Below are 72,089 nucleotides of genomic sequence, written 5' to 3'. Positions count from 1 at the left end.
CAACGTAGGAGCTTTCGTGTACACGAGCAAAACTACTCGCAAACTTGTGATGCGCACATGTTGCCAAGCTGCTCCCTTCTCTTGAGTCTGGTGTCATCAATGCACTTGTCATTGCGGAGCCGTCAACTTGACCGTCGGATTGCACCCGCACAAAGTCAAAGCTCTGATATTATTTGTAGGATCGGTGTCGACGATGTAGGAGCAAGCATTATGAAAAGTTTGGGCTTAAATTTGGGCCTTGTAAGAAATGTCATGTCAACATAGAGAGAGATAATAGAAAATTCATTTTAACCCTTTTTCATACATGTTTGTATAATCTGGATATCTTATTCACACAAAGTACATTTTTAAAAAACCCAAAAAGTATTCCAAACACTTCACTGTGCGCGACGGCTACTGAATTCAATGCTGAATATCTCAATCTTCTGCATTTCTGAAAACTAAGCTGTGTTTGCTCACCTCCTTCTTCCCCCCCATTCCCTCCTGCATTCTCTCACAAGCACGCGATATTCAAATTGCCATTCTTCTATTGTGTGTGCGATATTCAAATTGTTCCTTGCCTCCTTCTTCCCCCCCATTCCCTTCTGCGTTCTCTCACGCACATGATATTCAAATTGCCATTCTTCTATCGCACCCACCTCCTTTTACACACAGTTCGATTAGTCATGTCTCGGTTGGCACTTGTAGCTTCTCCACGAAAAACTTCTATGAGGAATAGGAGAGATGTGTATCACATGCACATAGAGCTCTCACGAGATTATGAACCCCTCTACAAGAAAAACAAATAGCAGACGCTTTCTGAAGCTTCGAAGGAGAACTTAAGATCACAGGGCATGAAAAATGTTGATCTTTGGCTGGACAGCAAAATGTATCCAATACATCCTGTCACAAACTCCACTCCACCTTTTAAGGATATTACATCCTTAGTGAACTATGTCGGAGATGGCCACCATGGATTGTATGGCTACACTAAGTAGCTGACTGTAAGAAATGACGTTCTGCAACAAGAGAGAGATATTGTATACAGCAAGAATGTTTGCTTACACCAGAAAGTCGTGCAATGTGCTCAACAGGTTGAAGGCAACAAGGAGACCATCAAGGAGCTTACACATCAACTCAAAGAAAAAAAAATAGCACTAGGTCTTTGCCAAAGAGAAAGAAAACTAAGAGACATCGAGGACTTGAATGTTGGCTCGAGAGGAATCAAGAAAAGAGTGCAAGCCATCAAGTGAATGCATCTATCCTTCTTAGGTTTGTATACATAAACTCTCACATCTCTTACTGCTAACATGCTTGCACAGATCTTTGCTTCACCATGCCAAGGAAGTGGAGCACATCACAACCACCTCAGCCCATTACAGGCTCATATTGAATCGCAAAAATGTAGTTGGCCTCTTGGATGATAAGCTCTATGGTAAGATCGTTGTTGAACAACTTGACAACCTTTTACAGAAGAACCAACTCTTTGCATGGATGTTCAATCAATTTTGGATGAAGCTGGTATATCCAATAAGGGATATGCTGCCATTTTCAAGTATGTAGCATCATTTGCAGTGTTGTCCACTAGAAAAGGGTTTTGATTCCTAACTCCTCTTACTCAGGTATGTGCAAAGACACGTCAAAAAGTTTCGCATCAAGCACAGGCTACTTCCAAACCCCTTCTCTATTCAAAAAACAAGACGGGAAGTCAATGAGGAGGTGCTTCAAAAGCTACGAATTCCTCTCCACATTGAATCGATATACAGATCGCCAAAAGGAGAAGAAATGGTCTAAGACAATTATAACAATATTTTTTATGATATGATCGCACTGATATGATATGATCGCGCTATAGTCATACATTGTGTAGTTGTTCGATGCTACTCCTGAAGAGTGCAACGGCGTCCTGAAGTTTGTCATGAAGCTAGATGAGTGCGAGCTTGTAAAGGAGACAAAGGTTGAGCGCGTCACAATCACACTTATGAATAGAGCTCTGGAATCAAGCATTGGACCAGATGATCCTTAAAACTTTAGTGTGCAATCTGAGCACAACATTTTTCTTCTTGAGACGTTTAAGGTGCGTAGAAGTTATGTTTAAGATAATTTATCGTTATGTTTCAGTTAAATGCTTTCGAATGTGCATTATAAAAAGTTTAAAATTATCCTTTTAGGTGCCCATTGAGAACTTTGGTATATTGAATTGGGTTTTTCATTAGACAAACATACTAAAAACAATACGCGAACCGAGAAATGAAAAGAAATTGGATGTGGAGGACATGGAATCCTACAATGTAGAGTGGCACATGGTTGGAGACCGAAAAACCTTGAAATGCATGTACAACATTTCCAAAGGAGCAATAAGAAAAAGCCCTTGCTTATATTGCATGGGAGGGGTTCACATCCTTGACAAACCATTTTGGAGAAGAGCTCCAGATAGGCATTTGCGCGACCCTAACTTTCAACCCATTTTGGATATCCCACTATCTCGAGTACCATATGCACAATGCATACACTTTGTAGAATAATAGAAAAACTAATGTTTCTCTACATCTACTTTGCCTGGACCACTCGACCTCTCTCTGTGAAGCAAAGAGCAATCTCAGCCTTAGAGACGGCCTTCTCAGAAATGGGTTTGCATAGAGGACATGTTAAGATAGAGCAGGATGAGGAGAGATCAAAAAATGGCCGGGATGTTCCAAAGAAGCTGTCCATTGGTGGTGTGAAAGCCCGGCTCTTCCTTTTAGTGCCCACAACTCGACGACAATGCAAAAGAAAGACAAGCATTACGACACAACATGTGCAAAAATCTGCACAATGTTGTAGTTGACCATGCAGACAATGGTGCAGCAAGGACTTGCAAAGCGAAGGGATGGAAAACCTTGGATACAATATTCAAGTTCTACGAATTGAACTCATGGACTGATGGCGACTATACAAAATTCCAAGAAGCTATGGAGACCTTCCACAAGACATTCATAAGTGCGTGGACAAATCAACAAATTACTCACTACATGGTACTGTAATTGGTTTGATGACATGATAATCTTTTGAATTGCAAATACTTATCCTTTTAACGTCTGCATGCTTTGTGTGCAACCTATTATCTGTAATCACATGCCTTGGTTTGCAAGGCAACATGGTAGCTTGGGTGTTTGGTCTACACAGGGCAAGAAAAAAACCCACTACCAAGCTCGTACTGGTTATTTCAATCACACTCAACATGGAGGTGACGCGGACAAAGAAAATAGCTTAAAGGAGCTACACCAATGGACATATCGGAAAACTAATGCACAGGTCACATCGCAAGGAACAAGTCAAACAAAGTCAAATTGGCCATGCGGTGAGATTAGTCAAAAAATGGCGAAGAAAGGAGATATGGGAGTTATTGTCTGTGGCTAGACAACATGCGGATTGACGGCTACAAAAAACAGCACGTGGGAAGGGTTTGGACAACACCGTTGCAAGTTATTTCATAACTCTCAGCCATAGCAAGATTCAAACACCAAACTTAATGTATCTAGAAGAATCGATGTAATTTCAGCTTTTCATATTGTGAATGATGGTTGCAACAAAATTAAAAATGCGGCAAGACATTGATACTCTTATCATTTCAACTTTTCATAATGTGAATGATGGTTGCAACAAAAAAAGTACATTGTAAGACACTGTTACATAATCAATCTAACTTTGATGCATAAAACAAATACTTTCTATTTATTTCTAGTCATCTGGAAATGATACGAAATATTTTGGCCTCTTGCGCTTATCTGAAGGACCTTGTCTGCATTCCATCTGATGGTCGCGCCTCCTAGATATCTTGAGAGTGTCTTCAGTACAAAAAGAGGGAATTCAGCCTTGTCCTTAAAGAAGCTGAATGGAAGCAGAGGAAGTTTGGAGCATTCAAATTCTCCAAGTATTGACCAAGAGAGGAATTCTTTCTCAAGTCTCCTTTATTGCTACAAACGAAAGGCGTGGTTGCCCTGCAAAATACCCAAAAATAACACATTGCAATCCATAAAATAGACGAATCAACATACCTGGCAATCCCATAAGCACACAATCGCGTGATACACGAACAGAGAGAGATAGAGAGCAAAAGTGCACGTGCAGACACACCTCCTAGAGCGGAGTGCTACGCCAGCACGAGGTGAGAGAAGAGAGGAGAGGAGAGAAGAGCAACACAAACACTGGGTGCAATCTCCCCCGTGCAAGAGTGAACATTTCCCTCTTGCACGTATTTATTTATAGATTCTTCAATTCTCAAAAATGAATACACATTGGCCGGCCGAACTTAAATGGCCTTAGCTCATAAAGAGCATTTAGATAATGAAATGTCCATAAAGATGATATCCTTTTGCATAACCCTTAGCCTTTTCCACCTGCCACCTGCACTAGATAATAAAATACCAATTCCATTACATACCTCTCCATTGGAAAGCAACTGTCCTCAATTGTAAAGATAAGAAATCTACAAACGATACTTTTCAAAAACAATGATTAGAAATCTGTTTCAAAAAAACTAGCATATAATAAAAATAGAGAAACTAAACAGCAATGCATATGCCTGTCGTCATCCACATACTACCTATTTTAGTATCCCATACCACTAGAATAAGCAGTATATGTCATATCCTGATGAATCAAGATATTATTAGTCACACTCATCGTTTAATAAGTCAATTCTCATCAATGTCAATTGCAATAAATATTGTCGCGATAAAAAATCATCATATAGAGAATCCAATTCCAATTTCAATTCCAAATATAATCCAAAACCAAAATATCTTTCATTTTCTGTACCCGGGTAACAAAATCATAACAGTCACACTGGTGGCCAGCCACCACAGCATGATTTTGTGATCGGTGTTGCCTAAATCGGCGAATCTACACCAATAAGACGTGCTGCCTAACTTGGCGAATCTGCACTAATGCTGCCTAAATTGGCGAATCTGCATTTGGTATAAGTTTTAAAAATCATGAATCTGCAATTTATCAATGTGCTGCTTAAACCGGCAATTCTGCACCAAGATGAGTATCTACACAGTGCCTAAATCGGCGATTCTGTGTGCATGTGACCAATGGACTAGACAAGACATAAAATAAAAAAAATATTGACCATTTGGTTGACACCACTTGGGGGTACAGTGGAATAGCAAAGTACTTACATTTTAGCTTATGTGAGGAGCTATATAATATCACATGACCTTAATAAAAATTCCATTTAGTGCAAAATTTAAGCCATTTTATGAGAGATGGCTGGGTTGATAGCTCATAAGATAGCCTAAAAAGAGAACGAGGTATTGGAGGTACTTACCTGGAGAATAGACCGTATGTAAAAATGTATACACCAATGTGTGCATGTAGAGAGAGGTACAAATAAGAGAAAGATGTGACTATCAAACTTTCACCAAAGGAAAGTTAACAAATAAAAAATGTGTGAATGTTGTGTTAATAATTTGGCCACGAAATAAAAGAATGTTTCTCCTATCTAGAATTTATTAATGTTACTTTTATGTCTAAAGATACATAGATAAATCTTATTTATCAGGGATAATTGAAATGATGTTTCAAGAGGGGTTTTATCAGAATGCATTAAGGAATTTCATACCTGGCATGATATGAGGACATTGTAATAAAAATTATCTGCAAAACTTTTCTAAAAAAAACAAAGCACTTAAAAAAACTGACTTTGTGTTAAATTCAACAACAATTTATGTGGCCAAAGGCAAAACATCTGGAGTCTATCCCAACCATCATGACTCATCTCTGTATACACTCCCTAAATATAAAGATTGTTGCAAGCAATCACCTGCCTTTAAAATGTTCGCTTGGACAAAACAAAAAAAAACATATTCCAAGCCTAAAAGTCGTTTGGGTCAAAAAGTTATGTTTTAAACATCGTATAAAAGCAAGAGAGTGGAAATAGACGGCAATCTAACCATCATAGAGAGAATAAAATCATTGTCATCTAGAGGAGTCTAGTTAATATTCTCGTCTTTAAATTGATGACTACATGAAATCAAGAGAAGGAAAAAGTAATGCCCTACTTGAATTGAAAGTTACTCGCGGGATGGGATAGTCCATCTGAGAGACTTGGAAGGATACATTACAAAGATCAGGTGTCTAAAAAAAAATCATAACTTTCACTCACAAGTCATTCTTTAAACATCTTTTTTAAGATAACGAGATCCTTGAGTGTTAATATTCACAAAACATACCTTCCTAATCATGGGTTAAAAGGTGAACTCCACTTTCGTTCAAAATAAGTTATCAGGATGGAATAAAATGAGGTGGAGGCTTATAGGAAAGTAGAGATCCTGGGCCATTGGATTGATGCAACACCTTATCCTCAAAAGCATCTTCATTGCTCAGTTGCAAATTTCTTGGTGCGGGCTAGGTTCAATTCCCAGTAGAGACATTCAAAGTGTAAAAGAAGAAAAAAAAAACCCAAAAAAGCCCTCCTTTTATTAAAAATAACAAGTGCTATCAAGTTTAAGCAACAATGCTAATTGCTTGTATTGGCTTATTGTAATCGAGCACAATGCCTTTTGCTGCTAGTGAGCTGGATGAAGGCTTACGATGATTGCAACAAAGCTATGGAGTTAGATCCTTAGCATGGAAAGCGTTTATTTCATCTTGGAGAAACACTGCACCATATGCAAGAGTACTCATTAGCGAGCTATGTCCAACTGGAGAAAATTGGTGAACGTAATTGTCTTGAAAACACTACCAGTACCTACCAATGTGCCCAACACATTACGCAGTTTTTGTGTGCGCCATAATATTTCATGCACCCGACCATTACCAAGACCCATTGCCATCGTCAATTGGTTGTTCAATGTCTAGTGGCTCTATTACTACTACCATGTGCCGAGTAGCTTCCATGCTCAATCCTACATGTACAACCTTTTTGTTGGGTCTAGTCAAAGACTTGAGCTGCCTCAGAAAAAAAAACTACATAAACTCAAAGCAATCAATGTGTTGCCTGCCAGATCAAAAGTTGCAAGCAAGCTCAATGGCTACAACTGTCCTTCTTAGATGCAGATATTCATGTGCATGGGTTACTGTGTGGCATGTGTTGCAAGGTGCAAGCACTTATTTATCCTAGAGCGGATAGTATTGTAGCAACGTACAATGCAACAAGGGGTATAAGATGAGCAAGCCATAACGATGAGAAACTTACCTACTATGTGGACAACACATTTGAGAAGGAACCTGCAAATTAGAGGTAGCACCAAGGGAGTCGGTGGAAGCTTAGTCAGTGCACAAGATGTGGTCAACATCATTATGACAATAAATTTCAAGGAGCTACGATGTATATATATGAGAGGTTGGAACATTGGGGGGGGGGGGGGGGGGGGGGGGGGGGGGGGGGGGGGGCAACCAAGACAACGAGACAACTAGCAAAGCAGCTAGAGTATTCTCAAACCATTCTCACTCAAAGGGGTTTCTGTAGAAGTATTAAGCCACGAGGCTCATTCTGGTGTAACCCCTGCCTGCAAGCCGGCCCTGATTGACCTGATGAAGGCGATTACAGATGGTATTGCTGCTGCTTTTGGGAGTTGCAAACGTGATGTCTATTACTTGAAGAGGGACGATGGAAGCTACGTCAAGGGTTACTACTACTGAGTGTGGAATGGATATATTGGTTGCAGGTGCAAGATCTTCTCATGATGTTGCAAATGCTCCAAAACAGTCAGAACGTAAGTGCTGCCTTTTGCAAGTAGAAGGGTTCAATATTATCGTAAGCTTCTCGGCATGGCCACCCCTATGGAGATCCTAGACTGCATGAACGCCCAGGTCACCATTTTGCAGCAATAGATTTGACACCATCCTGGCACAGATTCAAGAATAGTTGATAACTATGTAGACCAAATTGGGACATCTCCAGGTATTGGAGCCCATTGGTTCCAAAATGGAATTATTGTCCACCCAACACACAGCAGCAAGACAACGTTAGAATGTTGCAGGTGGTGCCGGTCTTGATCAGTGAAGTGCCAGTCTAGAGAGTGTGATGGGGTACATCACAGAACTAGATAGAGGGAGGACGACTGCAAAGAGCCCCCAGAGAGAGAGAGAGAGAGAGAGAGAGAGAGAGAGAGAGAGAGAGAGAGAGAGATGGTTGGTGGCAGCGTTGAGAAGGTAAGACATGAGCACCACACGGGGTGGTGGTAAGTGTATGGCAACTGGAGTAAAAGAGAGAGAACGGCAGTAAACGGAGCCGTCACTTTTTTTGTTTTCGTTGCATGTTTATTCAAAGGAGGAGAAAAGGTGGCAGTTTGTGGATGTGCAGGTGCCCGGAGAAAGAGAGCGAGAGTCGACAGTTGATGAAAGAGAGAGAGAGAGAGAGAGAGAGAGAGAGAGAGAGAGAGAGAGAGAGAGAGAGAGAGAGAGAGAGAGAGAGAGAGAGAGAGAGAGAGAGAGAGAGAGAGAGAGAGAGAGAGAGTTTACTTGTGTGGGTAGCTGGTCGTATGGTAACATGCGTGCGCGCACACACACACACACCCAAAGGTCAACACCGTTGGTTAGGAGAGAGGGTGGGGAGGTGGTGCTAAAAGCAGGTACCCGCATAAGGTTGCTTGAGATAGGGTCTATAGACGAGTTGCAGTGCATGGAAACAGCTGAGAAAGTGAGAATGAGTAGTAATCGTGGGCTGCATGCGAGTCCTAAGGTTGTGTTACTGCAGCCTTCTAATGGTGGTGGATAGTTTATGATAGCTTTACCTACAATCCCCATCCACAAAAAGCTGCATGGCAAGCGTCTGGCACGTCATGCTCACTTCATGTTGTGTCGGAGGGTTCCGTAAGCATGAACGTTGCAATGGCAGCAGTGCATTGAACTGTGCCGTTGGTGCCCGGTGGCTTGTGTATCAGCACATACAGGCTGCGTAAAGCGCCATAGTCTCCAATTACTATGTTGGCACTGAGTATACACAAGCAAGCTACAGAGGAAAATTTACAGCTCTTTTAAATAAAAAAAAGAACCTAGTGGGATGGTTTCATACAGCCTTATTATCCTCCTTCTACAATGAACGATGGGGTGGTGGTAAGTGGATGGCGACTGGAGTAAAAGAGAGAGAACGATAGTAAACGGAGCCGTCACTTTTTTTGTTTTCGTTGCATGTTCATTCAAAGGAGGAGAAAAGGTGGCAGTTTGTGGATGTGTGGGTGCCCATCAGTTACCGACGAGGAGGAGAGAGATAGATAACTGCATGAGAATGCATGAGAGAGAGAGGGAGAGTTTCTAGTGGTCTGTGATCTGCATGCCTTATAGGCAAACAAGCGAGCGGACGACTGGGCGGCTGAAGACGTGGTGGTTGGGAAACTGCGAGAGAAAGAGAGCGAGAGTCGATAGTTGATGAGAGAGAGAGAGAGAGAGAGAGAGAGAGAGAGAGAGTTTACTTGTGTGGGTAGCTGGTCGTATGGTAACATGCGCACACACACACACACATACCCAAAGGTCAAAGGTCAAAACCGTTGGTTAGGAGAGAGGGTGGGGAGGTGGTGCTAAAAGCAGGTACCCGCGTAAGGTTGCTTGAGATAGGGTCTATAGACGAGTTGCGGTGCATGGAAACAGCTGAGAAACTGAGAATGAGTAGTAATCATGGGCTGCATGCGAGTCCTGAGGTTGTGTTACTGCAGCCTTCTAATGGTGGTGGATAGTTTATGATAGCTTTACCTACAATTCCCATCCACGAAAAGCTGCATGGCAAGCGTCTGGCACGTCATGCTCACTTCATGTTGTGTCGGAGGGTTCCGTAAGCATGAACGTTGCAACGGCAGCAGTGCATTGAACTGTGCCGTTGGTGCCCGATGGCTTGTGTATCAGCACATACAGGCTGTGTAAAGCGCCACAGTCTCCAATTGCTATGTTGGCACTGAGTATGCCCAACACAAGCAAGCTACAGTGGAAAATTTATAGGTCTTTTTTTATAAAAAAAGAACTTAGTGGGATGGTTTCGTACAGCCTTATTATCCTCCTTCTATAATGATTGATGGGGTTTCTCTTTTGGCCAACTATGGTAGGTTGATTATCGCAGTAGCAGATGTTAAATTCTAGCCCAAGTTTTTGGAGGTTGTTATAACAGTGTTAAAGTTTCTCGATTTTTTTTTTAAAAAAAATTCCTTTACCATATTTATTCAAAATTTTGAAGCTTCATCTTCATCTTCTGAAGTGCTCTTCTTAATCTTATGCAACCGAAAGTGCACCTTATCACTCTTTTGTTTTTTAATAAACCAACTATATCTATATTTATCATATTTATCGTGATTATTTATCTATGTAATATATGTATTAACACTATATAAGCTACACTCACGATATAAATAGCTAATCAGAGATCAAATAAAGAGGATTAGCAATAAGTGGTAAAGTCAAGGATGCAAAAATTAAATAAAATAGAAAAAGAAAATGGGTAATCGCACTTATCTTTACTTCATCATCGCATAGATCTTCACTCGGATGCCAATTGTGGGATCTTCTTGATTAATCCATACCAAGAACGTAGTTCTGGGCTCTGATACCAGTGCTACAAACAGAAGGCGCAATTGCCCTGCAAAATACCCAAAAATAACACGTTGCAATCCATAAAATAGACTAATCAACATACCTGGCAATCCCATAAGCACATAATCGCGTGATACACAAATAGAGAGAGATAGAGAGCGAAAGCGCACGTGCAGACGCACCTCCTAGAGCGGAGTGCTACGCCAACACGGCGTGAGAGAAGAGAGGAGAGGAGAGAAGAGCAACGCAAACGCTGGGTGCAATCTTCCCCCGTGCAAGAGTGAGCATTTCCCTCTTGCACGTATTTATTTATAGATTCTTCAATGCTCAAAAATGAATACACATTGGCTGGCTGGTAAATAATGAAATGTCCATAAAGATGATATCCTTTTGCATAACCCTTAGCCTTTCCCAGGTGTCACCTACACTAGATAATAAAATATCAATTCCATTACATTTACCTCGTCCACGGGGATGAGGAATGAACTTACATCATAGACTACGAGCTACGAGAAATAAAATCCAAGTGTTGGTAAATACACATGAAACTCCCATACAAGGAAGCAAAAAAATATATACACAATAGTATACCTTCTGATTTTCATCTTCTTTGAGTAATGCAGCATTCCATAAATCAAGTGTACTCTCGTTTGCAAAGGATAAGGAAGGCGTCAATTTTGTTGATGGAGCAATTCTCCCCATCTCTGTGATTCCAAGCCTTTCCTGTACCTCCCTAATTTCCGACTCTATTGGAAGCATCGCGGCACATGCGGCTGCATCCTTGTATATCATTGCTAGTGCCTCGGTTGGTTCCATAAACTCACTCGCTATTACATGAGCATCCATGACAGAATACTTGTCATCGGCAAGGTCGATTATACTGTCATCCTCTTGTAGATTTTGAGCAACTATAGAAAGGTAGTAGTCGTCTTGCATGTCAAACAGTTCCATGATGTCATTAAGCAGTACATAATGATGATCACCGATGGGGATGGTAGGGAGCACATTCATTGGCAAAGCTCCCTCTGGCAATTGAACACCTTCTGAAACACACAAAGCACCACTTGGTGGTTGCACCAACTCGTCACCAGTGACTGAACGGTGACTGCTCTCAGCCTCCTCTGATGTGTCCCAGTGATCGTCCAGATTAACATTCAAAAAGAGTATAAACCCAGCATAGTATTCTGCAACTCGACACTTTTGATTATGTACAGGACATCTGATGTCATTCCTACGAGAGTGCAATGGCAACTTGAGGGTGCTCCTGTAGAAAATATCTTTCTTTAAATGATCAAAATTGATATCCTTCATATGAACATATCGACAAGCCTCAAACTCAAATGTGACGTTGATCGACTGTTGCTTGTATGTTTGATGAAACTCTGCAAGGAAATGTGACGCAGAAGCCAAAAACTCTTGCAATGAGAAGGCAGGGTTGAAAATAGGCTTCAATTCCTACTCTCGCTATTGAAGCCCAATTCTATAGAGAAAATGGTACAACTTGTCTTTGGGTGCCTCGTTAGAGCAAGGCAGCTCCTCCTTTATCTCGATCTGAAAGGGAACATTTCTGGAGAGAGGTAAGAAAACTTGGGTTGTTGGTTAGGATAAAGGTAGGAAGGCACTGGCTAACACTAGGGAGTACAAAAGGGGGACTGACTTCCTTCTATATATAGACTCCTCAGGAACTCGACTAGGTCATTACATCCACCCTTATGATTGAATTAGTAACTGTGCAATGAATGCAACACAAAGACCGAGGCAAGCTCAACCATCCCTATGACACGTGTCCTAGTTGGGTGAGTACTCTAGTAGCTATATAAAGCACCTTGACTGCACACTCCAGAACTTGCTCACATCTACACCATGTAGGTATGGGGGACAAGAAGAGTGGAAAGGCGAAGCTTTCCGCACCTCGGACCACAATGCAAGTGGGAGGTTTATGTCACACAACCGTTGATATGCTCGTGCGTTGCAGCTATAGAAAAATGTCGCACCACAACGCGATAGGGAGGTCTCTTCATGATATGGGTGGTCCATATTACATTGTGATGCGACATCCAAATGTTGCGCCACAACGTGATAGGGAGGTGCATCCACGATATGGGTGAGCCCTATCACGTTGTGACGCGACATCCAAATGTCGTGCCACAACGTGATAGGGAGGTGCGTCCATGATATGGGTGGTCCATATCAGGTTGTGACGCGGCATCCAAATGTTGCACCACAACACAATAGGGAGGTGTTTCCTTGATATGGGTGTCCCTATCGCGTTGTGGAGCGACATCCAAATATCGCGCCGCAACGTGATAGAGAGTATCTCCACGATATGGGTGGTCCCTATTGCGTTGTTAGGCAACATCCAAATGTCGCACCACAACGCGATAGGAAGGCATCGCCACAACATGGTTGGTCCCTATCGTGTTGTGGTGCAACACTCTTTATAGCATTGTGGCGCCCCATCAAGAGTGTCACACCACAATGCGATAAAGAGGTCTAGTTGCGGTACGCTCCCCCTTCTCGCATTGTGCCGCGACATTTTTCCTTGTCATGACACAACACGAGGAGGGGGTTTGGTTGATCAAGGCCCATCCCATATCGCGTTGTGGCATGACAACTACATAGTCGACATGCAATATGCCACGTGTCCTTCATGCGGTGATGCACTCTTCCCAATGATGATGAGCAACTCAATTAATTGTGGCCATCGCCACATGCATATCCCACGTTTAGTAATGATGATGATGTCCTTGGCGCTTATATAATGTTCTATTCCCATATACCCCACTGCTGTTTGACCTCTGTCATCACCTCTTAGAGTCAGCTTTTGCGACCTAACCTTCTCATTGCTCAATCTTCTTCTTATTTTTCCCCGCAACGCTTTCCAGGGCAAACACTTGTTTCCATGGCTCGCACGAAGCAGACTGCAAGGAGGGTTTACTCGCAAGACAACCAACCTTCATCCTCAAGAGTTGCAGGAAAAACCCTGCCTAATCTTTGAGCAACAATGCGTAGTCGGAGGTAGGAGCAGAATCAAAGCGTTCTGCTTGAGCTGCACAAACTCTAGAGGCATATCTCTTTGGCTATTCCTAAGTTACTCTTCCAAAGAGTAGTTCGCCAGATTTGTGAGAGCGCGATTTGGATTTTTGGTGGGCTAGAAGTGTGATGGGTTGCCTCCACGAGGCAGCTAAGGTCTTTCTGATCGAGCTGTTCCAACATAGCTATGTCCTCATAGTTCATGCTCACAGAGTGACAGTGATGCCTCGAGATATCAATTCTCTTAGGTTGTTACACTTCAAGTACGACAAGACACTTGCGCCAGTCCATCTATCTGATAAGAGAATGGACAACATTTTGACAATCACTCTAGTCATCAAAGTGAAGGTGTACGATGTGAGTACCACACAACACACATATGCCACACATTTGAATGTGGAGTGGACCCAAGAGCTACTTGTGAAAGAGCCTTCAGCCGAGTCAAATGAACGGGAGATGTTAGCAACAATTGACCAAGCTAACACTGACACCCTAGGTTTCCTTTGCCCAACTTTCGACGTAGAACTTTTGGTATGGGGCCAAAATTTGTATTTATGTTTCGGCCCTCACTAGATAGCTGTTTTTTGAAATAGTGAGAGGGAGCTTACGGACCAAATTATAAATTTTGGTCTTTGGTATGTTATATTATTTTTGCAAAGGTATTTATTTGATTCTGGCTTATTGGAGATCCTCATCAATTGATTTTCTCAATTCGTAGCATGCTGGTTTCCAACCTTGCATGGAATCAACAATCCGAGGTAGCTGTTTTAGACTCACAGCTGTCAGTCGTGCTTACCTCGGAGTCCACTTCCTTGATAGAAGTTGTTGATTGGTTTGAACGAGTGAACATGGACACGATGAAAGTTTTACTTTTAACTTACAACGAGAAGTAAGTGTTTTTTATCTCGCTATTCTTCAATGTTTTGTATACTATGAATAGCAAACTAATTCCTTGTTTTGTGCAATCAGTTCACATTGGAGCCTTGCCGGACTAAACATTGAGCACAAGCGTTGCTACCTTGCAAATTTTGCGCATGGTTTTCCTGGGAATGTTCGAAGGTACATAGTTACTTGTTTCTTGATTCTTCGATTTCGATGCAATGTGTGATCACCATATGCTATGTCTTGCACGTCTATTTAGAAACTTGTTGCTGCATGGGAAGCATTGACCCAAGACAGTGTTTGGGAAGATATGCTGATTTTGAGTTTCAAGGTCCCAAAACAAGACGACTGGCATTCTTGTGGATGGAGAGCTCTTGCAAATGCAGAGCTTCTTCTCGAACGCATTTATGCTGAGGAGCATAGAAGTTGTAAGGATATGGGTCCTACGGGGAAGGCCATCGGCACGGTCGGACAGTGTGTATGCTAGGGGGAGGCTATAAGATAGCACGGTTGGGTAAAGACTAGCACACACATTACCACCACCCTTTCACTGGTATCCAACCTATTTTTCAGGAAGGGAAAAAGTGGGTTGTGTGTGCATGCGACGTGCTGCTTCTCTCCCACGTTCCGCAGACAGCTACGTCTCCATTGTGCAGCAAAAGAAAGACAGGCACAGTTTCATGTGCGCAACACGCGAAGATAGACAACGACAGCCCCATATTCTTCCTCCATAGCGCACGACTAAGGCGGGCGACCAAGGCAGCTGGCCTTTTACATCCTTTAGAGATTCCACAAGGTAAGTGGGAGAGTAGCTCTATGGATTTTGTAGTAGGACTACCTACTACAAATCGTGGCCATGATGCCATATGGGTAATTGTAGACCGTCTCACAAAGATGGGTTGATTCATTCCCACTAAGACTACGGTTAAAACATCGGAATTAGCACGGCTATTTATAGAGCATATATATAGATTCTACGGTCTTCTAGCTAATATCATTTGTGACAGAGATCGAAAGTTTGATAATCACTTATGGAAACTGTGTTTCAAAAGTTGGAAACTAAACTTGATCTAAGTAAGACTGATCATCCAGAAACAGATGGTCAAACCGAAAGAGTTAATCAAGTGCGCACATTAGCAAGAAGCAAACCAATTGGGAAGACTACTTACCTATATTGGAATTTGCTTATAAAAGTTCAAAGCATGTGACTACACAGGGTTTAGTCCATTTATGCTTTTATATGGATTTCGACTTAGATCACCCGTTTTGGTGGGGTTGGCTAAGGAGAAGATACAACAAGCGAAGGATTTTCTCCAAAACCATTTTGACATGCTTTGAGTTGCTTGACAGAATGTTAAGCAAGCTCAAGATCGATATAAGAAGTACACAGATGAGCATCATCATCTTGCTACTTTCAAAGAAGGACCTCAAAGTTTTGGAGCATTCAGAAAGTCTGAAGACAGGAAAAGTTACTAAAATTTCACCACGTTATTGTGGAACGTTTACCATTCTCAAACGTGTAGATCAAGTGGCCTATAAGTTATCTCTCCCAGAGCACTCACGAGTTCATCTTGTTTTTCATGTTCGCCATTTACGAAAACAGCTAGGACAGAATGATAATATCATTGACACACGTGTGTTAGTTGACCTTATCAAACCGCCAAGCATCTTTCATGAGCTCGAAAGATTTTGGATTCTCATGAGCTTCGCACCAGACATCATGTCAGACGACAGGTGTTGGTAAAATGGCTAGATAGACCTAAAGAAGGTTCTACACGGGAGAATGTCTCCACACTTAAGAAACATTTTCCTACGTTCATTTTCGAGGACGAAAACGATTCTCCAAGGGGGGGGGGGGGGGGGTAATGTAAGGACATGGGTCCTACGGGAAAGGCCACCGGCACGGCGGGATAGTGTGTATGCTAGGGGGAGGCTATAAGATAGCACAATTGGGTGGAGACTAGCACACGCATTACCACCGCCCTTTCAGAAGTGTAAGTGCAATGTTTCGCTTTTATAATCCTTGCACACATGATTTCTTTGGATTACATATAAAAGCTAGGGAATTCATTTGCAGGCAAGGAACCTGGCAGATTATTCGAACGTCCATGTGGAGGCATTCAGGACGAGATGATCCAGAATATCATCAATCTTGTGGAGACATTTCCTCTAGGAGCCGCCGATGCATTTGTCATGCCACGCCACGACCATAACCTCGGCCTCCACCTCGGAGGTACAAAGCAACACCTCAACCAACCACATACCAAGAGCCTGGACCTACCTCCCCTCGTGTTTCTGGCCACTCAACCTCTAGTCTTTTTGTGATACCCAATTTTACCGAGGAAGACAAGGCCACTGCACAATCTTTTCATCAACCCCAAACCCCTCACCCAACCCCTAGACCGTCTCTTGAGCCTTTACATTCCAGTCATGATAATCAAGCCTGAGAGAGCTCCCATCAATTGTAAATGAGAGCTACTAATGAATGAATTTAATTGGACATTACAGGGTACATTATTAAACCCAATGTAAAGACAGCTTGAGTCAATTTTGAAAAGATAATTGTTCTCATATTTTATTTGCAAGAAATTCCTTAACAATGCATTTTCTCATGAATATAGATTGCAAGCTTGCTGTCAACAACTTTCTTTGATATTCGTAGTTCAGAGCAATGTGATACACTGTGTGAGCCGTCTTCTTCAATCAAAAGTTACATTGCACTAGAAACAATCGGTCATCCTTTATCTCTACGCACAATGTCTTCTTCTCCTTTCTCTGAGGCACCTATACGATAGTTAATCGAACAATTAGATTAAGACCAATATTTTGTGATGATAACCAGTAGGGCAATAACTAACGCACCATTAATGTTTACATACAAAACATACTACCTTTCGCATGTTGCACTGAAAAAGAAATTTTGGAGGCAGGTTGAGGTCAACCTCGTTCTCCAAATCCTTGCGCACTTGTCGTAGTGTCACATTGCCTTGAATGCTAAGAACAGTTAGCAGATCAGGTCCACACCATACCTCAAGCATTCTTAAAGGATTGTTTAGGTTATTAGTTAAATCTTGGTCCAAAACTACCGGGTGACCATTCACTCGATGCCACCTTATGTAGTGGAAGGAAGCTATGAAATTTTGAGAAGCTATCATGCACTTACACACAATAGACTTCTTATTTACCTTGCATAAGATGCCATCAGAATCATGGACATCCCAAGATTCAAAGAGAAAATCACGGCATTTCTCTGTCTTGCAGAGTAGCATAGTTGCAATCTTCCTAATCTCTTTATCATGGAAAAAGTCGATGAACACATGCATGGGCATGAAGATTGAAACACGTACCAGTCGACTAGCAATATTTGGTCTTAAGCACTTTTGTATTCCCTGATCGAGCTTTAGTTTGAAACACTCAAAGGTTTCAGATGAAGGGACTAGCCACTCTGGACTGTCCTTCGAAGGAACCTGGAGATATTCTAGAATGTCGAAGCCAAGCGCAGAACGCGGAGCATTATAAAAGTGGTCGAAGAAGAAAACCCCCCTTTCAGCCAACGCTCTTCTGGCGCTAGTGTTATAGAGTAGCTCTCCCTTAGTTGCATGGAATGCATCAAAAATGCCAATAATACAATCCATCGGCTGCTAGTCTTCTTTGTTGGAAGGATAAATACCTGCACAACTGACAGGTTAAACACACAATACACGAGTGAAGAGTAAAATCTATTGTGGATGTAAGAAAACTTACAATTTGGTCGGTTTGTTGGAAATCGTGTCAGCGTTGTTCGTAGATGTAACTCTGAGTGCATATATGCGTGTTCAATGAGAACCTCTTTGACTGTTTTGCCCGTTTGTGACAAGTGAAAGTCTTTCACCCTCCTTTATAACTATTCACAAACTCGTTGCCCGTGCGCTTTCTCTTCCTCGTCTGCAGAAGAACCCATCTTCAATTGTAACGGTGGTGGAAAGCCATCGACCATTGTCCAAATCGAAGCTGTTGAAAATTTTAACAGACTTAATACTTGCGGACGGTCGTGGAGGTCTTCTGTTCTCCATTAGTGATTCTTCTATGGCAAGATGGCAGCACAAATGTAAGAGGGGTAGAATTTCTGAGTGCAAACACAATACAGTCAAATGCGAGCAAAATAGTTAGTTGAGTGCAAATGAATGAGAATGAGCGGAAATACTATGAAGTCTCTCCTATTGAAAAAGTGCGCGCAACTGCATTGACTGTGAGTTATGGTACATTTGTCCTATATTTGGTCTTGACAAGAAAGATTTGAGAAAATCACAACATATATTAGTGTTAAGGTTTTTTATGCAGCTAAAAATGGTTTTTTGAAAATGTTGAAATTTGAGATAAAAACAAGGAAAATCCGAGCTACCGTTACGGTAGCCCACCATCCATTGATCGCATTGCATTCTCTCTCTAGTGCTACAAGGACCAAATTTGAGTCCAAACTTTCCCTAATGAAGAGCGCGTAAGAGGGTGTGAAAGGGAAGAGATGCACACAAGATATGGGTGGAGCTTCACTCTGTGGGAATGGAGTGATTGAGTCCCTTATTCATATGTATATAAAGAATAAGTTATGAGTACATGTGTGGAGGACCGAACATGGTGAGTGGTCGGACTACGGGTAGGTGCATGAGCCTTTACTCCAATAGTGAAGTCTTTGATCTTCTTCACATAACTTCTTACCAATAGCTTTCCCTGCTTGATTTTAAATAGTTTGCAAAGGATGTCTTCATCCCCACTATATCCGGTAGGAATACATTTTTCCAGCTTACTCTAGGTTCGAAGCTTGCATGCTGCATAGTGGTAATATTACTTCCTTGCTATATCATTAGAGTTTGTGGGAAGTATTCAACCTACTCATCTTCATCAATATCCAATAGATTAGCATATTGTTCAAAAGCTTGGATATGCACATCTAGATCGTCCTTCCTATTACCTTTGAACGTTGGAAAAGCAATCATTAGGTAATTGGCTCATTCCCCATACTTGGATATACGATGATCCAATTTTCTTTTTATGTGTCTCAATTTCTCCTTATGCTTTGATTTCTTTTCCCTATGCATATGCTTGTTGTGACAATATGTATCTGCCTCCCATCTATCATTATGATTATTATACGTTTTTGTGGAAGTATCAGGTTCATCCCTTTGATCGGCTTTTGCATGTGACCCTATTCTTTAGCTGTGCTTACTGGCATCACTGACATCGATATATACTTTCACTTTGTCCTCTTGATCCAAATTTTGAGATCCATGCAAGTGAGAGTGTCACTCAGCTCTCTCTGAATGACGTCTCCTCAATTGAACCTAATGCTATGAGAAGCCCTATGTGTTAGGAAATAGGGCATAGCTAAGTAGATATTAGAGTGGTTTACTTAATGGAGAGAGATAATTTTCACACACGAGAGATTAGAGAGAGAGAGAGAGAGAGAGAGAGAGAGAGAGAGAGAGAGAGCACATGATATACGTGGTTCACGCAATGTGTGCTACGTCCACGGGAAAGCAACAACTCAATGGCTTTAGTACTTCAAACTAGAAGTAGGTTACAAAGGGGTTATACCCTTAATGGAGCTCCCACCTTGCTTCTGTCACCACCTCACATACACCTTGTTTTATCAACTTCACAATGGATTTTGTGTGTAGAAAATGCCTCCTTTTATAAGCCAAATAGACTGCCCTCTCTCATTAGAGAAAAACATGTGTAGACACCCTTGTGTAGACAAGTCCAAGTTGGACTCTCCAATGCACCCATGTGTGGCCGCCCTTGAGAAGACAAGTCCGCCTAGAAATCGGCCACCGGACATTGAATTTGGCCACTGGCCATCGGCCATTGACTGTCGGTCAATGGCTAACCGACCAGCCATTTTTTGACCACTTTTCGACCGCCGTCCGACCACAATATTTAGGCAAAAAAGGAATATTCCAGTGAATTGGCGTGAATTTTTGGTTTCTCGACGAGTGATTTTTCTTACGCTCGATGGCTACTCCTCATAATGGGGACCTTACAAATGTGCGTTTTTAAGACTAAAAATTACAAGGGGTGAATTAGGCTCCATACTTAACACTATGCCCCTCACTACCTCTTCTCCTAGCATTAACATCAATTTCCTCATTCCGAGAATGTGGTTCTCTATGAAAGATCTACTCCAATTCTTCAACCACTATGCTGATGTGGTCCTGTTCATCAACAAACACCGTAGTGGGCCTCCTTCCTCTCACTAAATGTCTTGGCGGCATTGCGAATAGCTGGTTGACTCTGAATTCTAAAAAGAAGAATAGTTCCTATCAAGAGCTTTAGCTCACCACCGTGATTGCCAAAATGGAATGAGCTGGTCACTTGACAACTATTCTAGGTTTAGAACTTTAATGTCAAATTTCAGAGATCACATTAGATGAGATGAACAGAATCACAATTCAGACGACTAAATGGAAAACCAGACAAACAATGGCATTGAAATGAAAAAACATAACTAGAGAACATTGGAATCGAGATATTACAAGATGGTACAATAGTTCTAAAGACTTATGGATACATTAGAGCTCGTTTCAAGACTAACTAACATCCCAAAATGAAAGTAACGGGTACTATTTATAGGTGCCCATACTGGGTTCTGATTGATTGTCTGACTTTGCAATGATCGGCTAGTAATTATTGAAGCTACTAGTAATTCTAATGTATACAATCACTTCTAGAGAGCCGGTTCCCCCTATCTACATTCTTTATCTCACATTTAATGTATACCATGGGATAAATCTAACTATATGGCCCCCTCATGACCAAAAGGGAGGACTTTTTTTTTGAGATGCCACATTTTAGAATTAAAAAGCACTAAAATTTTCAATACCAAAGTACTAATGGTATTAACAGACAAAATATTCACTACCTACATAGTGGAAGGACACTCTAAAGAGAAAAAAACATTGAAGCAGAAACAAAGGAGAAGAGAAACATAAATGTACCTTGACCACCTCTTTATCTGGACACAAAAAGTCTTTTGACTTTCCACCTTCATGTGTCTTTTCATTTCCTAAACTCACTCTTCATTGGTAAGGGCTTTGATCTCTCTCTCTCTCTCTCTCTCTCTCTCTCTCTCTCTCTCTCTCTCTCTCTCTCATTTTGTCTTGTGAAAGCGAGCCTATCTCGCTCATGTTTCTCTTCTTTTCTCTCTCCTATGCAAACACGTTTCACCAACGTCTTCTATGTTCTCACCATTGTTAAAGCTTTCTCCTGTTGTACGACATGTGTCCTCATGTGCATTCATTTGGTTTGATCCCCCTCCTTGTTTGTTACATGATTTTGGAGTTTGCCCATTGTTAAGATTGCTGGTCTTGTGAGGGTGTAGGAAGAGAAAAAGTCACCAGAGGAGTAGGTGTAGCCAGAGGACGATTTGGTGTCATGACACTATCATCTCTCGAATTTTTAGGTAAAATTGCAATTACTTAGAGAACCATCGCTACCCTTCATGGAGTTTTAGGAGGGGAGTTGGGACTCTGGGAGAGGAGGAGTACTTAAGTGTTCCGTATTTCGAGTGTTAGTAGGGGAGTTGGGACTCTGGGAGAGGAGGAGTACTTGAGTGTTTCGTATTTCGAGGCTGGAAGATGGGGAAGTAGAGAGTGACATTGCTTAGGCCAGGTTCAGACGAGGGCAACAACATCTCCCTAGCTTTCCATTGCCTCCGCTCTCACTATTCACAAGAAGGCAAAAACATTTATTGCCAAAGCCCCATGCTGGATGAGCATCAGCAGTGAGCGCTCCGGGTCATGCTTAGGGCTGCTTCTCTCTCCTTTGCGCGCAAAAGCAGGCGGAAGGCTTCCAACTGCCGGGGGTATCGCCTGTTTGGATGGTGGGTCCGGAAGGCTTGCGCTTCTTCATCTCCAATGAATGGACGCCACGGGCTCTGCACGCCCCTTCCGCCTCGTCTTACCCGAGCCTTTGTGAAGATCACAGCCCTGCAACGTCGGATGTATCTAGCTATCCCATGGTCCATTTCCACGTGGACAACAATTGTCCTCTCAGCTCCCCTAGCCTGCACATCCGCGGACGTTCGTGAAGCTCTCTCAAGGTCTCTCTCTCTCTCCCGCCCCCCCCCTTGTGGTGCTGATTACGGCAATTGTTACGGCGTGACGTTGGACCTCATTGTTGGCCGGCCATGGCGACATCCTTTTCTGCGTCAGACACTACCTTTCTGCTCCATCATCACACGTCTACAGATACTAACATCACGCGACCTCCCTTGCCGCCACGCAGAGGCGCGTTTGTATCTTTTCGGCCTCTTCCTAAGGCGCGAGCTCGCCACAGCCAACTTCGCTGCAGAAGCTTGCGAGTATATGCCTTGGCCAGTGCCAGCAGTAACAACAATAACAACAGCTTGGATGATCTTGCAGCCCGCCTTGTGGATGCCGCTCGTTCTCTCAGCCAAAGAACAGGCCACATAATCGAATCTGCTTGGCTTCAAACGGTTAAGTTTGTAGAGTCTCAGAATTTCCAGGGAAAGTTTGAGCAGGGGTTCAATGCTGCTAATCGCAAGGTTGAGGAGTTTACCTACGATGCCCGCAAAGGTGCCAAGGATTTTGATCGCCGGTTTAGGGTTTCAGAACGTGCACAAGAAATGAGTGATTTTGCTAGTCAGCAAGTGAAGAACTTTGATCAGCAGCTTGGTCTGGTGCAGAAATTTCGAAATTTCTCTTCTGATCTTCAGAGAAATTGGCCTAGGGTACGTAGTTACTGTGTTTTTTTTTCAAAGAGTGGATCAGAGAAGTAGTCTGTTCCTAAGTCAAGACATTTTCTTTTGTTGTCTGTACTCATTATGCTATATATGTGAAAATTGAGATCCTGTGAACAAGAATGCGGTACATAAGTTGCCTGGTAAAAGAGTTGTCTTGAACAAAATTTGAAACCGGCATCTATTTCCATTATTGTAACATGTTAATGTTACAATGGTGGTAAAGGAGTGTTGTATATTCTTTTGATCCAGTGCTTTTGTATGTCGTACTAGGTTTCGTGATGGCTGAGCTTGCCTTGCATCTTTGGAGTTACGACAGAAACTTAGTGTGCATATCGTTTCAATAATGTGTGTGCGTGTGTGTGTGTGTGTGTGGAGTGTGTATAGGGGAATACGTTGGGACGACACCTAGTTTCACCCATCATTGGCAGTTGGGATGTTATCAATACCATGCATGACTGAATTATAATCAGTGGATGAATGGTGTGTGTACGTATGTGTGTGTGTATGTGTCATAGAATTGGAAGCGTGAACTTGTAACTTCTAGCTTCTTCATGTGAGATTCCACACAAAATAGAAAATATGACGCAAAAGACAGGCACACCACTAGGGACAAGAAGATGGGCTAGTCGCCCCCTTGAAGGAGTTTTTCTTATTACTTCTGAATAATTGCAAGCACATAATTCTGAAATAGTCTACGCTGTTCGTATCCCAAATACTATTTTGATGCATAAGAATGCATGAAATTCATAAGCCTATTGGCTGAAATTTTTCATACCTGTAGCCGCGAACGGTTAAGTCTGCTTCGTACTGAGAATTTTTTGCGCGGGAGCTTCTTCTTCTGGTATCTGCTCGCGTAGGGGATGCCCATGCGAGTTCCCCTTGGCTGACTTCTACTTCAGAAACGCGTCAGAGTGCTGAAATTTTCATGGGCAGCCGATGCTGCGCTTATTTGAGTGCGACTTTTCTTTGTAGGGATGCACACAAGCTCCTATGGCTGCACTGTGAGAGTGCACGTGTGCGGAAGTGTGAGAGAGGAGAGAGAGAGAGAGAGACAATAGACCACAAATGCAAGATATGATGAAGAGGGGTGATTAGCCCCCCATGAATAACATGAACAAAAGGCCCAATACACAATGATCAGATGATAATCTGTGATCTGTGGAAGTGGGTACCCCCTAGCCCCATAATAGGTGCCCAAAAGGAGGCAGGACAAAGCCTGGAAAAATCCCTTACAACCCAACAAGACAAAATAGGAATATATGAGGGCACCCGGACAAGGCGGACGGCTGGCCCAGAAGTGGGCGGCCGGACATTGCAGTCTAAATGCATATGCAAAGGGTGGTCAACCCGGAGGCACACTAGTCGTACATGTCCTTAGACCTGTGAGGCAGCAGAGTGGTGTAAGTCTTACCACCCCTCTCAACACCTGATGTTGAACAAATCGTATGAAGCCGAAGATGTGAGGAAAATGATGAAGATGTTTGCTGCAATGTCCACTGAACGACAATACTCCATGAGTGTAGCAGCGGTATGGGGTGTCCCGACCGTCGAGAGGTCTCCATGGTAAAGTGCCGTCACGAGCAGTGTACCAAACTGTTGTACTCCGCTGATGCAGGGTGAAGATACTGCGTGAAGGTCTCGAACCGAGTGTGAAAACAACTTCTTGTTGTGAAAGAAGTGCCAATAGACCTGCAAGTGTCCTGCCCAATAAGGTCTGTAGTGTCTGTAGTCAAACTGTCTAGAGAAAACGCGAAAGCCGAGGAACCTTCATGAGAATGACCGAAAGCGTGTCAATGCATGAACCTACAACCTAGTGTGGCTAGGTGGCTAAGCTGTGTAAAACTCCAGGAAGGCCAGATGTAGCAATCTACGCCATAACCGTCCTCTGAATCAAGGAAACCCAGACTAAGCAGTCTGCACTGTAGAACCTATCGTAAGCTGTAGCAGTCACTAGTAGACTGCACGGACCACCGCCGGATGGTGTCGTGTCAGTAGGTAGGGTAATCCAAGATGAGGCGAAAGCCAGACTCAACAGTCTGTGCTGTGAAGAGCCTCTGAAAAGAGGTGTGGTCAGACCAACCTGTTTGCATCGTAATCATCGTGTGCGAAGAAGGGAAGCCAGATTGAGCACTTTGCGCTTTGAAGATCCTCTGAGAAGAGGAAAGGCCAAACCAAGATGTTTGCGCTGTCTTACCTGTATCTCCTGCCTCCAAGCCTCCGATGTCAACCAAAACAGAATCTACGCCAAAAATGCCACTAAACCGCAACTCGATGTGGCTCTCAAAGTGAATGAGCTAGGAGCGGCCTAATGCCCAGGTCGGGGGAGACGTCTGCTGTAAGGTTACCGAGGGTGAGTGTAAGCAACTCTGAAGGTAGCAATCCAAATGATCAGGAGTGTAGAAGGGCAACTTCACTACCATCCAAGCCAAGCTCCGGGTGACTCCGGATATAGTCGCGGGAGGCCTTATCTCCCGCATCTTGCGGGTAAACCCTCCAAGAGAGTCAAAGCACTCAAGTCCCACTCCAATCTGTAGATTCAAGCAATGAACCTGTCCAAGAAGAGATCCAAGATCATCTCCCTAAGTCCATGTAGATGCTCTTGGGTAAGCAAGTGATCTGACGTGTCGAGGTCAAGTGGTAAGTGTCTGTCCACCAAAGATGGCGGTGTCTTCTCTAGGAATGTGGGAATCCCATATGCTCTGATGAGTGCAAAGGCGTGTCCATAGCAAACCACAAGTCACGATTCCCTCTGGAGTGTGCAACCGCTAAATGAATGCTAGAATGAATGGATGTAAGGTGCAGCGGAAGTGAATGTTGAACTTTGCTCAAGATGAGTGCTCCGTATTGTGCTCACGGTTCCTTTTACTTATGAAAGGGAGAGCCTTGCGTTCCTTTAATGAGAGAGTGCAATGGACACAAACAAAGTGGTGAACACTGTGAATGAAGGTGCTGAAACTAAGAGATAGAGAGAGAAGATTACGACACCAGAATGTTGTCAAACCCTCCTCCGAAGGCCCCACTCTCTATGGCGAGAGCGGTCTACTATTGATTGCACAAAACTCTACGATGCTTTGGACTTGCCGACGATGTTGATGACGACAAGACGGGCTGAAATCTGAAAACGCTAATGGCTAAAATTTGCAAATCTTGTATATGCTGATTCTGACTCTATGTCAGTGACGATGTCGATGGCGACGATGCGACGACGACGCGCTGAAAACGCAAATGCTGAAATGTGCGTTAATTTGGGTTGAATCTGCAAACTACGTTGGATCTGACCGTGCGGCGAGGATCTGCTGCGGGAAGGTGAGATCTGCGAGGTTCGGGACTTCTACTGCGGTGTCGGAGTGCTGAAATCTGAACACGTTGGTGCTTCTGATGGTTCCGTCGCGGTGAATTTGCAAAACGCTGAATTGTCCTGCTGATCCAAAACGCTAGGGCTGAATTTCGTCTTGATGCAAAAACGCTAGAGGATCTGCTGGTTCTGCTATTGCCAGGCTGCTGCAATGCAAAAACACTGGCTTGGGATGGCTGAAAACGCTAGGCTTGCAAGTTGCAAAACGCTAGGTTTGCTGTTGGGGGTGGATCTTGCTGAGAAGGTGCATGTTGAATCTTGGTTCCTGCTGCCTTGTCTGCCAGATTGTGCTAGTGCTAGGTTTCCTTATATATTGGCTTAGTCAAATTGCCCTACCCAGTTCCCAACAAAAGCCACTTCAAAATAATAAGTGAAAAATGTTAAAAATAGGGAAAATAGGTCTATGCACTGTAAAAATGCTCGTGATGGAAATCTGATGGTCATGCTGTGTGCAACCAAAGGATATGCATCTACTCCAAGTGTCTGGATATGTACGATCTGCGAACAGACTCACAAAAGTGCCAGATCACTTCCTAAGCTAACTGAACCGAACCCACGTCATGAAGTAGCTTGTCCACGTACACATAGGGTTAGATGTGCACGTGACATCCCCTTCTTTTCAAAGTGAGGTACTGGTACCAAACTGTATGGCGTCGAGGGAGATCGCCAACAGTGTCTGGAATCCTGGAAAGGACTCTTCGCCGGCCCACTCTAATACGTGGGTCATGCGATACTTGAACTTCATAAAGGTCTACAACGCTTGCTTCTGTGGGCCGCGCCGAAATTGACACAAAGTTATCTATGGCTCCTTCCATGCTTCAACTTCATCTAGAGTCATGTGTCTACCTTCTTCAAGAATCTCCGAGAATGAAAATTCCTGAAACCACTTCCAACACAAAAACATGAACATACCCATTCCATGTAAAGTGATTGGAAAAATACTATTCCTTCGAAAAAACTGTGCATGCAATGCAGATGAACAAAGTGACGGAGTGCCAAACCGTTCATCAAACACACGCAAACAATGGGGTCGAATCTTGACTTTTTGATCTAAATCAATCAACTGTGGCAAAACACAAAGGAAATGTCGATGCTTGATGTTCAAATGATCTTGTGCTCTTTCTGATACTGTGTCATGCCAAGGAAGAGACATGGAATGTGAATTCCTTGAATGCAAACATTTCATCTTTCCATGAGAAATTCGCATACATCCGTGCTCATTCGTGAGTGAATCGTGTTCAACGTGCAATATGGCATGCCTGTGAAAAGGGATCACATAAGGACGATGACTAAAATACAGGAAAGCATTACGAATGAAGCACTCGAACAATGCGTGTTGACTAATCATTCGAACACATAGTACTTCCTGTGGGGGTTCTTGGGACCTCGACTTGAGAGCCAAGATCGGTTCTTCATGATTGATCGAATCTGCAATGAGGTTAGCTTCACTAGAACAAGTATCAACTAAACCATCATCCTTGTGAACGATCACATCTGGATCATGCAAATCATCATGCTCGTGAATAATCACATCTTGATCATGCAAATCATTATCATGCGATTCATCATGCTTATCATCATCATGTAATTCATCATGCTTGTCATTATCATCCAAATCATGTGTGTCATGCTTTGGAGAAGACGAGACTGAGAGAGTCTCCTTCTCCTGAATCGTGTCAATCTTCGCCTGCACATTAGAAATGAGAGATGAAGAATGAACAACTTGCTCCCCACGAATGACAATGGGAGAGTCACTTTTAGCATTGAAAGTGAACGTATTAGCTGCCCAATCAATGAGAGGGTTATGCTCACGAAACCATCGAATGCCTAAAAGCATATCACATCCTGAGAGAGGAGAGACTACAAATTTTTTGCGGAAGGATGCATGTTGAACAGTGAACAAAACATCAAGGCATTCTTTCGTGATGAGAGAGTCCATATCGGGAGCGAAGCCAGACACCTCGAAAGGAGATGTCTTGCTAACCGGTTATCCAAGCGGGCTCTTTCGACAAGAGTCACTAATCACATCATACATACTACCTGGGTCAAACAATATGACAAAACGTTGACCATTCACATGACCATAACACTTAATGAGAGACTCATCAATGGGAGGATCATAAGAAACTTGGGTCACATTCGTGTTCTCATTTATTGCATTGACAGAGGAAGTGGGTTCTGTGGGTTCTTTAGTGTCATTAGATTCAAGCTTAGGACATGTTCTTTGTACGCGACCCTTAATGTGACAATGAAAACGATGACCTTAGAATAAATGCTTTGCTCTTCCGATGTGATGTATCCTCCTAAAATTTCTTATTCTGCCTTTTTATTTGGAGTGAGCTTAGGTTTAGCAATTGTGTTAGCTTACCCTTAGGTTCATTTTGAGAGTTCTTTTCTGAGAGACTATCGGAAGATTGGTTAGAAGAGTTATTGTTCTTACCGTTCTGAGGGTTCTGAGAAGTCTGAGAGGTACTTGTGGAAGTCTTGTTTTCCTTAGGCTTTCCCTTGTTGTGCTTAATCTACTGTGCAAGAGCAATCGCTACCGCCTTGTTGAGATCGATTGGGTGGAGGACTTCGACATCAAACCTGATATATTCGTCCAACCCGAACATGAAGGCCTCCTTGCGCTCATCATCCGATTTGCGTAATTGGGTGCCGAGCTGCAAAACACGATTAGAGGAAAACATAATTGGCATATCATTATGCTTGCGACTGTGCCAATCGTCTTTCAACCGTGCTAGGTACTGTGGGGGCATAAACCGCCCTTTGAGCTTGTCTTGGAAGTCGGCCCAATTGAAGGAAAGGGGCGTACCTTCTTCGGCTTCCTCTAGGTGCGCGATCAATTGTGCTTCTTGCCATGCATGGTACCAAGTAATGGCATCACCGGCAAGGTACATATTTGCCGTCAAAACCTTGCTATTTCCTGTCTTCTTAGTTGTCGAAAATAAGCATTAAATTGATTGTCACATGACATATCCAACCCTATGTGTCCGTGGACGAGCTACAACATGATCAGGGTTCAGTCAGTCTAGTCAGTCTAGATTAGAGTTTAGATTAGAAGTGATCTGGCACTTTTGTGAGTCTATTCGTAGACCGTGCATGCCCAGTCACTTAGTGTAGATGCATATCCTCTGATTGCACACAGCATGATCATAAGCATTCCCATCAAAATCCATCAGAATCCTTCAAGGGAACTTTCTAGTGTATTTAGCCTATTTTACCTATTTTTGACATTTTTCACTTATTATTTTTAAGTGACTTTTGTTGGAAAGTCGGTAGGGCAAATTGAGTAAGTTTGTATATAAGAAAACCTAGGCTAGCACTAAATGGCAAAAGAGGCAACAGGAGCCAAGCTCAGCAGACTTCTCAACAAGACCCCTTGGTGGACTCCCTCCAAGCAAGACCCAGATCTAGCGTTTTCTTCAGCAAGCATCCTCACCAGGCAGTTCCAGCCACTAGCGTTTTTGCATTAGCAACCATCGCCACAGATCCATCAGCTAGCGTTTTTGCAAAGCTCAGCAACCTAGCGTTTTTGACATCAGTTCTAGCCTAGTGTTTTCAGCAGGTACGAGCAGCATTTTTCAGCCATGAAGAACCTGCAATTTCAGCCCTGAAAAAGGTAGCAGATTCAGCCCGGAAAGACCATCAGTTTTCAACCTTAAAGAACCTCAGTTTTCAGCCCTAAACCTGCAGATTTTCAGCGACAAAGACCCACAGAAACAGCCCCCCAAATCAGCGTTTTTGGATTGTAGCAAATTTCAGCCCATAGCGTTTTTGGGTAGCAAATAAAAGATTGCAGATTTCAGCCCTAGTGTCGGCCTCGTCATCTCCGTCGTCGTCGTCAACATAACCTAGACTTGCATCAGTCACATGCATTCAGTTTGTACGAGTTTGTGCAATCATAAGTAGACCACTCTCGCCGACGAGAGTGGGGCCTTCGAAGGAGGGTTTTATAACGTCTCTGGTGTCGTATCTCTCTTCTCTCTCTATCCCTCAGTCTCATACACTTGCACGCACAGTATCCATTCACTTTGTTTGTGATCATAGCATTTTCTCATTAAGAACGGAAGGCTCTCCCTTCCGTAAGAACAAAAGTAACCTTGAGCACAGTTCGGAGCACTCATCTTGAGCGTAGCGCAAACATTCATTCCGTTGCACCTAACATTGGTATCAGAGCTTTGGCAGTGTTCTGTATCACTCAAGGAAAGAACCACAAGAATCACAAGAAATTTTTTTGCTTGTTGCGGTCGCACGAATCCAAGTTCGCTTCGGCGTGTCGATTCCTAATCGTGTTTTTGAAGAGTGACAGGAATCTCAAGCAAGAAGGGCTTGTCCAGCCTCCCCTTGTGTCTCTTTTCACTCCTTGAGAGCGAACCTTGCACTTAGCGGCCGGCCAATCGACGTGAGGTGGGAAAAAGCAACCTTGGTGTGAGCGCAAGGCCGCCAAGGGGTGCGCCTGCGAAAAAGAGTAGAACTCGGGCGAAGAGAAGATCCTTCTCAAACACAGATTGCAAGCGAAAGAAAACCTCAAGAACCTCAAGAATCTCAAGACCCTCAAGAACCTCAAGAACCCCAAGAACCCAAGTTCCTCGTGAACTTAAGAACCCAAGACCACAAGAACCCAAGACCACAAGAACCCACAAGAACCACGACTTTAGTGGATGGTCATTACTCTAAGCGGAATGGATACTTCGCTTGGAGGTGGTGAGCATGAGAGAGGCGAAGAAGATTTTTTCCCACCAGGAGGTTTTTCCGACCCTCCCCCTTACCCATCTACGTCAAGGATTGCACTAACTCCTATGGAGGCTTTCGACAAGATGGTGATGGACATGAAGTTAGACCGCGAAGCACGGAAAGCAGAAAGAGAAGTAGACAGAAAGGTCTACATAGAAGAAATGGCAGCCATAGAGCGTCAGTACGACTTGGAAGAAAAAGAAAGTCAAGCCAAATTTGATCGCGAGAACAAAGCAAGACAAGCAGAATTTGATCGGGAGAGCAAAGCCATAAAAGAAAAGAGCGACCAACACATGAAAGAATTCTTGCGACTCTTTTCTCAAGTTCAGGCACAGATGCAAGAGATTCCGGAAAAAGGAGACTCTGTCAGTCTCTTCTTCTCCAAAGCATGACACACAGGATTTGCATGATTATGAGAAGCATGATGATTTGAATGACAATGATTTGCATGATGATATGAATGACAATGATAATGTCACGTGACACATCCAACCCTATGTGTCCGTGGACAAGCTACATCACGACAAGGGTTCAGTCAGTCCAGTCAGTCCAGTCAGTATAGATTTAGAAGTGATCTGACACTTTTGTGAGTCTATTCGTAGACCGTGCATGACCAGTCACTTAGTGTAGATGCATATCCTGTGGTTGCACACAGCATGATCATAAGCATTCCCATCAGAATCCTTCAGGGGAATTTTTTAGTGCATTTAGCCTATTTTCCCTATTTTTGACATTTTTCACTTATTATTTTCCAGTGACTTTTGTTGGAAAGTAGGTAGGGAAAATTGAGTAAGTTTGTATATAAGAAAACCTAGACTAGCACTAAATGGCAGAAGAGGCAACATGAGCCAAGCTGAGCAGGCAACTTCTCCAACAAGACCCTTGGTGGATTCCCTCCAAGCCAGAAGAACCTCCCCTAGCGTTTCCATCTTCAGCATCTCATAGCGTTTTCAGCAGATACACCATCGGCAGCAAGCCCAGCCCTTTGGCGTTTTTGCACCAGATCTTCCCGCAGCATCCCACAGCACCTAGCGTTTTTGGAAGCATCCTCAGCCTGGCGTTTTTGCATCAGATCTGCATAGCCAATAGAACCCAGCCACTAGTGTTTTTACAGATACCAACCTCTAGCGTTTTTGGTCTCAACTTCAGCCTTTGCAGATTCAGCATGCAACGTTTTTCATCATTAAAGAACCTGCAAGATCAGCCCCTTAGGAAGTAGCAGATTCGGACCGGTAAGACCATCGGTTTTAAGCCTCAAGAAACCTCAGTTTTCAGCCCTAAACCTACAGATTTTCAACGTCAAAGACCCACAGAAAACAACCCCCAAATCAGCGTTTTTGGACTAGTCGCAGATTTCAGCCCATATCGTTTTTGGACAGCAGTAGAAAGATTGCAGATTTCAACCCTTAGGTCGACTTCGTCATCACCGTCGTCATTGTCGACATAGCCTAGACTTGCATCCGTCTCATGCATTACCATTGTACCATATTGTGCAATCATAAGTAGACCACTCTCGCCGACGAGAGTGGGGCCTTCGAAGGAGGGTTTTAAAACGTCTCTGGTGTCGTATCTCTCTTCTCTCTCTATCTCTTAGTCTCATATACTTGCACGCAGAGTGTCCATTCACTTTGTTTGTGATCATAGCATTCTCTCATTAAGAACGGAAGGCTCTACCTTCCATAAGAACAAAAGGAACCTTGAGCACTGTTCGGAGCACTCATCTTGAGCAAAGCGCAACATTTATTCTGCTGCACCTAACATTGGTATCAGAGCTTTGACAGTGTTCTGTATCACTCAAGGAAAGAACCACAAGAATCACAAGAATTTTTTTGGCTTGTTGAGGTCGCACGAACCCAAGTTCTCTTGGGCGTGTTGATTCCTAATCGTGTTTTTGAAGAGTGACAGGAATTCCAAGAAAGAAGGGCTTGTCCAGCTTCCCCTTGTGTCTCTTTTCACTCATTGAGAGTGGACCGTGCACTTAGCGGCCGGCCAATCGACATGAGGTGGTAAAAAGAAACCTTGGTGTGAGCGCAAGGCCGCCCACGGAAAGGAGTAGAACTCGGGTGAAGAGAAGATCCTTCTCAAACGTGGTTTGCAAGTGAAAGAAAACCTCAAGAACCTCAAGACCCTCAAGAATCTCAAGAACCTCAAGACCCCCAAGAACCCAAGACCCTAGTGCATGGTCATCACCCGAAGCAGAATGGATACTTCGCATACACGTGGTGAGCATGAGAGAGGCGACGAGGAGTTCTCCCCACCAAGAGATTTTTCCGACCCTCCCCCTTCGCCATCTACGCCACGAGTTGTACGACCTTCTATGGAGGCGATGGTTAAGTCGATGTTGGACATGATGGCACAACAACAAGAAATGAATCGAGTTGTGTTGGCACAACTGGCAGGAAAAGCAGAACAATAGGAAGCTAAGGACAGCGAGCGCGACGGAAGAAACGAAAGAATTGCCGCACAACAGGAAGCTAAGGACCGAGAGCGCGACGAAAGAAACGAAAGAATTGCCGCACAACAAGAAGCAAATCGCCTTGCTTTAGAACGCGAGCGCGATGAACGAAACGAAAGAAAAACAGAAAGAAAGGCCGAGCGTGAAGCTCAAAGAGTGGCCTTGGAGATCGAGCATGAGGCTCAAAGAGAACTACGCACTCAAGAATTGGTTCAACAAGTACTTGCCTCGAAGTCCGAACCAGCCAAAGATCGTGGGAGTTCTTCAAGTGGCACAAGCCACGATGCGGATTCCACCCATCTAGTCACAGAGAAGTTGACTTTCAGTAAGTATGATGGTAAGATGGATGCTACGGTTATTCATTCTTGGTTGCATCAATTTAATGCTTCTTTTGCGACAACTAAGAAGACAGGGAATAGCAAGGTATTGACGGCAGCTATGTACCTTGCCGGTGATGCCATCAATTGATACCACCTTGGCAAGAGGCACAGCTAGCCGCGCACCTAGAGGAAGCCGACGAACTCACGCCCCTGTCCTTCAGTTAGGCTGATTTCCAAGACAAGCTCATGGCGCGGTTTATGCCACCTCGGTACCTCGCACGATTGAAGGACGATTGGCGCGCTCTCAAGCAAAATGGTATACCGGTTATGTCTTTTTCTGATCGTGTTTTGCAGCTAGGTACCCAATTACGCAAGTCGGATGATGAACGCAAAGAGGCATTCCTTTTTGGGTTAGACGATTATATCAAGTTTGATGTAGAAGTCTTCGACCCAATCGATCTCAACAAGGAGGTAGCGATTGCTCTCGCACAGGAGATGAAGCACAACAAGGGAAAGCCTAAGGAGAACAAGACTTCCACAAGTACCTCGCAGATTTCTCAGAACCCTCAGAACAGTAAGAACGGCAAGAATGGTAACTCTTCTAACCAATCTTCCAACAGTCTCTCAGAAAAGAATTCTTCCAATGAATCTAAGGGTAAGGCTAACACAATTGCTAAACCTAAGCTTACTCCAGATGAAAAGGTAGCACAAGGAATTGTAGGAGGATACATCACGTCGGAAGAGCAACGCACTTATTCTAAGGAAGGTCGTTGTTTTCATTGTCACATTAAGGGTCACATACAAAGAACATGTCCTAAGCTTGAATCGAATGAATCTAAAGAATCCACAGAACCCACTTCCTCTGTCAATGCAATTAATGATACCACGAGTGTGCCCCAAGTTTCTCATGACCCTCCCATTGATGATTCTCTCATTAAATGTTATGGTCAGGTGTCGGGGCAGTGTTTTGTCATATTGTCTGACCCAAGTAGTATGCATGATGTGATCAGTCTCTCTCTTGTTGAGAGAGCCTGCCTAGAAGTTAGTCAGAAATCTCCTCTCGAGGTCTCTGGCTTTGTTCCCGGTATGGACGCTCTCATCACGCAGGAGTGTCTTGGTGTGTTGTTTGCAATTCAACAAGCTGCCTTCACTAGAAGATTTGTTGTCTCTCCTCTCTCAGGATGTGATATGATTTTGGGCATTCAGTGGTTTCGTGATTGTAACCCTCTCATTGATTGGGAGGCTAACACTCTCACTCTCCATGCCAAAAGTGATTCTCCCATTGTCATTCGTGGAGAGGATATTGTTCATTCTCCCTCTCTCATTGCTCATATGCAGGACAAGATTGAAAGGATTCAGGAGAAGGACTCTTTCAGTCTCTTCTTCTCCCAAGCATGACACACAAGATTTGCACGATTATGAGAAGCATGATGATTTGATTGACAATGATAAGCATGATGATTTGGATGTTAATGATGAGCATGATGATTTGCATGATCAAGATGTGATTTCTCACAAGCATGATGAGTTGCATGAAGATGATGTGATTGTTCACAAGGATGATGTGTTAGTGGATGCTTTTTCTAGCGAAGCTAACCTCGTTGTAGATTCGATCAATCACAAAGAACCGATCTTGGCTTTCGAGTCGAGGTCCAAAGAACCCCCACAGGATGATTCGATCATTCAGGAAGAACCGATCTTGGCTCTCGAGCCTAGGTCCAAAGAACCCTCACAGGAAGTATTATGTGTTCGCATGATTGATACGCACGCATTGTACGAGTGCTTCATTCGTGATCGTTTCCTGTATTTTAGTCAACGTCTTTATGTGATCCCTTTTCCTAGGCATGACATAATTGTACGTTGAGCTCGTTTCTCTCATGGATGAGCACGGATGTATGCGGATTATTCATGAAAAGCTGACAAGTATGCATTCAAGGAAGTCACATTCCATGTCTCTTCCTTGGCATGACACAGTTGTAGAAAGAGCACATGAAAGTATGAGCACCAAGCATGGGCATTTCTGTTGTGAATTGCCACAATTGATTGCTCTAGATCTCAAGAGAAAGATTCGATCTCATTGTTTGCATGTGTTTGATGAACGGTTTGTCACTTTGTCTCTATGTTCATCTACATTGCATACACAGTCTTTAGAGAAGACAAGACTTCTTCCCCTCACTTTACATGAAATGGGTATGTTCATGGTTTTGTGTTAGAAATGGTTTCAGGAATTTTCAGCCAGGGAGATTCTTGAAGAAGAAAGAAGCATGACTCTACGAAGTTGAAGCATAGAAGGAGCCACAGAAAACTTTGTCGCTTTCGGCGCGGCCCAAAGAAATAAGCGTTGCAGACCTTTATGAAGTTTAAGTACCGCACGACCCACACATCAGAGTGGGCCGACGAAGAGTCCCTTCCAGGATTCTGGATGCTTTTGGCGATCTCCCTCGATGCCATACAGTTCGGTACCAGTACCTCACTTTGAAAAGGAGGGGATGTCACGTGACACATCCAACCCTATGTGTCCGTGGACAAAGCTACATCACGACAAGGGTTCAGTCAGTCCAGTCAGTCTAGATTTAGAAGTGATCTGGTACTTTTGTGAGTCTATTCGTAGACCGTGCATGACCAGTCACTTAGTGTAGATGCATATCCTCTGGTTGCACACAGCATGATCATAAGCATGCCCATCAGAATCCATCAAAATCCTTCAGGGGAATTTTCCAGTGCATTTAGCCTATTTTCCCTATTTTTGACATTTTTCACTTATTATTTTCCAGTGACTTTTGTTGGAAAGTAGGCAGGGAAAATTGAGTAAGTTTGTATATAAGAAAACCTAGACTAGCACTAAATGGTAGAAGAGGCAACATGAGCCAAGCTGAGCAGGCAACTTCTCCAACAAGACCCTTGGTGGATTCCCTCCAAGCCAGAAGAACCTCCCCTAGCGTTTCCATCTTCAGCATCTCATAGCGTTTTCAGCAGATACACCATCGACAGCAAGCCCAGCCCTTTGGCGTTTTTGCACCAGATCTTCCCGCAGCACCTAGCGTTTTTGGAAGCATCCTCAGCCTGGCGTTTTTGCATCAGATCTGCATAGCCAATAGAACCCAGCTACTAGCGTTTTTACAGATACCAATCTCTAGCGTTTTTGGTCTCAACTTCAGCCTTTGCAGATTCAACATGCAGCGTTTTTCATCATTAAAGAACCTGCAAGATCAGCCCCTTAGGAAGTAGCAGATTCGGACCGGTAAGACCATCAGTTTTCAGCCTAAAGAAACCTCATTTTTCAGCCCTAAAGCTGCAGATTTTCAGCGTCAAAGACCCACAGAAAACAGCCCCCAAATCAGCGTTTTCGGACTAGTCGCAGATTTCAACCCATATCGTTTTTGGACAGCAGTAGAAAGATTGCAGATTTCAACCCTTGGGTCGACTTCGTCATCACCGTCGTCATCGTCGACATAGCCTAGACTTGCATCCGTCTCATGCATCACCATTGTACCATATTGTGCAATCATAAGTAGACCACTCTCACGGACGAGAGTGGGGCCTTCGGAGGAGGGTTTTACGTCTCTGGTGTCATATCTCTCTTCTCTCTCTATCTCTCAGTCTCATACACTTGCACGCACAGTGTCCATTCACTTTGTTTGTGATCATAGCATTCTCTCATCAAGAACAGAAGACTCTACCTTCCATAAGAACAAAAGGAACCTTGGGCACAGTTCGGAGCACTCATCTTGAGCAAAGCGCAACATTTATTCTGCTGCACCTAATAGATAAGCATGATGATCAAGATGTGATTTCTCACAAGCATGATGATTTGCATGATCATGATGTGATTTCTCACAAGCATGATGAGTTGCATGAAGATGATGTGATTGTTCACAAGGATGATGTGTTAGTTGATGCTTTTTCTAGCGAAGCTAACCTCGTTGCAGATTCGATCAGTCACGAAGAACCGATCTTGGCCTAGGTCCAAAGAACCTTTACAGGAAGTACTATGTGTTCGAATGATTCGTCAGCACGCATTGTTTGAGTGTTTCATTCGTGATCGTTTCCTGTATTTTAATCAGCGTCTTTATGTGATCCCTTTTCCTAGGCATGACATATTGTACGTTGAGCACGTTTGACTCATGAATGAGCACGGATTTATGCGGATTGTTCATGAAAAGCTGAAAAGTATGCATTCAAGCACGTCACATTCTGTCACAAAACGGGAGCGTACACGAGCACTTAGAAATCTGAAAAATAAAATACTTTGCAAATGTGAGAGAAAGGAGAAGATCGACACAGTATTGGGGACCAAAAGATGGGTTGGTCCCCCCCCCCCCCCCCCGTCAAGAGTATTCTTTATTCAGGGAGAGTTCATATACAAGCACAAGAATCCGAGGAAACCCCTCCGTTCAGTAATCTTAGACCCGAAGGTCGTTCTTTTCCCGTGAAGGACTTAGGCACGAGGCCGTACTTTCCCGTAAGGGACGAGGCCGTACTTCCCGAGAGGGACTTAGATGTAAAGGTCGTACTTCCCGTGAGGGAGGATTCCTACAAAACAACCACACAAAGTAATAGCTCGCAATGCGTATCAACAAATTATGCCTGTAGCTCCTTGCTTGGAAAAGCGACCTCCGTACTCAGTCGTCACACGAACACTTGCTGAATTTCCTTCGCAATGACTGCTCCAAATTCTCAGCGCTAACTCCTCCTGCTGCTCCTGGCGTTTGTAAAACTGGAACGCTAACTGCCCTTTTATAGGCCCTTGCACACGGCGGGAATAGGAGCCGAAAAGCAAAAGCCTGGCGCCCCTAGCGAGATGAGAGAGAGAGATCGCTGAATTCAGCCAGCCTTGCGTAGGCTTTTTTTGTAGAGTTTTAACATAGGATTTTTAGAGCATTGCTTTTTTTATTATAAGAGGGCTGGTCACTTAAAAGTGACCGGCCACTTTATAAAATAAAGTGTGAACTTGTTTAAACTTTAAAAACTCACTCAGTTAGTGAAAACAATGCTACACGAACACATTCCAGCGTCCCTGAGTGCAGAACACGGGCACAGATGCAATGCAGACACAGACTCCTCGCGGGAAAGCATCTGTCCTCCCGCGAAAGTTCCTGCTTTTCGTAAAAAGCTTCTTTGAACCTATCTTTATTCTTGTGCTTGCGTTCTTACGCGTATTTTCTTACTCAGTTCGCATTTCCTCCTCAGCCTACGGAATGCCCCCTTTCTGATGCACCCGTCACCCATCATGTGACGCATCAGGGGCACTCGTAACCCGGCCCTTTCCACCGAACTTACGGAAACTCCTTCGCGATGTTTACCGTCACCCATCAAATGACACATTAGAGTTGTCCGTTCTTGATGGCGCTTCCTGTAGCTACAATCTTTTAATAGTTCTTAGTGTACACAATAAAATATCCTAGAGAAAGAAATTAATCATTAAAAATTAGAAAATAGTCCAATTAGCAACATCCCTCTGGCTTCTAAATAGGTGACCTCAACTGTAGTGCTTGGACATATACCTCTAGTATCTCGGGATAAGCTGCTAATTCCTCCTGCGTCATCCATTGTTCATCTAGATTCGAATAGTTCTTAAACTTAATCAAATACTTCCGTGTTATTTTTCCGGACTTGAGGGGCCGCTCTTGATGACTTACTATCTGCTCCGATTGGAGTATTTCTTCTGTTTCCTCAACCTCAGGAGGTTCCTCAGCACTAGGCTGACTCAGAGGCGGTCCCACATACGGCCGGAGTAAACTGACATGGAAAGCATTATGGATCCTCCAATTAGGCGGTAGCTCTAATCGGAATGTGACATCATTCACTTGCTTAGTGATCTTAAACGGCCTATAATAACGGGTAGAAAGTTTTACCACCTTCCCCTTATGAGACGCTTGTTTCTTAAGTCTCGCCTTCTCAAACTTGAGTAAGACTAACTTTCCGACTGTTAAGTCTAGATTCCTCCTGTGCTTGTCTGCAGCTTTCTTATGCTTTTCCTGAGAGCGTAGAATAGCTCTCCTAACTTGCCCGTAGGCCGTGTCCAAATCCCGGACAAATTCATCTGCTGCAAAGATCTTATCCTTAGTTAAAAGGATCGGTAGAAGCAAAGGCTTACCATAGAGAATCTCAAAAGGTGCTTTCCCCGTCGATTAGTGTATAGTATTGTTATACGCATACTCGACAAGAGGCAAATATTTCTCCGAGTCAGATTGCCGGTCTGACACTTAAGCTTTTAACATATCCAATACTGTGGAATTGGCTATCTCACTTTGCCCGTCGGTTTGAGGATGGTAGCCAGATGAAAAATTCAACTTCGTACCAAGATTATCCATTAAGGCCCGCCAAAAATTTCCTGTCATGCGAGGATCTCGATCACTCACAATAGAATTAGGCATTCCATGATGCTTAAAGATCTGTGCCAGAAAGACCCTAGCCATATGATCTGCTTTGATCGTTTTCTTGATTGGTATAAAGTGTGCTTGCTTGCTAAACCTGTCCACAATGGTCCAGATCGCGTCATTTCCAGTCTGAGTTCTAGGGAGGTCCATGATGAAGTCCATGGCAATACTTTCCCAAGGTTCATTAGGCACATGCAATGGTTGTAGCAACCCAGGCGTCTTATGCGGATCATACTTCACTTTTTGGCAAACCAAGCATTCCCTGACATACTTATCAATGTTTGCTTTAAGGCTAGGCCAAAAGAAATATCTTTCCATTGCTAAGGTCATAGGGAGAATACCCCGATGACCCGCATAAGGCGAAGCGTGTGCTTCATCCATGATCTTCTTTCTTAATGGTTCCGCCACACATATGGCCTGATGGTGGTAGAGATAACCGTCCCGAATGGAATAGGGAAACTCATTCTCTCCACGATGTAGCTTTCCCCGAACGGTGGAGAAGTCTGGATCATTCGGATACAAATCTGGTAGTGCTTCTAATTCTTGGTGATACACCGAAGTGATAGCGTTCACCCTTGGCCGCCTAGACAATGCGTCCGCGACCACATTCTTACTCCCAGCCGTGTGAAGGATCTGGAAGTGAAACATAGACAAAAAGTTTGCCCATCTCATCTGCTTCTCAGATAGTTTCCTTTGCGTAAGAAAATACCGCAAACTCTGGTGATTAGTCTTGATCACAAAATCCGCTCCTAGAAGATAGTGCTTCCAGTTGGATAAGGCGTGAATCACAGCCGTGAGTTCCTTTTCGTAGATTGATGCATGCAACTTTGCATCCTTAAGCCGTCTGCTTTTGTAGGCCACTGCATGGCCTTCCTGGTTTAACACTGCTCCGATGCAATCGCCTGAAGCATCGCAGTGAACCTCAAATGGTTTCCTTCAGTCAGACACTATCAAAATAGGTCCATGGCTTAGCAAGTACTTGAGCCGATCAAAAGCTCCTTGTTGTCTCGATCCCCATCTAAAAGGAATCTTCTTCTTTGTCAAATCATGAAGTGGTCCTGCTACATGGGCAAATCCTCAGACAAACCTTCGATAATATGAACATAATCCCAGGAAGCTACGTACATTATGTACCGTGGTCCGTAGTGGGAATAGGCCAATCTTCTACCACTCGGATCTTGGCAGGATCCATACTCACTTGATTGTGAGAGACTATATGGCCGAGATAGTGTATCTCTGAGAGAAAGAACTCGCTCTTCTTTGCATTCACATGCAACTCATGATTTCGCAATTCTTGAAACGCTAGGTCCAAGTGCTTCCGATGTTCCTCTTCTGACTTAGAGAAGATGAGTATGTCGTCAAAGAATGCTCCCGTAAAAGCTCGTTACGGGTTGAAAATGCGGTCTATCATGCGATTGAACGTCGCAGGAGCATTGGTCAAGCCGAAAGGCATTACCAAAAATTCATATAGTCCAAAGGTTGTGCGGAAAGCAGTCTTATGGACATCCTCAGGGGCGATCCGTATCTGATGATACCCACTCTTTAAGTCTATGCGACTAAAGACACTTGCACCCTGCAACTTATCAAGTATATCATCAATCCGAGGGATCGGAAAGCGATTCTTGACCGTGATCTTGTTTAAAGACCTATAGTCTATGCACATTCGAAACGTGCCATCTTTCTTCTGCACCAATAGAACTGGAGAGCAGTAGGGTGAAGCACTTGGCCGTACTAACCCTTTCTCTAGAAGCTCGTTGACTTGCTTCAAAATTTCCTCTTGCTGAGCAAGACTCACCCGATAAGGGGGTTGATTGGGAGGCGAGCTACCCGGTATGAGATCTATGCGGTGATCTTCCGGGCGTATTGGAGGTAGTTCATCAGGGAGTGTTTCCGTGAAACAATCTTTGTACTTTTCAATAAATTGAAAACGCTTAATTTCCAGACTAGAGAGTGAATCCCCACTAGTTTTATCCTTCTCATGTGCAAAAATCAAGTAAGCAGAAACACACTTCTTCATTTCTTTCTTAATGGAGATATGACTTATAATTGGGAACTGCCAATCTCCTACATCAGCATGAATCTTTATTTTCTTACCCCCATGATCAAAAGTGAGGGTCTTTTCCACATAATCGAGGACATGTGTCATGTGGAAGTGCCATGGCATACCCAAGATGATATCACATCCCTCGATGGGTGCCATCAAAAATGATTCGCGGTCCTTGTACTCGCCAATCCGAAGATTGAGCTGTCCTTGCACGGGAGTTGCATTGGTTGTCAACCCCTCGAATGCCGATCCGGATGTAACCGGTGTGCCAAGCTGAGTTGGTGTGAGGCACAAACGTTCCGCAGTATCCAGGGAGATGAAGTTATCCGTGGATCCTGGATCATAAAGAATCAGTACTCGTTGGTTGTTCAAAGACCCCTAGCCCTTCAGAAGTTGACGCTTCCCTTTCTCCGTTTCTGTGTTTTCTTGAACATCTGGAATTGAGTTGGAGCTTGGTGGAGCGGGTTCCTTCCTTGCTTTATCTTGCCTCGTAGGGGCGTGTTCTTGCCGTTGCTGCTTTAGCGGGCAATCCGGTTTCATATGTCCTTTCTCGCCACAGTAGAAGCATCTTCCTTCCTCTCTGAAGGTTTGAAGTTGAGTAGGAGAAAGATACTTAGTTCGCTTGCCATTGCCCTCTGGCTTCCTAGAATGATCATAGTCCCTAGATGGAGGACGTTTTCTTCCTTGGCCCCCTTGGTCATCCTAGACTCCTCTTTGTCTCGCACGGTAAGTGCTATGCTCCATTTTTTTGGGCGTCCCAGTTGAGTGCAAATCCTCAGCAATGATTGCTGACTCCATCATCCTCTGAAGAGTGTCATGCGGATACACTTTCATACTCTTTCGAAGCTGCGGTTGGAGACCCGCTTCGAACTTTCGTTTCTTTTCCTCGTCGGCAATCTTCATGAAGGGAGTGACCTTCAGAAGAACCGACCAATACTTGTCCACATAGGTCGTGACTCTCTCATGTTCCTTCTGGGCGAGCCAGTCCCATTCCTTCCGTATGTCCTGCTCGAAGTCGGGTGGAAGAAACTGTTCATAAAATTCAGATTTGAATCTCTCCCAAGTTCTGGCTTGAGAACCTTCCAGAATCTTGGCTAACCACCAATTACTGGCCGTTTCCTTGAGGTGCATCCCCACATGGCGCAATTTGGATCTTTCTGTGAAGTGCCCATTGGTAAAGGCGACTTCAAACTGTCTGATGAAGGACAGTGCTTTGGATATATCTCTCCGTCCGTTGTAGGTTTCGAACTTGATGTCCTTGTCGCCCGATTTGAAGACTCTCATGCGATGTTGAGACTTGCAACCATGCTTCTTGAATCGAGGCTTATCTTTAGGTTGATGTAGGGTAGTAATAGTAGCGGCTTCCTTCTTCTGGCGAGAAGATTGAGAAGTAGAAGTTTAATCAGTGGAGTAAGATTGAGATGAAATAGAGATGTCCTTGCTCTCGTCTAGCACAGAGAGTGATTTTTCCTGGCCTTTCCTTGGAGTAGGCCGTTCATTCCGATCCGAAGATCCTTTGTGCACCTCGGCACGTTCTTCTTCTCTTTCTTCCTGTGGTCTCACGCCAACAATGTGGTCTGGATGCCCGGCTGCATCGGTTCCATTCGTTCTCTTCATTCCGCCCAAGAGCTTTTGGACATCTGACAATGGTAAGATTTGTTGCAAATCCGCAAGCTGAGCTCGCACTTGTTGAAGCTCCTCTTCAATGCTTCTCCCTTGGCTTGACATGGTTCTTCCCGTTCTTCCCGGAATCGTCCTTCTTTGCAGAGAAAGAGAGGAGTCCGAGCTCTGATACCACTGTCACAAAACGGGAGCGTACACGAGTACTTAGAAATCTGAAAAATAAAATACTTTGCAAATGTGAGAGAAAGGAGAAGATCGACACAATATTGGGGAACAGAAGATGGGCTAGTCCCCCCCCCCCCCCCCCCCCGTCAAGAGTATTCTTTATTCAGGGAGAGTTCATATACAAGCACAAGAATCCGAGGAAACCCCTCCGTTCGGTAATCTTAGACCCGAAGGTCGTTCTTTTCCCGTGACGGACTTAGGCACGAGGCCGTACTTTCCCGTAAGGGACGAAGCCGTACTTCCCGAGAGGGACTTAGACGCAAAGGTCGTACTTCCCGTGAGGGAGGATTCCTGCAAAAAAACCACACAAAGCAATAGCTCGCAATGCGTATCAACAAATTATTCTTGTAGCTCCTTGCTCGGAAAAGCGACCTCCGTACTCAGTCGTCACACGAACACTTGCTGAATTTCCTTCGCAATGATTGCTCCAAATTCTCAGCGCAACTCCTCCTGCTGCTCCTGGCGTGTGTAAAACTGGAACGCTAATTGCCCTTTTATAGGCCCTTGCACCCGGCGGGAATAGGAGCCGAAAAGCAAAAGCCTGGCGTCCCTAGCGAGAGGAGAGAGAGAGATCGTTGAATTCAGCCTGCCTTGCGTAGGCTTTTTTTGTAGAGTTTTAACGTAGGATTTTTAGAGCATTGCTTTTTTTATTATAAGAGGGCTGGTTACTTAAAAGTGACCGGCCACTTTATAAAATAAAGTGTGAACTTGTTTAAACTTTAAAAACTCACTCAGTTAGTGAAAACAATGCTACTCGAACACATTCCAGGCGTCCCCGGTACAGAACACACGCACAGATGCAATGCAGATACAGACTCCTTGCGGGAAAGCATCTGCCCTCCTGCGAAAGTTCTTGCTTTTCGTAAAAAGCTTCTTTGAATCCATCTTTATTCTTGTGCTTGCGTTCTTACGCGTATTTTCTTACTCAGTTCGCATTTCCTCCTCAGCCTACGGAATGCCCCCTTTTTGATGCACCCGTCACCCATCATGTGACACATCAGGGGCACTCGTAACCCGGCCCTTTCCACCGGACTTACGGAAACTCCTTCGCGATGTTTACCGTCACCCATCAAATGACACATCAGAGTTGTCCGTTCTTGATGGCGCTTCCTGTAGCTACAATCTTTTAACAGTTCTTAGTGTACACAATAAAATATCCTAGAGAAAGAAATTAATCATTAAAAATTAGAAAATAGTCCAATTAGCAACACATTCGGTGTCTCTTCCTTGGCATGACATAGTTGTAGAAAGAGCACATGAAAGTATGAGCACCAAGCATGGGCATTTCCGTTGTGAATTGCCACGGTTGATTGATTTAGATCAGAAGAGAAAGATTCGATCTCATTTGTTGCATGTGTGTGGTGAACGGGTTAGCACTCCGTCTCTTTGTTCATCTACATTGCATGCACAGTCTATTAGGACGACATGATTTTTTCCACTCACTTTACATGGAATAGGTGTGTTCATGGTTTTGTGTTGGAAATGGGTTCAGGAATTTTTAGCCATGGAGATTCTTGAAGAAGAAAGAAGCATGACTCTAAACGAAGTTGAAGCATCGAAGGAGCCACAGAAGACTTTGTGCCACTTTCGGCGCGGCCCAAAGAAGCAAGCGTTGCAGACCTTTATAAAGTTCAAGTACCGCACGACCCACACATCAGAGTGGGCCGGCGAAGAGTCCCTTCCACGATTCCGGATGTTGTTGGCGATCTCCCTCGACGCCATACAGTTCGGTATCAGTACCTCACTTTGAAAAGGAGGGGATGTCACGTGACACATCCAACCCTCTGTGTCCGTGGACAAGCTACAGCATGATCAGGGTGCAGTCAGTCCAGTCAGTCTAGATTAGAAGTGATCTGGCACTTTTGTGAGTCTATTCGTAGACCGTGCATGCCCAGTCACTTAGTGTATATGCATATCCTCTGGTTGCACACAGCATGATCATAAGCATTCCCATCAAAATCCATTAGAATCCTTCAAGGGAATTTTTCAGTGCATTTAGCCTATTTTACCTATTTTTGACATTTTTCACTTATTATTTTTAAGTGACTTTTGTTGGAAAGTAGGTAGGGCAAATTGAGTAAGTTTGTATATAAGCAAACCTAGGCTAGCACTAAATGCTAGAAGAGGCAACAGGAGCCAAGGTCAGCAGGCAACTTCTCAACAAGACCCCTTGGTGGACTCCCTCCAAGCAAGACCCAGATCTAGCGTTTTCTTCAGCAAGCATCCTCGCCAGGCAGTTCGAGCTACTAGTGTTTTTGCATCAGCAACCATCGCCAGAGATCCATTAGCTAGCTTTTTTGCAAAGCTTAGCAACCTAGCGTTTTTGACATCAGTTCTGGCCTAGCGTTTTCAGCAAGTATGAGCAGCGTTTTTCAGCCATGAAGAGCCTGCAATTTCAGCCCTAAAAAAGGTAGCAGATTCAGCCCGGAAAGACGATTAGTTTTCAGCCTTAAAGAACCTCAGTTTTCAGCCCTAAACCTGCAGATTTTCAGCGACAAAGACCCACAGAAACAACTCCCCAAATCAGCGTTTTTGGATTGTAGCAGATTTTAGCCCAGAGCGTTTTTGGACAGCAGATAAAAGATTGCAGATTTCAGCCCTAGTGTCGGCCTCATCATCCCCGTCGTCGTCGTCAACATAACCTAGACTTGCATCAATCACATGCATTCAGTTTGTACCAGTTTGTGCAATCATAAGTAGACCACCTTCGTCGACGAGAGTGGGAGGGTTTTACAATGTCTCTGGTGTCGTATCTCTCTTCTCTCTCTATCTCTCAGTCTCATACACTTGCACACACAATATCATAGCATTCTCGTTAAGAACGGAAGGCTCTCCCTTACTTTGTTTGTGATCATAGCATTCTCTCATTAAGAACGGAAGGCTCTCCCTTCCGTAAGAACAAAAGGAACCTTGAGCACAGTTTGCAGCACTCATCTTGAGCAAAGCGCAAACATTCATTCCGCTGCACCTAACATTGATGCACCATCATACTTACTGAACGTGACCTTCTCTGTGACGCGGTTGTTGGAATCCGAATCTCGGCGTGAGCCACTTGATGAACCACCAAAATCTTTGTCCCGCGTTGGTCCCGAGGTGAGAGCATGTTGGACCAACTCTTGCATGCGTAGGTCTCTCTGCACCTCACGCTCTGCCTCCAAGGCCGCTCGTCTTTCTTCGGCCGTCAAGTGCGCTTGATCGCGCTCATGCTCCAAAGCTTCCTTTCTTTTTGCTTTTCTTTCTTTTCGTTCCTCGGCCACCAAGCGTGCTTCGTGATCCAAGGTTTCTTGTCTGTGTTGGCGTTCACGCTCCATGGCTTCCTGTCGTTCTGCTTTTCTTTCTAGTTGTGCCATCACAACGCGATTCGCTTCTTGTTGTTGTGCCATCATGTCCATCATTGACTTGATCAAAGCCTCCATAGGAGCTGGTGCAAACCGTGGCGTAGATGGGGAAGGGGGAGGGTCAGAAAAACCTCCTGGTGGGGAAAATTCTTCTTCACCTTCGTCATGCTCACCACCTTCATGCAAAGTATGCATTCCGCTTTGGGTGATGACCATACACTGTGATCTTTGGTTCTTAAGTTCAAGAGAAACTTGGGTTCTTGGGTTCTTGAGTTCTTGAGGCTCTTGAGGTTCTTGAGGTTCTTGAGGTTCGTCTTTAGCTTGTAATCTGTGTTAGAGAAGGAGCTTCTCTTACCCAAGCTCTTCTCTTTCCTGCGGGCGCACTCCTTGGCGGCCTTGCGCTCACACCAAGGTTGCTTTTACCCACCTCACGTCGAGCCGCTAAGTGCATGGTCCGCTCTCAATGAGTGAAAAGAGAAACAAGGGGAGGCTGGACAAGCCCTTCTTTCTTGGGTTTCCTGTCACTCTTCAAAAACACGATTAGAAATCTACGTGCCCAAGAGGACTTGGGTTACGTGCGACCGCAACAAGCAAAAAAAATTTTGTGGTTCTTTCCTTGAGTGATATAGAGCACTGTCAAAGCTCTGATACCAATGTAAGGTGCAGCGGAAGTGAATGTTGAACTTTGCTCAAGATGAGTGCTCCTGTCACGTGACACATCCCAACCCTGTGTCCGTGGACAAGCTATACCATAGCAGGGTTCCCGTTAGTTCAGTCAGTTTAGATTAATAGTGATCTGGCACTTTTGTGAGTCTATTCGTAGACCGTGCATGCCCAGTCACTTAGCATAGATGGATATCCTCCGGTTGCACACACCATCATCATCGGAATTCCCATCAGAATCCATTAGCATCAGTTAGGGGAATTTTCCAGTGCATTTAGCCTATTTTCCTATTTTTGGTTATTTTCACTTATTATTTTTAAGTGACTTTCCAACAAAAGTAGGTAGGGCAATTTTGCTAAGTTAATATATAAGCAAACCCAAGTTAGCACTTTCTGGCAGAAGAGGCAGCAGGAGCTTCCCGCTCAACAGGCAACTTCTCAGCAGTACCCCCTCAGACCATCCCTAGCGTTTTTGCATCTTCTCCCCTTCCTGGCGTTTTTGCATCAACCCAGCAGCCCTGGCGTTTTCTCTCTTGCAGTCATCGCCATCAACCACAGTCTCCTAGCGTAAGCAGACCATTGCATATCCTCACCATCGCAGGGGACCTCATCTCTGCTAGCGTTTTTCACAAGCATGACATCAGCGTTTTTGGCCTCCACTAACTCCAGACACATCTCAGCCAAATCATCGTTTTCATCAAGCAAATGGCAGCAGATCACCATGGCCGGGTAAGGAGTCATTAAGCATTTGAAAACCTGCAGATTTCAGCAAGAAACCCTCTGCTGTCCCAGCGTTTTTCAGCAAGGAAACCTCATCCAAAAAGACAGCCAAAGAGCAGTTTTCAGCAGCATTTTTCATCATCCTCTCGACCCGACAAAAATAGTCATTTTTCAGCCATGAACCCATCGAGAAACAGTCATTTTCAGCCACCAAGAAGATCCCAGATATCAGCCTAAGTCGCCGCCGTCATCATCGTCATCGGCATAGTCCCATTGCATTTGTCCATTGCATTTGCATTGTACGCATTTGTGCAATCAAGTAGACCACTCTCGCCGACGAGAGTGGGGCCTTCGGAGGAGGGTTTTACAACCTCTCGGTGTCGTCTCTCTTCTCTCTCCTTCTCTCAGTCTCATTCACTTGCACGCACAATATCCACTCACTTTGTTCGTAACCACGACACTCTACAAGACGGAAAGCTCTCTCTTTCCCTAAGAACTAAAAGGAACCTTGAGCAATAAAGATCACTATTCTTGAGAAAATACAACATTCATTCCGCTGCACCTAACATTGGTATCAGAGCTTTGGAAGTGTTCTGCATTACTCAAGGAAAGAACCACAAGAACCACAAGAATTTTTTTTGCTTGTTGCGATCGCACGAACCCAAGTTTACTTGGGCGTGGTGATTCCTAATCGTGTTTTGTTGAAGAGTGATAGGAATCCCAAGAAAGAAGGGCTTGTCCAGCCTCCCCTTGTGTCTCTTTTCACTCATTGAGAGCGGACCGTGCACTTAGCGGCCGGCCAATCGACGTGAGGTGGGAAAAAGCAACCTTGGTGTGAGCGCAAGGCCGCCAAGGGGTGCGCTCGCAGAAAAGGGTAGAACTCGGGTGAAGAGAAGATCCATCTCCAACGCGATTTGTAAGCGAAAGAAAACCTCAAGAACCCCAAGAATCCAAGACCCTCAAGACTCAAGAACCTCAAGAACCCAAGTTCCTCGCGAGCTTAAGACCCCAAGATCCTAGTGCATGGTTGTCACCCGAAGCGGCATGGATACTTCGCATTCAGGTGATGAGCATGAGAGAGGTGACGAAGGATTCTCCCCACCAAGAGATTTTTCCAACCCTCCCCCTTCGCCATCTACGCCACGAGTTGTCCTCACTCCTATGGAGATGATGGTGAAGTCGATGTTGGACATGATGGCACAACAATAAGAAACGAATCGAGTTGCCTTGGCACAACTCGCAAGCAAAGCAGATGAATAAGCAGCAAAGGACCATGCACAAGAAGCCAAGGACCGCGATCACGATGAACAAAACGACAAACTTGCTGCACAACAAGAAGAAAATCGACTTGCTCAGGAACGTGAGCGCCTTGCGCTTGCCGCAAAACAAGAAGAACAACGACTTGCTCTCGAACGCGAGCGCACTGAACGAAAAGAACGCAACGCAGAAAAAGAGGCCGAGCGTGAAGCTCAAAGGGAGCTTCGCAATCAAGAATTTATTGCCCAAATCCTAGCCTCGAAGACCGAACCACCCAAAGATCGTGGGAGTTCGTCAAGTGGCGCAAGCCACGATGCGGATTCACACAACCCAGTCACAGAAAACTTGATTTTCAGTAAGTATGACGGTAAGATGGATGCTACTGTTATTCATTCTTGGTTGCATCAATTTAATGCTTATTTTGCGACAACTAAGAAGACAAGCAATAGCAAAGTTTTGATGGCAGCTATGTACCTTGCCGGTGATGCCATTAATTGGTACCACGCATGGCAAGAGGCACAGCTAGCCGTGCACCTAGAGGCAGCCGACGATTTCACGCCCCTCTTTTAATTGGGCTGATTTCCAAGACAAGCTCAAGGCACGGTTTAGCTGGCTTGGGATGGCTGAAAACGCTAGGCCTACAAGTTGCAATGCTGAGAAGGTGCCTGTTGAACCTTGGTTCCTGCTGCCTCTTTTGCCAGATTGTGCTAGCGCTAGGTTTCCTTCTATATATGGCTTAGTCAAATTACCCTAAAATGTCAAAAATAGGGAAAATAAGTCTATGCATTGTAAAATTGCTCATTGCTCCTGATGGGTTCTAATGGAAATCTGATGGTCATGCTACAAAGGATATGCATCTACTCTAAGTGTCTAGACATGCACGGTCTGCGAACACTCACAAAAGTGCCAGATCACTTCCTAAGCTAACTGAACTGAACCCATGTCATGAAGTAGCTTGTCCATGTACACATAGGGTTAGATTTGCACGTGACAATGGATCTCCCAAGGATCGTACGTCCGTAGATGATTAAGCCGACGTCGAAGATGCCGTGTACTGCAGCAGTCAGTGAGAGACCGCATGGACCACCACCGGATGGTGTCCTGGCAGGATGTAAGGTGCACGGGAGTGAATGTTGAACTTTGCTCAAGATGAGTGCTCCGAATTGTGCTCAAGGTTCCTTTTACTTACGGAAGGGAGAGCCTTCCGTTCCTTTAGTGAGAGAGTGCAATGGACACAAACAAAGTGAATAGACACTGTGAATGAAGGTGCTGAGACTGAGAGATAGAGAGAGAAGAGAATACGACACCAGGAAGTTGTCAAACCCTCCTCCAAGGGCCCCTCTCTCGATGGCGAGAGATGTTTATGCTATTGATTGCACAATCTGATACAAGGGGCTGATGCAATGAGTCTAAATGCTACTATGCGGAAGTCGACGGTGTGGACGACGATGACAAAGCTAAGGCTGAAAACTGAATGCTGTGAGTCGGTTCCTGTCGTGCCAATTTGGGGTTTTCTGCGAACTTGAGGCCTTGGTGAAACGTTGTCTTACTGTCTACAAAAACGCTAGCTCTACTGGTCCAAACACGTTGGACATGCTGGTTCCAAAAACGCTGGTTATGCTGCTAAAAACCGTTGGTTCTGCTGTCCCAGAAACGTTGAATCTGCTGCATTGAAAATGCTGCCTGCTGAAATGAAAAACGCTGAAATGGATGAGTCTTCAAGGCTGAAAAACGCGAGGGTTTCGGGGGACAAAACGCCAAGGTTCTTGGGGGTAGTCTAGCTTGAGAAGGTGCCTGTTGAGCTGCGAGCAATGCTCCTGCTGCCTCTTCTGCCAGAACTGCTAGTGCTAGGTTTCCTTATACATTTCACTACTCAATTTGCCCTATCCAATTCCCAACAAAAGTCACTTAAAAATAATAAGTGAAAAATGTCAAAAATAGGGAAAATAGGTTCTGTGAATTGGAAAATAGGGAAAATAGGTTCTGTGAATTGGAAAATTCTCATGATGGATTCTGATGGGAATGCTGATGATCATGCTGTGTGCAACCGGAGGATATGCATCTAATCTAAGTGTCTGGACATGCACAGTCTGCAAACAGATTCACCGAAGTGCCATATCACTTCAGTCTAGACTGACTTGACTGAATTTGAACCCTGGTCATGCTGTAGCTTGTCCACAAATACATAGGGTTGGATGTGTCACGTGACATCCCCTCCTTTCAAAGTGAGGTACCGGTACCGAACTGTATGGCGTCGAGGGAGATCACTAGCAGTGTTTGGAATCCTGGAAAGGACTCGTCGCCGGCCCACTCTAATGCGTGGATCGTGCGGTACTTGAACTTCATAAAGGTCTGTAACGCTTGCTTCTTTGGGCCACGTCGAAAGCGACACAAAGTCTTCTATGGCTCCTTCGATGCTTCAACTTCGTCTATAGTCATGCGTCTATCTCCGAGGAAGAAAATTCCTGAAACCACTTCTAACACAAAAACATGAGCATACCCATTCCATGTAAAGTGATTGAAAAAATTCTAGTCTTTTGAAAAGACTGTGCATGCAATGCAGATGAACAAAATGACGGAGTGCCAAACCGTACATCAAAAACACGCAAATAATGAGATCGAATCTTGACTTTCTGATCTAAATAACTTAACTGTGGCAAATCACAATGGAAATGCTGATGCTTGATGCTCAATCCTTCTTGTGCTCTTTCTACGACGGTGTCGTGCCAAGGAAGAGACATGGAATGTGACTTCCTTGAATGAATGCATACTTTTCAGCTTTTCATGAGAAATCCACATACATCTGTGCTCAATCATGAGTGAATCGTGCTCAACCAACACTATGTGATGCCTATGAACAGGGATCACATAAAGACGCTGACTAAACTACAGGAAACGATCACGAATGAAACACTCGAACAATGCGTGTTGACTAATCACTCGAACACATAATACGTCCTGTGGGGGTTCTTTGGATCTAGGCTCGAGAGCCAAGATCGGTTCCTTGTGATCGATTGAATCTGCAATGGGGTTAGCTTCACTAGACAATGTCACGTGATACATCCAACCCTATGTGTCCGTGGACAAGCTACACCATAACAGGGTTTCCGTCAATCCAGTCAATCTAGATTAGAAGTGATCTGGCACTTTTTGTGAGTCTATTTGTAGACCGTGCATGCCCATTCACTTAGTATAGATGCATATCCTCTGGTTGTACACAACATGATCATTAGTATTCTCATCAGAATCCATTAGATTTCATCAGGGGAATTTTCTAGTGCATTTAGCCTATTTTCCCTATTTTTTGACATTTTTCACTTATTAATTTAAGTGACTTTCCAACAAAAGTAGGTAGGGCAATTTGGGTAAGAAAATATATAAGCAAACCAAAGTTAGCACTAAATGGCAGATGAACGAGGAGTACAGCAGGCCTTTGGCAACAGGTCCTCCCCTCTCTTAGCAAGAACCATCAAGAACCCACTAGCCTTGGCGTTTTTCCCTCACCATAGCCTAGCGTTTTCTGTGCACCCTCGCCAACCATTCCCTTGGCGTTTTTACAGCCCTTACCTTGCGGGTTCACACCCTAGAAGCCAGCGTTTTCCAGATCGCCAGCAAGCTACATAGGCCAGCGTTTTCCACATCGCTATGGGGCTGAATTCCTAGCGTTTTTCAGCAGCAGATCAGGCCGCGTTTTCAGCTTGAATTGCATCAGATTCAGCAGCGTTTTCAGCCCTAAAACACAGCAGCATCTCAGCGTTTTTCATCAGGCAAATTAGCGTTTTTCAGCAGCACCAAAACAGCCTCGAAATCAGCGTTTTCCATTGCAGCAGATTTCAGCAGTTAGCGTTTTTGGCAGCAGTTAGAACCATCCCATTTCCAGCCCTATTGTCGTCATCGTCATCACGGTTGTCGTCGTCGACATAGCCTAGATCTGCATCAGTTTTATGCATCATCATTGTACCCGTTTGTGCAATCAATTGGTCTATTTGTGCAATCAATCGTAGACCACTCTTGCCAACGAGAGTGGGGCCTTCAGAGGAGGGTTTTACAACGTCTCTGGTGTCGTATCTCTCTTCTCTCTATCTCTCAGTTTCATACACTCGCACGCACAATGTCCACTCACTTTGTTCGTGACCATAGCACTCTCCATTAAGAACGGAAGGCTCTCCCTTCCATAAGAACTAAAAGGAACCTTGAGCACAGTTCGGAGCACTCATCTTGAGCAAAGCGCAAACATTCATTCCGCTGCACCTAACATTGGTATGAGAGCTATGGCAGTGTTCTGTATCACTCAAGGAAAGAACCACAAGAATCACAAGAAACGTTTTTGCTTGTTGCGGTCGCACGAACCTAAGTTCGCTTGGGCGTGTCGATTCCTAATCGTGTTTTTGAAGAGTGTCAAGAATCCCAAGAAAGAAGGGCTTGTCCAGCCTCCCCTTGTGTCTCTTTTCACTCATTGAGAGTAGACTATGCACTTAGCGGCCGGCCAATCGACGCGAGGTGGGAAAATGCAACCTTGGTGTGAGCGTAAGGCGGCCAAGGGGTGCGCCCGCGGAAAGGAGTAGAACCCGGGTGAACAGAAGATCCTTCTCAAACAAGGTTTGCAAGCGAAAGAAAACCTCAAGAACCTCAAGAACCCAAGAACCCAAGTTCCTCGTGAACTTAAGAACCAAAGATCATAGTGCATGGTCGTCACCCGAAGCGGAATGGATACTTCGCATATAGGTGATGAGCATGAGAGAGGCGACGAAGAGTTCTCCCCACCAAGAGATTTTTCCGACCCTCCCCCTTCGCCATCTACGCCACGAGTTGTACCAACTTCTATGGAGGTGATGGTCAAGATCATAGTGCATGGTCGTCACCCGAAGCGGAATGGATACTTCGCATACAGGTGATGAGCATGAGAGAGGCGACGAAGAGTTCTCCCCACCAAGAGATTTTTCCGATTCTCCCCCTTGGCCATCTACGCCACGAGTTGTACCAACTTCTATGGAGGTGATGGTCAAGTCGATCTTGGACATGATGGCACAACAACAAGAAACGAATCGAGTTGCGTTGGCACAACTAGCAAGCAAAGCAGAACAACAGGAAGCTAAGGACCGCGAGCGCGACGAAAGAAACGAAAGAATTGCCGCATAACAAGAAGCAAATCGCATTGCTTTAGAATGCGAGCGCGACGAACGAAAAGAAACAAAAGAACAAAGAAAGGAGGAAGCAACAGCACGAAGCGCGGCCTTGGAGGCCGAGCGTGCCGCTCAAAGAGTGGCCTTGGAGATCGAGCGAGATGCTCAAAGAGAACTACGCACTCAAGAGTTGGTTCGACAAGTACTTGCCTCGAAGTCCAAACTAGCCAAAGATCGTGGGCGTTTCTCAAGTGGCGCAAGCCACGATGCGGATTCCAACAACCCAGTCATAGAGAAGTTGACTTTCAATAAGTATGATGGTAAGATGGATGCTACGGTTATTCATTCTTGCTGGCATCAATTTAATGCTTATTTTGCGACAACTAAGAAGACAGGGAATAGCAAGGTATTGACGGCAGCTATGTACCTTGCCGATGATGCCATTAATTGGTACCACGCATGGCAAGAGGCACAATTAGCCGCGCACCTAGAGGAAGCTGACGAACTCACGCCCCCTTTCCTTCAATTGGGCTTATTTCCAAGACAAGCTCAACGCGTGGTTTATGCCACCTCAGTACCTCGTATGATTGAAGGACGATTGGCGCACTCTCAAGCAAAATGGTATGCCGATTATGTCTTTTTCTAATCGTGTTTTGCAGCTAGGTACCCAATTACGCAAGTCGGATGATGAACGCAAAGAGGCATTCCTTTATGGATTGGACGAGTATATCAAGTACGATGTCAAGGTGCTCGATCCAATCGATCTCAACAAGGCGGTAGCTATTGCTCTCGCGCAGGAGATGAAGCACAACAAGGGAAAGCCTAAGGAGAACAAGATATCCACAAGTACCTCGCAGACTTTTGAGAATGGTAAGAATGGTAACTCTTCTAACCAATCTTCCAACAGTCTCTCAGAAAAGAATTCTTCTAATGAATCTAAGGGTAAGGCTAACACAATTGCTAAACCTAAGCTTACTCCAGATGAAAAGGTAGCACAAGGAATTGTAGGAGGTTACATCACGCCGGAAGAGCAAAGCACTTATTCTAAGGAAGGTCGTTGTTTTCATTGTCACATAAAGGGTCACATAAAAAGAACATGTCCTAAGCCTGAATCGAATGAATCTAAAGAATCCACAGAAACCACTTCCTTTGTCAATGCAATTAATGATAACACGAGTGTGCCCCAAGTTTCTCATGACCCTCCCATTGATGATTCTCTCATTAAATGTTATGGTCATATGATGGGGCAGCGTTTTGTCATATTGTTTGACCCAGGTAGTATGCATGATGTGATTAGTCCCTCTCTTGTTGAGAGAGCCCGCCTAGAAGTTAGTCAGAGATCTCCTATCGAGGTCTCTGGCTTTGTTCCCGATATGGACGCTTATTTGTTGTTTGCAATTCAAAAAGCTGTCTGCACTAGAAGATTTGTTGTCTCTCCTCTCTTAGGATGTGATATGATTTTGGGCATTCGATGGTTTCGTGATGCTAACCCTCTCATTGATTGGGAGGCTAACACTTTCACTCTCAATGCCAAAAGTGATTCTTCCATTGTCATTCATGGAGAGGACATTGTTCATTCTTTATCTCCCATTGCTAATATGTAGGACAAGATTGATCGGATTCATGTGAAGGAGACTCTTTGAGTCTCTTTTTCTCCAAAGCATGACACACAGGATTTGCATCATTGTGAGCAGCATGATGATTTGATTGACAATGATCAACATGATGATTTGGATGATAAAGACGAGCATGATGATTTGCATGATCAAGATGAGATTTCTCAGAAGCATGTTGAGTTGCATGAAGAAGATGTGATTGTTCACAAGGATGATGTGTTAGTTGATGCTTTTCTTAGCGAAGCTAACCTCGTTGCTGATTCGATGAATCACGAAGGATTGATCTTGGCTCTCGAGCCTAGGTTCAAAGAACCCTCACAGGAAGTATTATGTGTTCGCATGATTAGTACGCACGCATTGTTCGAGTGTTTCATTCGTGATCGTTTCATGTATTTTAGTCAGCATCTTTATGTGATCCCTTTTCCTAGGCATGACATATTGTGTGTTGAGCACGTTTCTCTCATGGATGAGCACGAATGTATGCGGATTTCTCATGAAAGGCTGAAAAGTATGTATGTAAGGAAGTCACATTCCATGTCTCTTCCTTGGCATGACACATTCGTAGAATGAGCACATGAAAGTATGAGCACCAAGCATGGGCATTTCCGTTGTGAATTGCCACAGTTGATTGCTCTAGATCATAAGAGAAAGATTCGATCTCATTGTTTGTGTGTATGTGGTGAACGGTTTGGCATTCCGTTTATTGGTTCATTTACATTGCATGCACAGTCTTTAGAGAAGACAAGATTTTTTCCACTCACTTTACATGGAATGGGTATGTTCATGGTTTTGTGTTGGAAATGGTTTCAGGAATTTTCAGCCATGGAGATTCTTGAAGAAGGAAGAAGCACGACTCTAGACGAAGTTGAAGCATCGAAGGAGCCACAAAAGACTTTGTGTCGCTTTCGGCGCGGCCCAAAGAAGCAAGCGTTGCAGACCTTTATGAAGTTCAAGTACCGCACGACCCACACATCAAAGTCGGCCGGCGAAGAGTCCCTTCCAGGATTCCGGATGCTATTGGCGATCTCCCTCGACGCCATACAGTTCGGTACCAGTACCTCACTTTGAAAAGGAGGGAATGTCACGTGACACATCCAACCCTGTGTCCGTGGACAAGCTACACCATAACAGGGTTTCCGTCAGTCTAGATTAGAAGTGATCTGGCACTTTTTGTGAGTCTATTCGTAGACCGTGCATGCCCAGTCACTTAGTATAGATGCATATCCTTTGGTTGCACACAGCATGATAATCAGTATTCCCATCAGAATCCATCAGATTCTTTCAGGGGAATTTTCCAGTGCATTTAGCCTATTTTCCCTATTTTTTGACATTTTTCACTTATTAATTTAAGTGACTTTCCAACAAAAGTAGATAGGGCAATTTGGGTAAGAAAATATATAAGCAAACCAAAGTTAGCACTAAATGGCAGATGAGCCAGGATCACAGTAGGCCTTTGGCAACAGGTCCTTCTTTCTCTCAGCAAGAACCATCAAGAACCCACTAGCCTTGGCGTTTTTCCCTCACCATAGCCTAGCGTTTTCTGTGCACCCTCGCCAACCATTCCCTTGGCGTCTTTGCAGCCCTTACCTTGCGGGTTCACACCCTAGAAGCCAGCGTTTTCCAGATCGCCAACAAGCTGCAGAGGCCAACGTTTTTCACATCGCTATGGGGCTGAATTCCTAGCGTTTTTCAGCAGCAGATCAGGCTGCGTTCTCAGCTTGAATCGCATCAGATTCAGCAGCGTTTTCAGCCCTAAAAGACAGCAGCATCTCAGCGTTTTTCATCAGGCAAATTAGCGTTTTTCAGCAGCACCAAAACAGCCTCGAAATTAGCATTTTCCATCGCAGCAGATTTCAGCAGTTAGCGTTTTTGGACAGCAGTTAGAACCATCGTATTTCCAGCCCTATTGTCGTCATCGCCATCCTGGTTGTTGTCGTCGACATAGCCTAGATCTGCATCAGTTTTATGCATCATCATTGTACCCGTTTGTGCAATCAATCGTTGACGAGAGTGGGGCCTTCGAAGGAGGGTTTTACAACGTCTCTGGTGTTGTATCTCTCTTCTCTCTATCTCTCAGTCTCATACACTCGCACGCACAGTGTCCACTCACTTTGTTCGTGATCATAGCACTCTCCATTAAGGACGGAAGGCTCTCCCTTCCATAAGAACTAAAAGGAACCTTGAGCACAGTTCGGAGCACTCATCTTGAGCAAAGCGCAAACATTCATTCCGCTGCACCTAACAGACAAAGTAGCAACTAAACTATCATCCTTGTGAACAATCACATCTTCCTGCAAATCATCATGCTTGTGAGAAATCACATCTTGATCATGCAAATCATCATTCTCATCATCATGCTCTTCATTATCATGCAAATCATGGAATTCTTGTGTGTCGTGCTTTGGAGAAGACCAGACTGAGAGAGTCTCCTTCTCCTGAATCCTTTCAATCTTCACCTGCACATTAGAAATAAGAGAAGACCAATGAACATCTTCCTTCCCACGAATGACAATGAGAGTCACTTTTAGCATTGAAAGTGAAGGTATTAGCTGCCCAATCAATGAGAGGGTTATGCTCACGAAACCATCGACTGCCTAAAAGCATATCACATCCTGAAAGAGGAGAAACTACAAATTTTCTGCGGAAGGACACTTGTTGAACAATGAACAAACCATCAAGGCACTCTTGCGTGATGAGAGAGTCCATACCAGGAGAGAAGCCAGGCACCTCGAAAGGAGATGTCTTGCGAACCTCCAAGCGGGCTCTTTCGACAAGAGAGTCACTAATCAAATCATGCATACTGCCTGGATCAAACAATATGACAAAACGCTGACCATTCACATGACCATAACACTTAATGAGAGACTTGGGTCACACTCGTGTTCTCATTTATTGCATTGACAGACGAAGTGGGTTCTTTAGATTCAATCGATTCAAGCTTAGGACATGTTCTTTTTATGTGACCCTTAATGTGACAATGAAAACAACGATCTTCCTTAGAATAAGTGCTTTGCTCTTCTGACGTGATGTATCCTCCTAAAATTCCTTGTTCTACCTTTTCATCATCTGGAGTGAGCTCAGGTTTAGCAATTGTGTTAGCTTTACGCTTAGGTTCACTCGGAGAGTTCTTTTCTGAGAGACTATTGGAAGATCGGTTAGAAGAGTTACCGTTCTTACTGTTCTGAGGGTTCTGCGAAGTCTCAGTCTCAATCACACGAACCCTTAGCGTGCCATTCTCCATTGCAAGTGCGCGTAAGTCTTCACCTTGTTTTTATACGGTCTCTAGCAACGATACCAAGTATGCCATGATCATGCTTTCGGATGTTGTTGGTTGAGTGGTTGTGTTGCTATCTCTACACTTAGGAGATTTTGGATCATTTTCTACAATGGTTGTGGACCTTGTTGAAGAAGAACCCTTGCGAGTGCCAAAAGACATTGTATGTAAAATAAGAGTTGACAGTCAACTTTCCTGAACCTGTTCACTTTGGAAATGCTGCTACAGAAACGCCTTCCATAACCCTGAAATTTTTTGTCTTTACATCAATGCGTAGAGGGCGTTGTGCTCTTCAATTGAGGCTATAGATCCAAATCGGAGTTCGGATGAAGAAGTTATGATCAAAAGAGTGAATTGCTGTCTACTAGGTAAAAAAACGGCTGCACTGGAGAGAGAGAGAGAGAGAGAGAGAGAGAGAGAGAGAGAGAGAGAGAGAGAGAGCTCACACCGTTGCAGATGTGGTACTTGCTTTTGATTGCGTAAATGGAATGTACATACATGCAGTACCTCAATGCAAACTCTACTGACTCGAATGGGGATGTCGCTGCGGTAACTCTTCAAGATGAAGCACCTTCGGGGCTGATTTGATGCACCTTTGGGTTCGTCTCAATGAGGAGTTGCTGATGGACACCAAGGGGTAGATCTGGGCCTGCTATGCGCTCTTGATGTGAGAGGAATCAAGGGCTGAAATCTGGCTGCAAAAACGCAGATCCGGTTGCAAAACGCAGCCGATCCGATGTGCAAAGCAAAGCTAACAATGTAGGTGATGATGGAGCCGATGATGGACAACAATGGGAGCACTTGATGCGGTGAGGGAATGACTGAGAAGAGGTTCAATGGGCTGCCGAAGTACTGGGCTGCGGCAACGGGATTAACGTTAGCGGAGTTCACCGCACTTCCGGCAAGGAAATGGGCTGAAAACTGAAAACGTTGGACTGATTTGGCTGGTGGCTCGCGAAGGGAAACAAAATGCTGGGGTTAATCTGCAGAAAACGCTAGGGTTGATCTGGTACTATGTGATAATGACCCAAAACGTTGGTTGATCTGCTCCCTTTATAGGGCAAAATGCTGCTTGTAAACTTTTTAGGATTTAGTAGGGAAAACTTGGAAGACAAAGTTATAAAAATAAAGCATTAAACTAGACTCATCTAGCTTGGGGGCCATTGGCAGCTGGTCCTGCCCGCAGTTTTGGAGAGTGGCAGGCTTTCAGCAACTTACCAGAGGAGGTTCAGCTAGAGCAATTGCGTCAGTTCAGAGAGAGGCTCCACGGTGGATGGGAGCTTTCACACACCATGAGATTCTGATTGCAGTGAGGGCATATGCAGAGGGTGGCAGATGCCTTTTCTTTGAGGTTCGGGATGACGGCAGACTGATTAGGATGGAGGAGGAGTCCCACCTAGTTGCTGATTGTGTGCTCCAGCGTGTTCGGATTGTGGCTTCCACTGAGCGGAAGTGGCACATTGATCCAGACCCTACAGAGACTGACCCAGATTGGTGCATCTGGGTCTATGGAGCTTGACCGCTTTGCGTGCCTTCAGTGGGACGGGTGTGGCAGGACCCCTTTGAGCTTGCTGTTCATGGTACCTCCTTCCAGTACACTGTCAGATTAGGTCAACATATATTGACTGCGAGGCGCTCATCTACTCCAGCCGCAGCAGAGCATTGGCGCTTGCAAGGATTGACTCAGGAGTTCCAGGCAGATTTTTGGGCCCGCCTTTGGGCCAGTCGACAGGCTTGCAGGATATCTACCTTTCAGTGGCTGCTTTCTTACAGGGCCTTGGCAGTGGGCAGCTGGCTGGTTTATAGTGGCTTGCCTTCAGCGTGCAGTTGCTGCGGGCATCAGCTAGAGACTCAGAGACATTGCCTCTTGGACTGTCCACGGGCACAGCAGGTTTGGCTCCGGATTCTTCGCATTATGGCTCCTCTCTCTCCGGAGGGGTTTACACATGGGGAGCAGCCGCTTGGTCCATCACCACAGGGCCTGCCCTGAGCTACGAGATGGAGGCCACTAGTCAGGCCATTCACTTTATTCGGGGACAGCCTCGCCTGGGCCTCGCTCCCGACCTCACCACGATAGGGACTTGGACACAGGAGAGAGATCTTTGCTGGGAGCTGTTGAGCAGTCGCACCTTGGTTCATATGGAGAGCTCGTTACTGCAGAGCTATTGAGGGACGCTTGGAGCCCCCTGCAGAGACAGTTTGAGCTATCTGGCACGAGATCATCCACACTTCACGCGGTCAGTATGATCGCATCCAGGGAGTTTCGGACAGTGCTACCCAGCGCCGACTGGCTTTTCACTCTACCTGAAGCAGGGTCCCTTCGACACTCAGAGTACCGGCCACATTCGATGGCACTACAGGCCACCTGTTTGGCTCTTCCCTTGTCCTATTTTATGATTTAGCCTATATTGTATCTTGTCTGATGTATCCTCGCACCAAGGGAGAGTCTCCCTTGTTGCCCTCTCTTTGTCGCATCCTATTCATAGGAGACAGTGCTTTGTAGCCCTTTGGGCCTTTTTTAGACTAATGAAAGGATCTTTTGCTGGAAAAAAAAAGTTGAGACAAAGTTGCTGGGTGAAACCGTTGCACATCTGCCCAACCGTGAATCCGATTGATGCTGGGAATGGCTCGTTTGATTCCATTAACCAAAAACTACAAGCATGTCATGCCCGATGCCCACCGTAGTGTGGCCCTCTATGACAAGTTGACATGGAGTAACTCCTCTCATGTGCAGCACGCACTGCACCAAATTCTGTTACAGCTTCGCCCTCTATGACAAGTTGACATGGAGTAACTCCTCTCATGTGCAGCACGCACTGCACCAAATTCTGTTACAGCTTCATCTTCTATCCAGTGGTGGCTCCAGGATCTTTTAGGAGCAGTTTAGGGAGTGGGGGACTGTTCTGTGGCTGTGCCCGGCCGTATTTGAGGTAGGTGTAGCTTTTTTGGTGGTATGAGCCATGTGTTTGCTGATCCGGTAGGCTGGCAGGGTTTCCCATGGTCAAAGTCTCAGTTTCTTGCAGTTTTCCTTGTCTGTGTCCAGCCGTGGGCCAGATTTGGTACCCTGGACCAGTTTATTTGAAAAGACTAGTATTTGATGGTTTTCGATTGGTCCTTTCGCCTGCAGCCTTCTTGTCCGTGCCTTCTTACAGGCTTTTTTACCACGAGTTTTTCTTCGCTTCCGAGGCTTAGTAAAAGAGAATGTAGTGATTTGAATTTCGAAGCATTGTTTTGCAAAGCTATACAGGATGTCTAACTCTGTTTCATTTCATGTGTTTTTACAGTACAGACGGCAGCTGGACCGATTGTTACGAACACCAATTGGTCGGATGTTCACGGTACCTCCTCTTTATAATGCTGTACTGCTTCTATATGGAAGAGGGTTGTAGTGGCTTTGTTTTAGTAAGCGCACACTTAGCAATGGACTTCAGTAACTGTCTGTAAACATTTGGGTAGAATCTGGATGTGCATAATAACTTGTCTTGAAGCTCTGGCTCATGTCATTTTTACTGATTGATGCATTTTGATTGTTGAAGGGTTCTTTAAGTAGGATTTGCAGGAATTGAAATGGCAGTTTAAGTAGAATACTGGTTGAATCCTGAGCTAATCTATATTCAAGCACAGAAAGGTGTTCATTGTGGTTTTCCTTGTCTATTTTGTATAGGCTTGTGTGACCTTATTGCTATTTTATCTTGTGACTGCAGACAATTGTCTTTATGTGGTTCCTTTTATCAGGATGGTTGTTCAGAATCATCCTTTTTTCTATGTGGGTCCTGCCTCTGGCTGCCCCATTGCTCATCAGCTCCGCGGCTAGAAACATGGTTGTAGAGGTAAGCCCTTGAATCTAGCATTGTGATTTTGCCAATTTGTAAAATTTTAAGGCAATTCAAATCAAGTTTATGGTCTATTTCTGTTCATTCATTGGTTCCAGGGTTCGTGCCCATCTTGTAAACGGCGCTTTATTGGTAATCGAAACCAGATGGTGATTTGCAATTATTGCAAGGCTGTGGTTTGGCAGCCGAGGCAAGATTTTTCGAACGGTCAATCGGATCCTACGATTATTGATGTAGATGTTGATTAAATGTCCATGGATCCGATGCTTGAGTTGGGGCCACTATCTAGCTTGTGGACTCATCATGCAGTTTCCCCGAAGTGAGGAATACCTCAGGTACTAAATGATTATCATGCATGATTTTGGATACACAATGCCATCCTCGTGTTTCGTAGTTGGCCAATGTATGATCTGAAGTGCGCAGCAGGGTTACAATTGTGGCGAATCAAAGTTCCCTCTGCTGGCCATGAAACGTCATTTCATTTCTTCTATAGTAATGCCCCAGAGCCTTATGAATCTCTTGTAATATCAGCAAAAAGGTTTCAACTATACATCCTGAACACGCTGTATTTAATCAGAGGCTGTCTTTGTATATAGTTTTGTTGGTCGTGAATTTGTTTTAGACAACTGTTTGGGCGTTTCTATTTGTGTTGTACCTCTTAGCCTGTTTGTTGCTCATAACTGAATGGAGAAGGCCATGTGATGTTTGAGTGTAACATCGTTTGTGGATGATTGTTTGTAGCTTCAAAATTGCAGATAATTATTGGGCCTATGCGTGGCAATCCTCTCTTTCTTGAATTAAGTCTTTACATTCCCGAAAAAGAAAATGAAGAGGTGTCTTGTCTGGTAAAGGATGCATCGTGTTAGCACTTCATGTATGTCATGCAACTCATGCTATTTTGAGACAATCTCTGTCATAGAGACTCTCTCTCTCTCTCTCTCTCTCTCTCTCTCTCTCTCTCTTTGAGGTCTCTTGGGATTGTTCCCTGAAGGTACTTCTTATTCGTCTCTCTCTAGGATTCCATAGTATTTTATTTTGTCATGTTGTCATCTTGTTACTCTGACTTTGTATCAGATCCACCACATTGTAACTTTCTGGTCTCATTGGTCTCTTTGGCCTTTTGAAGATGTTAATATAACATTTCATTTCATTTCATCTCTCTCTCTCTCTCTCTCTCTCTCTCTCTCTCAATTGATGAGATTCGCCAACGACCGATGCTAGATCTCTTGTGACTCAGCCCATTTTTGCTTAGTTTTTTGCTTGGTTCACATCGACCAGTCTAGGATTCCATAGTATATATTTTTGTTTTGTACTGTTGTTATTTTGTTACTCTGACTTTGTATTAGATCCACCACCTTGTGACTTTTTGGTCTCATAGGTCACTATGGCCTTTTGAAGACGTTAATATAACATTTCATTTCATTTCTCTCTCTCTCTCTCTCTCTCTCTCTCTCTCTCTCTTGCATGCAACAAAACTTGGTAGTTTTATACTTGAGTCACCGTGGAGATGCCTGGCAAATGGGATGTCAAGGAAGAGAGGGGTCACTTGTAGCTTTAACGAGCAGCCTTGATTACTATGTTAGAAACAATTCAGCTCAAGACAACACTTTGAGAGGGGAGCTCCTCGAGCTCGTTTGCTCCGCATTCTCATTTTGCATTGGATGCAAACCACCTTGGGTTTTGTGCCCATGTTGGAAATACCTGCCGGACAGGTGCTTTCTAAGAAATAACATTTTGAACAGGAAGGTTGTTGCCTTGCTGTGCCTTATTTGGTTTTCATGAAAAAGTGTCTCTCACTGTTTAACAATGTTCTCAGATTCTACAAGCTCACACATACTTGGCCTTGAAAACCACATAATAATTCTTTTGTTTCCACTCTGTGTTCTGTTGGGCGTGGTTAGAAGTCAAAAGAAATAAACTAACACGGATGCGATAGGGTTGGACTTAGATATGCATCGAACTAATGCCAGAGCACATTGATCGTGATGTTCCATTTCTTTTTGCAGCCATCAGTTGGAATCTCCTGATGTAATGCACCAATTGCCAAGCCGTTTTCAAACTCACAAGCAAAGGAAAACATAGTTGGCGGATTTTGAGAAGAATAGAATAGCATAACTGTTACTTTTGCTTCTAGTGCATTACTTGCTTGTTGGCTATGTGTTAAAAGAAAAAGGAAAAACCATGCATATGTATGGCTGGAAGATGGCACCGTCACTACCCAAGTATTATACATCGTAAGCCTTTTGTCCATATACTTGTTTCTCCTCCAATGTTGAAGGTCATGACGTGCTTCTCCTCATGTGTTGGGAGGGTCGGTCTGATGATTCTCTTGGAAAGTTAAGAGGGTAACTTTCTTTTTGGGTTTGTAGTGCATGGGGAGGAATTTAATATTTTCAAGTCATGTAGACTCATTCATTGCTCCCTTCCTCGAGGCAAGCCATAGTTGGCAGCTGATACATGTGCACATTGCAAGCCCAAAGAAATACAAAAAACATTGGCTTTGATAAGCAACAATTCAACTAGCCTTCACTAACATCAAGGAGCAGTATAAGTGGGCTTACTTTAGCACTGGCATCCACACAAAGCACCACTCTTCATGCTAGGGGCTTGTCCTCCAAAGGAACAAAGAGTTGCTTTAGAATAGGGGAAAAGAACATTATGTGATTTCTTCATGTCAAATAAAGGAGGATTGACTTGCATGAGTGCCACTGTCAAAACATATATGGTTGAATAAAACTAAACATTGCTACTGAGGAAACCACTGCTAGCCATATACCGTCAAGGGTTTGACCACTCATAGCATTGTGCATGGGTTATAGGCGTCTTCTGTGTATGGCTCATTCCATCAAGGCCTGAGACTATATAAAAGTCCACTTTTGAAATCACTTTAGTTCATACTTGGCAACACAATAAGCATCATTGGATTCCCTACCATCTTTAGTCTTTATTGTTAGTAGACTTTTGGACCAAGGACCCCATTTTCAAGGATTATCAAGAGCTTCTTCCATGGCTATTTGGTGGTAGGCCTATGATTAGAGCTCACATAAGCTACCTCCTTTTCCCCCATCAAAGCACAACCTTAGATGAATTGGATCCCTAAACCTTCCATTCGTTGTTCTACTCTATTTTAGATCAAACCACCTGGATGCAACTAGTCTATGGTCATACTTCTTCTCCACAATTATTGAGTTGATCTTAGTATTGTTGAAGGACTTCATCTTTGTTATTGTTTACTTATTCTCAATTGTAAGCAATATTTGCTCACCGAATGCTTTAGAAGAAACAAACAAATATCTTCATTCCAAAATGCAATGGATGCATTCCCAAATCTGGCCACTATACTTCAAGGTTTCTTCCATAAACAAAATAGCTCTTGATCTGTGTCACAATCACAATATAACTTCTTTGTCTCCTCGTCCCCCGCCCCTCTCTCTCTCTCTCTCTCTCTCTCTCTCTCTCTCTCTCTCTCTCTAATTTTACTAGGAAAGACTTTGAGAATATCCAAAAGCGTTTTCTCACGAACTTTCTCCAAACCAAGACACAAACATCATAGACGCTCTTACTTCCCGAGTCTCGATCACTTCTCATTGAAGTTATGGGTAAGTTGTGGAGTACACTGTTAAAAGGCGGAAAAATACGACTTCCAAGAATTACATTGGAAGAAAGTTTTTGTTTTTTGGGCATACAATCGTGAGTGGGCTATATACAATCAACCTCAAGCACTACGTGTGCCTTGAGAGTGCAATGATTTCAAAAGTGGGCTTGTATAGATACGTAGGAGCCTGGCAAAGAGCTGTTAATTAGAACCACTTGAGTAGCTGATGCAAGTAAGTGCATGTTTCCATCCTTCGGCATGAATGACTACCGATCCTAAAACATAGACAAGCTCATAGCTCTCACTCAGTAACATTGTTGAATTGAGTCACGACATGTTTTTCTAAAAAACGTGAAGGTTCTTTGCTTTTCATATATGTTTCAAATAAGAGTATCTGGTGATTTGGGTGTAAATCAATGTGGCTTGGTTTTTGTGATTACTCCCTCCTAGTATTAGGTCGTTTGTGTAGAAGATAATCTTCTAGGTCTTTTGCACCTACTTGAAGATTTTTGCAGCGGCATGGCAAGGCAGTTTTTGAACACATGGAGGGATCCTCCAAAGGTTATCTACAACCAGAGCAAGTGTCAATGTGAATCCCTCTAGCGCAAATCTTTGTCCCCAGTTGGGATGCTCCCCCCCTCCCCACACACACACACACACACACACGCACAAAGATCTTCATAAAGGATGACCATTTGATCTCTCAGATTGCATTAACACTCTTCTGCCAGTGCCCTTTAGACCAATTTTCAGTTCATATATTTATGAGTGGAGTGAACCAGTCTTGTTTGTATATCAGCGTGATATAGATATCTTGGATCTTAGGGAGTGTAAATACTTTGTCTTTTGGCCAATGCTAGGTGTTCCAATTCAACTCCGACTCGATCACAAGGGATGGTCTAGAGGACATAGCTTCCAAGACTCTATTAACTAGAGGCCTTTCATTGATAGTCAAATTTCGTTACCTTACTACTTGCTCCATTTCCTTCCAACAGAGGTTTCGGTCATCCCAAAGATGTGAAAGGTTAGAGTTCTCTTTGTTACTCACCTTTTGTGCAACTTCCTTCTAGAAAGGGCTCAAGAACCCCCCTCCAAGTTTGGAAAGCCAGAGGACGAGTGCAAAATGGATGCAAGTCATGAAGAAGCAGTTTTAAAGATGGGATGCATTACACCTACTTCATGATGCTTCCATGGAGTCCAGGCTTTTTCACAAAGCCAAGTGAACTTGGGGGTCATGTCATACGTTACATACGCATGTTGTCCCTGACTACAAAACCATCTTCTTTAGTGAACAAGGGAGCGGCACCCACCCTTACATCCTCGACCCTATCCTCTTGAATGTGATCCGCACCATTGCTTCCATGTGGCAAGGAGTCTCATTGACTATGCACTTTATGCCCTCGTAAAGTGAGTCAATTTGAGCATCACACCCTACTTGAGTGCTTAGGTTTTGGTCACATTAGAGCTTGCTTTCCTCACATTTTCAGCCATGAGCTTTTCCTACACACATTTCTATACCAACCCTAATGTGAATGTTCCTTTGTGACACTAATTTCCATAATTCTTGAGCATTGAGTCACTTATTACCTCCACACGCCCCACATGATATGTTTCTTTTAGTCCCATAGGTCAGATTTGATCTTTTGAGGAAGATAATGAAATCTCTCTCTCTCTCTCTCTCTCTCTCTCTCTCTCTCACACACACACACACACACACACACACACACACACACACACACACACACACACACACACACACACACACATCAACGTTGCTTATAATAGCTTTTTTTCGTGAATTTCCAGGCGAAATAGGCTACAAGGGGTGGTTGCTGTGCAGGGCACTCCTCTAGGCTGGTGCTGCAGCAAAATGCAACCTCAAGCACTGAGCTACCCACGATGCTCCTGACCAAGCAAGAAAACTTTTAAAGCTAATACTTTTTGGGCATTGGTATATGTACATTGCAGATTGCATGCCAAAACCAAGATTGTTTCTCTAAGCTCTTTTGAGAAGCCACAATAGACAAAGGACTCCATCAAATTAATACTGATTAATTAATCAATATTAGGTAAAGTGGAAAATTCTACCACTTTGGGAATGAAATTTTAATTTGGTTATATTTCAAAGTTATAGAAACTCCAAATTTGTTAGAGATTGTAGATCTATGTTCTTCTTTCCAATCGCTTTCCAATGATATGCTACATGAGAAGGTTTTGACAAAAGATTTAAAGACTTTATAAACAGGCCCATCTTTAAAATGAGAACGGCAGTTTTCCCGTTTTATGGAATATTGCTCATCCATCAACAATATATAGTAAGAGGTGGTAATTCATTCTTGCTAACATCTGAGCAATAATGTGCAAGGGTGCACTTATGAATGATTATCTAGTAGGTGACCACGATTTGGCTTATTGAATGGAGTAACAGAGATCCCCTTTGGAAAAGACAAGGAAAAGGAAATTGAGAGGGTGAATTGATTGCGAGGTGTCGAGGAAGGCATCTTGCCAGATTCCATGTAATGAAGGAGGACCGAGTAAATATGTCCCTATAATCTTTTTTTTCATTTGTTTGAAGGAGAATCTACTTAGATGCCAAGAGGGTTTTTTTTGGGGGGGGGGGGAGTGAGGGAGGGAGAAGCGCAAAGATGACACCTGCATTGGATTTTTAAGTGAAGAAAAGGGAGGGGGGACCGAAGGTGGCGCGATGAGATATTCTCTCTCTCTCTCTCTCTCTCTCTCTCTCTCTCTCTCTCTCTCTCTCACTTCGAGTCTCCGTCTGTCATTCGTCAGGGCAATGCTCTCTCTCTCTCTCTCTCTTGCTGCAGGGTCTTTGGGCAGAAGTTGCCATGCAACACAGACCTAAGGATGCTCATTGCAAACTCATCCTAGCTCGCCTGCGGACCTTGTGAACTCTGCATGGCATTCGACTGCAGTTCTTTGGTATACAGGTTTGTGGGATAAAGTAATGGTGGGAGAGGAGGAGCCAAGGACATCACACGACTTCACTGATCGGGAAGCTCTTATTATGCAAGCTAGGCATACTGGTAAGTAGTCTTTGAGGTGAGTCAAGATCACTAGGAGATAGAGCTCCTTGCTTGTGATGCGAGTTGCAACTGCTTCAGATTTCTTTTCAGGTGACAAACTTCTCTTCAATGGGGGTATGAGCATACGAACAGACACATTCAACCTCGTCTGGGCCTTTGCTGATGAAGATTCCAGGGAACTAGAATCACTAGATTCTCCAGTAAGATCAATAATAGGAACAACACCGCCACTGCAGATTATTGACCCTGGAGCTTGGACATCTCTCGACACCCATGGTTGGGGGAGTAGGCAATTGGGGAGAAGGGCGGGGAGCAGAGGGAACACAGAGGGAAAGCTAGATCATCTGCACAAGACTGCACGACAGAGAGAGTTGCGATGCGACAGGAGCGTCAGAGGGCTGGGGCAAGCATACGAAGCGTGTGCATCGACTCCAACTGAGTGTTAGTTTTAAAAGTTAAGGTCTTGTGGGAATCTTCCTAGGTAATTAATTAATGGACGACCCAATACACCCGACCCAAATAAACCCATAGTATGCTACGTCCAATGGAAGAAGCATTAGGGTACCTAATTTTTTGGTTGAAGGTTGATCCCAAGTGCTTGTATGTAATTTCTTGAATGCCAAAATGTTACGAGAAGATTATGAGAAATGCATAATGGGCTCAAACCCCCCCCCCCCCCCCCCCCCCCCCAAAAAAAAAAAAAAAAACTCCCAGCCAAAAACAAAAGAAACACACGCACACAAAAGAAAAAAGATAAGGAAAAACTATACATAAGATGATGGAGGGGAGGTGACAACATCCTCTCCGATTTTTAAAAACCTTAAGAAATGTGCCCTTTCGAAAAATACTTGTTTCCTCCTCCAATATTGAAGAGTCGTGGTATGCGCTTTCTCTAGTGTTGAAACGTCATCATATGCTTTTCCTCTAGTATTAGAGGGTCACTTTTTTTTGGATCCATAGTGCACGGGGAGGAATTCAATACCTTCAGGCTTACAAATACTAGTGGTGTCCACATGACTCAATACCTTTAAGTTTTTTGTTTTTTGTTTTTTTGCAAAACTCACAATTGTGAGTGGGTAGTATTAAGAACAGAAATATACACCAATCCTCAAGCTCAGACCGAGCCTTGAGAGTCAAAGGATTACAAGTTATTTGCTTGGCAGAGAAGCAACTCCTACTCACCGGCTTTACTTATTACAAGATGTTACGTATTGTTCTAAACCAGACTTTTGAGGTTTGTTTGCCTCCAATCATGTGGATCGTCACTCTGCTCTCTTGCATGATTTCACAAAAGCTTGCCATAGCTAGATCCCCTCAAACACGCGGCGGTTCCTTGCTTACCAAATATGGTGC

General features: G+C 44.1%; 1 protein-coding gene across 1 annotated transcript; it reads left to right on the top strand.

Moving 5' to 3' along the window:
* Positions 1-22,448: 22,448 nt before the first annotated feature.
* LOC147460062 (replicase polyprotein 1ab protein) lies at positions 22,449-64,709 on the top strand. Its single transcript, XM_086511214.1, has 4 exons — positions 22,449-23,125; positions 63,549-63,602; positions 63,969-64,094; positions 64,196-64,709. The coding sequence occupies exons 1-4, from the start codon at positions 22,562-22,564 to the stop codon at positions 64,343-64,345; spliced, it is 894 nt and encodes a 297-aa protein (XP_086367340.1). The 5' UTR covers positions 22,449-22,561; the 3' UTR covers positions 64,346-64,709.
* The last annotated feature ends 7,380 nt before the right edge of the window (positions 64,710-72,089 follow it).

Source organism: Adiantum capillus-veneris, chromosome 4 (assembly GCF_014529385.1).
Source record: "Adiantum capillus-veneris isolate H3 chromosome 4, ASM1452938v2, whole genome shotgun sequence".
Taxonomy (NCBI): Eukaryota; Viridiplantae; Streptophyta; class Polypodiopsida; order Polypodiales; family Pteridaceae; genus Adiantum; species Adiantum capillus-veneris.
This window is presented reverse-complemented; position numbering and strand designations above follow the sequence as displayed.

Excerpts from the sequence above, each read along its gene's own strand:
- LOC147460062 (XM_086511214.1), top strand. The coding sequence starts at position 22,562 with ATGGCGACATCCTTTTCTGCGTCAGACACTACCTTTCTGCTCCATCAT. Across the intron at positions 23,126-63,548 it reads TTCAGAGAAATTGGCCTAGG|TACAGACGGCAGCTGGACCG; the intron begins GTACGTAGTTAC and ends GTGTTTTTACAG. Across the intron at positions 63,603-63,968 it reads CAATTGGTCGGATGTTCACG|ACAATTGTCTTTATGTGGTT; the intron begins GTACCTCCTCTT and ends TTGTGACTGCAG.